Genomic DNA, 53811 nt, shown 5'->3' on the forward strand with positions numbered 1-53811 from the left:
CAAAACTTGTGTCGGTTTCACACTGGAAAATCAAGTTTTAAGCAACAATCGTCGCCCCTTGGTGATTCGATGCAATGAACTTATCGGTATGGCCGGATGGACGGTACACATCGAGCATGTGTTTAAAAAAGTTAATCGAGCAGCGGATTGGTCAGCTAATGCGGGAGTTCATTCTTCGACCAAATCATCAACGATCCACCGGATAGCCTTCATTCCACTCTTCATTGACAAATCCTCAAACAAGCGTTACATAGACTGTCTTAGCTTACACGGTATTGTTGTGAGACAAGTCTATTTACCTATACTTAATTACTCATACCAATCACCAATAACAGCAAGTACCCAAACAGAGCAACTCCCTAAGATATTATACACAATCGGCCAATTCGAAATTCTAAAATCTTAACACAAACAAAAGACTGTATATGAGGTCGCAATCAAGCAATTACCAATAAATAAACCTATATACAGTATCTAGACATGTTCCTATAAGTCATTGAAGGGGTTTAATCACAAGTATGAATAATACATCATTCAAACAACAAATTGCAAAGGAACTGGAAATCCAAATTTATAAGTATTACGAGTCCCAAACAGAAATACCTAAGAATTGGACACTATCCGTCTAAAGTGACATACCAATATACCATCATGATTCATGCATTTAATAACTGCATTCACAATTATGTACAAAAATCGCTACCGTGATATACTATTCGATCGATTGCGGATGTAGAGAATGAGTAATCCTACTGTTTTCTCAAAAGAAAGAGTTAAATTGATAATCAACTGAAATGGTATCGTGTTCAAAAGAAAATTTTAACAAGAGTTAGTTGCAAACTAAATGAAAATCGCGGGTCAGAAAACTAGTTCGGGTGAAATTGTGAAAACACTAAGTATGAGTCTATTGTATAAGAAAGGTTTATTGATTGAATTCTAAAGTGTTCCTCTTATGCTAAACTATACATGGTTTATATACTGATTGAGGAAGAGTTAATTAAGTTAGTAAATAAACTAATTTACAAGAAAACAATATTTACTCTAATTGTAGATGTGAATGAATCAGTATGAGAAGATTTGTGATATTGTTGCTTTGTTTGGGAGATATGCAGATATTCTTCAAATATGGTTAATACGCCCCCTCAAGATGGACTTCGGAGGGAGAAGACCAATCTTGTCTCGTAGTTCTTGGAATCGAGGTGTGTGAAGTGGCTTGGTGAGTGTGTCAGCTAGTTGATCTTTACCAGCAATATGTTGAATGCGAATTTGACCAAGCTGGAGTTGCTCACGGACAAAGTGGAAGGAGAGTGCCATATGCTTCATTCTGGAGTGGAAGACCGGGTTTTTTGCATAAAGCGTGGCGGACATGTTGTCGCAGTAGATGGCGGGAGCTTTGGCAGTAGCTATATTTAGTTCTGTGAGCAAGTTACGAAGCCACATTATTTCAGTGGTGACGGCAGCAAGAGCCCGAAATTCTGCTTCAGTCGTTGAAAGAGCAAGACCTCGCTGCTTTTTTGAGGACCAGGCTATTGGATTATTGCAGCCAAGGTAAATAATGTACCCAGTTGTAGAGATGTAGTTATCTTTGTCTCCTGCAAAATCGGCATCACAAAAGGCGTGAAGACAGAGTGGGGAGTTGCGATGTAACTGAAGACCATGGTTTTGGGTGCCTTGAAGATAGCGAAGGAGGCGTTTCAAGGCTTGCCAGTGTGTGGCAGTGGGGTGATGAAGGAATTGAGCGAGTCGATTGACGGTGAAGGCAATATCCGGGCAGGTTAGGGAGAGGTATTGGAGGCTCCCAACAATGGCCCGATAATTGTGATGGTCCTGAATTGGTTTATCATCAGTTCGAGTGAGGTGAGTGTCGGCTGCCATTGGTGTATGGCTGGGTTTAGTATTTGACATGTTGTATTTAGCTAGTAAATCGTGTATGTATTTTGATTGATTGAGGTGGAGTCCGAGGTTATTGGGTGTGACTTCAATACCAAGGAAATAAGATAGAGGTCCTAGGTCTTTAAGCGAGAACCGGTGAGCTAAGTTGTTAATGAATTGTTGTAAATGAGCTGAATTTGGGCCGGTGATTATAATATCGTCCACATAGACGAGCATATAAATACAGGTGTGTTTGGTGCGTAAAATAAATAGCGAAGAATCCGAAATTGATTGTTTGAAACCGTAGGTAACAAGGTGGGTTTTTAGCTCGGTGTACCAAGCTCGAGGAGCTTGCTTTAAGCCATAAATAGCCTTGTTTAATTTGCATACAAAATCAGGTTTTGTGGTGTCTATAAAACCTTGAGGTTGGGCCATGTATACATCATCAGTTAACGTGCCTTGTAAAAAGGCATTGTTAATGTCGAGTTGACGTAGTGGCCAAGCTTGGGTGACCGCGAGAGAAAGGATGAGTCGTACAGTGACAGGTTTGACAACGGGACTGAATGTTTCGGTAAAGTCAATTCCCGGTCGTTGGTGAAATCCTTTCGCAACTAATCGTGCTTTGTGTTGTTTAAGGGAGCCATCGGGATTATATTTAATGCGATAGACCCATTTACAACCGATTATATTTTGGGAGGTGTGACGAGGCACCAATGTCCATGTATTATTTCGTTCAAGGGCCTGGAATTCGTCTAGCATAGCGTTTCTCCATTGAGGAACGATGAGAGCTTGCTTAACGGTATTAGGTAAGGAGTCAGTCGTGGTAGATGTATGAGCGAGGTTGGCATACTTGGGGTTGGGTTTGCGAATGTTGTTCGTAAGTCGGGTTGTAATTGTACGAGTTGTTGAGGTGGATTGGTGAGTATTGGTGGCAGTAGAGGAAGTTGTGGAGGGAGTAGCGGAAGCAGAGGGTTCAGAGGAGGGAGTGACAGCAGGTTCCGAGGAGGGTGCGGTGGAGGGAGTGGTAGCAGGTTCCGAGGAGGGTTCGGTGGAGGGAGGTGGTTGGCGGCGAGTGTAAACGTGGTGGATGGGATGGCGAGTACCGTGGGTAGATGCCGAGGTCGATGTCATGTCTGGTGTGGGCAGAATGGGAAGCACGAGGGTACACCAATCATCAGGATTGGTGTTGGGTGAGGGTAGTGGCGTGGTTTGAAGGAGACGATAATAGAAAAATTCATTTTCAATAAATTTAACATGACGTGATGTATATAGACGATTGGTCTTTGGATCAAGGCAGTGGAAAGCGCTTTGGGTTGAGGAGTATCCAACGAAGATACACGGAACGGAGCGATAATCGAGTTTGTGCTTTGTATATGGGCGGAGCCACGGGTAACAAAGGCAACCGAAGTTGTGTAATTTTGAGTAATTGGGTTGAGAATTATGTAATGTGAAATATGGGGTGTTACCTTTTAATGTTTTGGTGGGTAGTCGGTTGATAAGGTATGTAGCCGTACAGAAAGCAAAGGGCCAAAATGAAGTGGGCATATTGGCGTGAGACAGTAGGGCTAGGCCGGTTTCAACAATATGGCGGTGTCGCCTTTCAGCATACCCATTATGTTCGGGTGTGTGAGGCGGAGATGTGAAGTGACTAATACCATTATCAAGTAACGAAGGGGTTAATTTCTGAAATTCCCCTCCATTATCGGAGAAGAATTGACGGATCGGTTTCTTAAAATATTTTTCTACAAGGGCTTTGAATCGTAGAAAGACTTGCGCGGTTTCAGATTTTTGCTTGAGTGGAAATAGCCATATATACTTGCTAAAATGGTCGACAAAAATTACATAGTATTTATATTTTTCGCGAGAGAGTATTGGACTAGTCCATAGGTCGGAATAGATAAGGTCTAGGGGTGCGTCGGTTTTGATCGATGAGGTTGCAAATGGTAATTTTGTGCTTTTACTAATATGACACGGTTCACAATAAGAATAATCAGAAATCGGAAATGGTGCTTTTTTATTAATTTATTTCATTACATCAAAAGAAAGATGGCCCAATTTGTGATGCCATGAAAGTGGTGTTGAGCTTTTCTGCGATGTATTTGCGCTTGGTTTGCTCGAGCTCAACTCATAGACGCCTTGCTTAACTCTGCCCTGGAGGAGCGTTGCACCCGTCGAGATTGCCTTAACAACAAAAGAATTCGATGAGAAAATAACATACGCATTATTATCACTACATAATTTCGAGATGGATACAATGTTTCTCGAAATTTGTGGCACATGTAATACATCATTTAATTTAATATTAGAAAAAGGTAACTGAGATGAACCTATATTGGCAATGTCGAGTGCAGAGCCGTCTCCAATTAGAAGGTCATCAGGGCCGAGATAGGGAGAGTGAAGAGCCAATGTGTCGAGGTCATGGGTGACATGGTGAGAGGCTCCACTGTCTAGAAGGTAATTGGGGTTTGGAGTGGGGTTGCCGTGGGTAACAGTGTGTGCCTGTGGCTGTGTTTGGTAGTTACGGGTGGGTGGTTCCGGGAAAACAATGGTTGGGAAAAGCTTGCGGAAGTAAGGGCAGTTGGCAATAACATGACCAACTTGACGGCACCACTGACAGCGGCCCTTAAAGGGGCGTGGAGTAGAACCGGCAGAGGAGGAGGCAGGAACGTTGGCCTGGTTGCACTGGGTTGGTGATGAGGCATGGTTGTTATTGTACTGTCGGTAAGTACCACGCTGATTGTTGTTGTGGCGGTAAGACGGGTTTGCCGTGGGTTGAAATATATCGGCAGAGGGTTGTCGCTGTAAAAGCAATTCATGGTGTAATAGTTTTTCATGAAGCAGTTCGAAAGAAATAGGGTTATCTCGGTTGCGGACAATGTCCATTACTGGTTTATAAAGGTTATAGTCGAGGCCCTTTAGCACCTTCGATATGATATCATCCGGGTCAACGGTTTTACCTAATAAAGCGAGTTGGTCTATGCATACTTTAAATGTATTCATATACTCACTGATGGTTTGGTCGGTGGTTTTTACGATCGAATCAAGTCGATCTTTAAGTTGGAGGACATGTGCCCGAGACGGATTTGCATAAGTGCTTGCAAGTATGTCCCAGGCTTCCTTAGCAGATGTGGCTCGGACTATTAAAGCCTGAATCGTGTCACTGAGAGTCCCCATGAGGGCTCCAAGAATCAAGCCATCTTGCTTTAACCAAGTAAGATAGGCCGGATTTGATCTTTCCTGTTTATCGTCACCGGTGATTGTCTGTGGTGGTGCGGGGTTTGAACCATCCAGGAAGCCAAATAGTGAATATCCAAATAGGATATTCATAAGTTGAAAACGCCAGGAGACGTAATTCATGTTGGTTAATTTCACGCAATTGTTGAGATTTAGCGAGATGAGTGGTGTTTTGCTGTCATGTGGGTTAGGGATTTGATTTTCTGGGTTCGTCATGGTGGTGGTAGGGTTTGGAAGAGTGATAGGAACTGGTGTAGAGCGTTTGAAGGTGGTGGCGTGGCGGGTTGAAAGAGGGTTGTTGTTGGATCGTTTGTGACTACGTGATACCATATAAGAAAGGTTTATTGATTGAATTCTAAAGTGTTCCTCTTATGCTAAACTATACATGGTTTATATACTGATTGAGGAAGAGTTAATTAAGTTAGTAAATAAACTAATTTACAAGAAAACAATATTTACTCTAATTGTAGATGTGAATGAATCAGTATGAGAAGATTTGTGATATTGTTGCTTTGTTTGGGAGATATGCAGATATTCTTCAAATATGGTTAATATATTGAGATGCATTCGACACGTATGCCTTAGGAACTGAGGTGGGCCACCACTGGAGCTCAAGCCTATGAAATATCTTCTTAAAAAAACGTTGCGTAGGACATTTTAAGGGCTTTATCAGTCTTGTTTGTGTATCACACAAAACAAACTTCCCCTCTAACGAAAGATGCGTATAAATCAAGTTCTCATTGTTCGGGTGCATCCCTAAATTCGAGACAAAACTGGGGTCGTTATGAAAGGATGGTATGTTGAGATTGGTCGTGCATGAACCATCGAAAGTCGTTTCCCATATCAAAGGTACTTGATTTGGGTCCAATTTCCAGACCTTGAACGGGAATTCAATATCGCTCCCATATTTCTGATAGGTCATTATGGTACGATATTCCTTGTTAGGGTTATGCATGATGAACAATTGTCCCGAAGACTCGCACAAAAAACCGTCAACTGGGTCTGGCAATGACGGGAGAACCTTAGCCTCAATGGTAGTAGTTTCAGTCGTCTCGTCCACATCAAACGGATTAAACGCAGCGAAATATAACTCATGGTAAAGGTAGATGATGCCGTTACAAATAACGGCCTGAAATCTAGTATTATAAAAAACACTGTTTTGATGAGCTGCTGGGCGTTCATGTTTGATAGATACAGTAAGATTAAATTTCTTCCATTCACCAATCTCGGAACAATAAACCAATAATATATGGACAGGTGTCATTGACTTGTTTTGATATATCAAGACAACCCTAAATTTGTAACCTTGGGTGTAGTCATAAGGTTGTTGGCATACTAAAGCAACCCAATTATCAATAGCCCATTGGTTGAAAATAGCCGGGCATGGTGGCAGAGCAACCCATTGCTTGGTTAATGGATTGGTAATGTAATAATTGCGATCGCATCCATAACGGGTCTCATCATAATTCACCTGATCGGAACATAATACTAAATCCTTAAAAGTTGCTTCAATAACGAAAGCACAAGACGAAAGCACAAGCAGGTAGGATTCCCAACGAAAATTTTGGAGATCCAAACACGGATTCAATGGTGCTACTATTAAGCACACTGTATTGCTTCATACCTTCCCTCCTACTTGTAATAAAAGCCCATGTTGGCTCGTCGTCCTAAAGAATAGCTAGTTCCAATGTTGTTAGGATCGGGATTTTACTTTGAATCGATGGGGAGGGTAGGATCGAATCGGCAGAATCGGATCGTAGAATCGTAAGATTCTACAAATTCACTAAATATAGTTTTTTATTTGGTAAAAATATATAATTGAAGATTAAAACACTTATTTATACACAAAATATTGATAGAAAATGAGTTTTAGTATCATTTCATGAATTGTTTCTGCAATTACATGAAATTAGTATTTTACGATATCATTATATAAAAATATATTTTAATATGGTTACTATGGATTCGGATCGTAGGATCGATCGTAGAATCGTATTATGATCCTACCTCTAGAAAATTTCAAATAGATAGAATCGTAAGATTCTAGAATCATAATAGAATCGTAGGATTCGGGATCGGTCAAACGTTTTTAGATCGTAAAATCGTAGAATCATGGGATCGAATCGGGATTCTGACAACAATGGCTAGTTCCTTCTTATGATTGTTGGAGAAGTGAGACGCAAATTTAGGGTCGGAGATTAAACAAAACCAACGTTTATTTACAAGCTTGCAGGCTACTAAAGGTGCACACGGAGTAGGTCCACGAGAAGATAGTCTAAATAATATTTGAGTTAATATATTATCATCCAAATCGTCGATTCCTGTTGAATTACCACCACCATCACCGCCACCGTCAAGTCTAGATATGGGCATCACGGCTCTCTTTCTCTATGATTTGTGTGTTGTTGCCACAATCAATCATGAATCTATACTATATATATAAACGGTTTTTCCGAGTCATATTAGTATTAGAACGGGCAAGTTTTTTAAACTACCTAGTTCAAATTTTAATTAATTTTCTTATTATTGGAAAGTCCAAAGTTTTGAAAATTACCTTATTAAAATTTATAAATTTTCTTATTTGCAGTAAGGAATGAAATAAAAGGGTATAGGAATCTGTATAGGAAAATTACCAAAATTAACACATTAAGAGTCTAAATATAGAAAGAATCAAAGGAATATATCATGAGAAATGTAAGAATCAACTCATTTATTCCATATTTAGTGAAATATTCCTTTGATTCTTTCTATATTTAGACTCTTAATGTGTGCCCTTAGGGCACACGTTAGAAAAACCCATTTATTATACATGCCTCCAAGTCTCCAACTACTTACGTACGGATTTTTTTTTAGTACATTGTTAACTATTCCTAAGCCGTGTCCGCCTTGCATTTTCTAATGCGAACACAGTGGGACTTTCATACTTTTTTTTTTTTTGTCAGAGTGAAAAAGAGTGCTCGATTATGCTCTAGCCTTTGCCAAAGCATGAGCAATCCTATTAAGCCGTCTAGGACAATGATTAAGAGAAAACAATGACATGATATAGCGAAATGTGAAATGGACTGAATGATTGTAACGATCATAGTGGCTAGTAACATTTGCGTGTTGTAGTTCGTGTCAATTTTGAGTCTTGGGCCGGTTCAATCAAGTCAGGTTGATTTGTTTGAGATAAAACTCGGATGAACTGGAGATCATGTCGAAATCTTAGGAGTCTACAATCGAACATTACTTGCACTTGACACGTAAAAGTGACGTAAATCAAATTACCCAAGTTTACCTAAACAACATCCAAATCCAACTTATATAAAACAAGTAATGTTATTCTGAAAAACAAATCACAAATAGTAATTAGTTTTTTTTAAAAAAAAAATTGACAGTATATAGTAACTTGTAACAACCCAAGAGAATACTAACCTATTTCGAGATCCGCAAATATCATCACGAAACACCTCCCAAAACTCGTTGTAAATCCGCCTTTTGTTCCTCGGTGAGCTTCGTCGGATACTTAACTATAAAGTTAATGCGCAAATTCCCTTTCTTATGAGGTTGTTTTGAGATTGGCATCCCTTGATCAGGTACAACCATTTCAAAGCCGGGTACGACAATATCCGTTACAGGAATGATGAGAATCTTTCCATCAAGGGTTTTTAATTCAAGCTTCTTTCCGGTAAGGGATTCAAGGAGAGTTATTTCCTGATCAATTAGTAAATCATTTCCGTCTCGCTTAAAGACGGGATGCGGTTTCTCGTCAACTATAAATGTAAGATCGGATGGGATGATGCCAGGACCCTTGTTACCTTTCTCAGGGAATGTGATCTTTGTGCCCTTTCTCCATCCCACCTTTATTTCAATTGTTAGTATCTCCTCTATTGTCTCGACTTTGCTGAAACGATATCAAGATATTACCTTAGATTATGTCTTTTAAGACGGGGTTGTACATGTCCGACTATCATCAGACGTGGTATTATGTATTAACATGGAATAAATTGATATTCACAAATTATAAATTGAGAGTTCCAAGTTTACAACTTCTGAATATCAAACAAAATACTTGCAATGGAAGAGCAAAATGCAAGTGTTCGGAGCGTTAACTACCTCAGGCGTGATTTTGTCAAACCGAGATTGATGCAATAATCTAAAATAATTTAGAGATATTCAAAACAATTACAGGCATATGTAGACACATCCTCAAACAAGCGTTACACAGACTGTCTCCCACGGTATTGTTGCAAGACAGATCCATTTACCTACATCATAGGTCATAGCAATTGCCAATTACAGCAAATACACAAACAGAGCAACTTCCTAAGATATTCTAAGCAACCACCCATTCCGATATCCTAAAAGTATTATACAAACAAACCTTATGAGGTTGCAATCAAGGAATTCCCAATAAACCGACACATAGTACGTAAGACAAATACCAATGTTCCCACAAGTCACCTACGACGGCACTATATCGAGCCTGCTATAAAGCACAACCCAAAACAAACCATCAAATAAACAACTTCGCCTAATGACAGTCAGCATGAAACATCAACAACGTCCATCATATTCCACTATCCAATGACGAATCATCGAACAAGAGCTACAAGAATGTATCACAAGTCACAAGGTATTCTACTAATTACTCATCCAAGACATATGACACGGGTACTGTCAAATGAGATCAGATTGCAGAAGACATCAAATGCAAATTAACACAAGCCAACCAAAGAACGTCAAATGCAACCAAGATAATAGCGGGTGAAGCCAAATGAGATCGGATAATAACAAACACAGCCGCCAACCAGTAACCAGTAAGACATCATCCAGCCCCAATTATTGGAAACTATAAATTCATCCGAGTAATGCAACTAAATGAAAAACAGAACCAAACAGTTGAAAAACACAACCAAAGAGTCAAAACACGGCTTCAAATACAGCATCTCTTTGATTCAAAATACATGTTGCTGCAACACAATTAACTGTATTGAGCTTATCAACAAATGAAAACAGTGAAACCCAAAATGATAATATAAACCATCCAACTAATAAAGTCTTGCATAATAAAAACAAACATATTAATCCAAAACCAAAACACCTAAAAACCCAAAACCAAGATCATCAATTAATCACCACCAGCCTTCTTATAAACACAAGTATTAAGTAAGACCACATTTCCCACAATAATACAAGTCTGATTTCCCACAATAATACAACACCACAGTCCACCCACCTTCATATGCATCACTAAAACAGATTGCATTCAAAAACTCAATCCCCATCCCCATGTCGCGCACAGACTTCATTGAACTGAAAAGTCAGTTTAACAACAAACTGCATCAAAAAAACCCACTTCATTACTCTTCTACTAAAACAATTAAACCCACATTTCACCAAATAATTAAAATCATAAAGATAACCTGTGAAAATCCCACATGATAATACAAACAATCCAACTGATCAAGTCCCACAAAAACAAAACAAACATAATTATTCCAAAAACAGCCCATCAAATTACACCCAAAAGTCAGATTATGAATCAATCACCCCGAGCCCTCTGCTAAACATAAGACCAAACTTGCCACAATAATGCCCATCAAAATAATTAGCCATAAAAGTATCAGCAGTCAGCACAACGCTCAGCATTAGGACATTTTCCCCTCAACTCTGCACTTTCCCGTCATCCCTAAAACCAGGCTATACAGCTGCCTCGTATAGCCATACAACAAAACCCCATTACACATCAGCAAAACCAATTTTATCCAAAAATCCATTCGCATGAAGTAGTGTGTAATGATATTAACCAAAATATTTCACCCACCAAGACATCACTGACCTAAAGCCTTAGATTAACAACAAATGGCAAATGAAATACAAATCCAAATTCACAACTTAACCAACCAATCACGGAATACCCAACGTGCCGAAACAGAACCATTTCCTAAAGTATCCTTTTTTCTAAAGATATTCTATACGGAGTACAACCTAGGATTCACAACACCTATAACCACGTTCTTTTGCATCTAAAAAAGATGCGTAGACAATACACCCAAATGCCTACTTTTTGACATCCCATTATTCCGACAGGACTTCAACAACAGAGCCATAGAGTCTCACCCAAAATGACCATAGAAGCAAATAAAGAGTAAAAATAACACAAACTATGAATAAAACAAAGCAGAGCAATAAAGCACGACACTAAAGTCACTAGACAATGAATCTATTAAACTACTTCACCTAAAAACCTTAATAAACCAGCCTCGGCCTCACCAAAACAGTTCTAAAGTACATGATCATACCACCATTCGACTCTCCGTTGACAAATCCTCAAACCAGCGTTTCACAAACTCTAACGAGGTAGCTGTGAGACAGGTCGATTTACCTATGTAGTTAAGCATACCAATTGCCAATTACAACACCCAAATAGAACTGCCTAAGAAATTCAACACAGCCGTCTATTCCCAAATTCTTTCATCTGTACACAAATAAAAGACCGTATATAAGGTTGCAATCATGCAACCCAACAAATCAATGTAGACATCCTACTGTTCCCACAAATCTCCTATAACTGCACACTACATATAGCAGCACGAGTCTACCGCAAGAAGACCATATAAGCATATCATAGCACAATCTACCAACTAGAGGTGAGATGAGCATGCAAAACTCAAAACAAACCATCAAATAAACAACTACACCCAATGACTGCATACCCGGTCTCTACGAAACATCAACACCCGCATATTCCACTCTCCATTTGACAAATAATGGAATAAAAATTACAAGGTATTGTTGTGAAACAGGTCTATTTACCTACTAAATACTCATCCAACAGATAATCTTACTGTTTTATCAAAAACAGTGTTACAACTTACAACCTTCCTACTTAGACCTTAATCTTTTCGACTGAATTAATTAAACATGAACGGAAATGAAAACAAGTTCAAATGAAAATGAGCCCGATATCCATTAGATAGCTAACCAGAGAAACTAACACATTTACAAACCAACAATATATATGGGTCGAGTTATAGCACCATCATTCATCAAAAAACTACAGAATTTAGCAATAAACTAACACTAACAGCACCGAATCCAACATCAAAATTTCAATCAAAAACATAACCTAAAATATATAAACAGCAAAACACAGAGATATTAAACCGACTGAGAGGGTCGTATCAAAACTCAATACGGTAGCACTATCACATTTTCCAAACGAAAACCTGAGAAAATCCAACCTGAGAATTTAACAATAAACTAACACCAACAGAACCAATCCATCAAAAATCAATCAAAAGCATATTTTAAAGCATTCAAAACAACAAAATACAGACATAAATTAAACCGATGAGAGGGTAGTATCGAAACTCAACACGGTAGCTAGCGCTATCTCATTTTTTAATGAAACCCTGTCAAAATCCAACATGATAACACAAACCATCCAACTAATAAAGTCTTACATTAAAAAAAAAAACATAAATAATCCTTACACAAAACAAGTTCAAAACCCGAAACCGAAACGAAACCCAATACCCATCTTCAATCCTTAATCACCACCAGCTTTCTGATAAACATAAGTAAGCCCACATTTCCCACAATAATGCCTATCAAAATGATTAGCCATGAAAGTCCCAGCACCACACTCAGCATTCGGACACTCTTTCCTCAACCTCTGCACCTTCCCACTATCATCAACCTTGTAGAACTGCAACACAGCAAGCTTGACTTTGCGATGCTTATGCTTGATCTTCTTGGGCTTGGTGTAGGTCTTCTTCTTCCTCTTTTTTGCGCCACCGCGAAGACGGAGGACAAGGTGGAGGGTTGATTCCTTCTGGATGTTGTAGTCGGCTAGGGTACGGCCGTCTTCGAGTTGTTTTCCAGCGAAGATTAGACGCTGTTGGTCTGGTGGGATTCCTTCCTTATCTTGGATCTTGGTTTTGACATTGTCGATTGTGTCTGAGGATTCAACCTCAAGGGTGATTGTTTTCCCAGTTAGGGTTTTCACGAAGATCTGCATTTTTGCAGGATTTGGGATTGATTGATTTTTGGGGATGGAGGCGGGGTTGAATAAATGAGTAGGGTTTATAGTGGAGAAGTTTGTTAGGGTTTTTATGATGTCTGTTCTGGCTGTGTGTTGGGTGTTGGGCTTCTTGTTGGATGGATAATTAGCCCATTCATTGGATTGGATAACATTTGGCTAAATATGTGACTCGATCTCTCAAACAGATCGTATCGTGTCGGGTTTTTATTTTGCCCGTGTAAATAAGTTACGTACCCTTTAGCCCAAATTCAAATCCAAATAGGTCACATGTCTCTAGTTTTATAAATGAGCCAACAAACCTCACCCCTTAATACGTTAATTTCGTGTCGAGTTTTTTTCGGTCGTGTACTCGTATTATTGTTTGCTAGCTCTATATATGGCGAAAAGTTTGAAAATGAAGTGAGTTTGTATAATTGGAGAAAATATTAACTTTGCTTAAAATACTGAGCAATTCTTTTATAAGGCTGTTTAACTATTTTATTTGAAAATGTCTTATTATTTATTTTACTTTTTATATTGAGTGATTTTGATTTGTAATTTGATTATCTGTGCATGTTATTTTTCACTTGTCATATTGTTTTTTTTTTTGGTAAGAATGAGGGGCAAAGCCCCAAAAACTATCTATTAGCTATAGCGACCCCAAAAATATCCTCCCGAAGGAGGGACCGAAGCTTATAGTTCGGATTATTTAAGTAATTGATAGTAGTACTCGAGTAGAAGTGAGTAAATAACCATATCTGAAAAGTGTAATACCGGGATATTGTGGGATCCATAAAGGAGACGTTGGAATACGTGAGAGACCACTCGAGTGTACGGAGTGACCTTACAGTGGACCTAGTGGAATGTTTAATGGACCTAGTGAGTGTACACCCGACCAAGTGAGACTCTGACTTGACCGAGTAGAGCTTCTAGTGGACCGAGTAGGTTCTACTCGGCAGTACTCGGCCGAGTGAGTTGCACTCGACCGAGTGCCACTGTGCAGTACCCGATAAGGCTTAATTTCGGGTCTTATCCTAACTTTATCCAAATCATTTCATTCCTCTTCCTTCCCACTCTAAATCATCTCCCTTCTCTTTAAAACCCTCACAAACACATTCTTATGGGATTCAAGCTTGATTTAGTGGATTGTTCACCTTCTTCCTTCATTCCTTTTAGGGGGTGTTTGGTTGGGGTATTTGGAATGGAATGGAATGGATTCCATCCAATCAAGTGTTTGGTTGACACCTTTTGGAATGGAGTTTGATACCCAAGGGGTTCTAAATCCATTCCAACCTCTTGGAATCTCATACCCTAATCTCACCCCATGATTCTAACTCCATACCTCCACATTCAAACCCTAACAATAGAAAATGGGGGGAAAAATTATACTCATGCTAACCCAAATAATTCTAGCACCAAACAATTCTCCATTGATATCCCCTTGATTAGGCTTCAACTTTTCTAATTTTTTGTTTGATTATGGTGTACGTTCATGTCAATTAGCCTTCAATTTTCTAATTTTTTTGTTTGATTATGGTGTACGTAGCATTGGTAATGGACTTTTATTATGATGATTTGTTTTTTGGTTTAATTGAAAATTTCGTATGCAGTAATGGTATTTGTTCATTCATCATCATGATCACTTTTTTTCTTCCTTTGTTTAATTAAGCATAGTGATACGTAGCATATTAGTATAACACTAGTAGTTCAAGATGAATGGTATTTATAATCCATTCCAAGATCAAACCAAACAAGCATTAATAGGTATGGGGTTCTTACTCCATACCTCCTTGGTAATAGAATCCATTCCATTCCATTCCAATTGTTTGAACCAAACGGCCCCTTACTTTGTGAGTTAAGGTCTACCCTTTTTCTTTTAATATGAACCCTAACTTTTGGAGGTTTTGTTTTGGGTAATTAATTGGTAATTAGTATGTATAATATGGGTAATTAATGGGTTTTGTAGTGTACAATAGTGTGGGATGTATTTGTGATAGTATTGTGTGGTTTGTATAGGATGAGACGGTTCATGAGATGGAATCGGGTCAGATTCGAGTAGCTTATGAAGATATGCTAAAAGGTAGGTTAATCATACTCGGTTTCCATAAGTGTAAATGGTTGCATGTGTCATTATTGTGTTGTTATTGAATTATGACATGATTATTGTGCATGATTGTTGTTAGTCTCATAGTATTATGATGAATCATTAGTGTTGGTTTCATAATGTCATTGGATTTGCATTACAATATGTGGTTGTTGGTGTACATAGGTATGTGGTATGATTGGCATTCATGATATATGAGAGAGACATAATTGGTAAGAGTTATGCATATTCATTGTGAAATAGGCATATTGGCATATTGTGATGCATATAGTGATATATGCGGTGGTTGAAAATTGTTGGTGGTGATACTTGTTGTGAGGAGACGTAAAACGGTTGGGAGACCGTTTTACGCTTGAGGCGCCTCTTGGACCTTCCCACTCCAAGAGGGTTGTGCACATTAATGATTTGAGTTATGGAGGGACTTGTGTGGTTGGGGACTTGAGGCACGATGTCTGGCAGGGGATTTGGTTGGTTCAATCCAAGGCCTATAAAATTCTGGGACTGAGCACTCGACCGAGTGGACTCGGTACTCAGTAGAGTGGTTCCAAACGGGTTATTTTATGAGTAAAATCCACCATTTTATTCTATCTTATCTTCTTCGTCTCTTCATTTCACTTCATAAATTCTACTTCAAAATTCTCCAAAAACCATTTTTGCAACTCTATTATCCTCCTTTGGTGCTTAGAATCAAGATCCTTACTTCATTTTACTTCCTTAATTCTTGCCTTTTTAATAATGCATGTAGTATCCTTTCACTCGTTTTTCCCCAAATTGATTTTTCTAAATCTACACTAATTTACTCAAGTTTCATGAATTGTTTGTACGTTTTTGCTTTTTTTTATGAGGACATTTTACTCAAGTTTTTGATCTAAGGGCCGCGGTGATATTTTTCTTTTTTATGAGGACATTTTTGCTTTATGTAATCATTTTGATTGTGTTGTGTTTTCTTTTGTTCGTAGGAACTTAAATAGGGTAGCGCATGAGTTTGCTCATGTAATTCCTTGGTATGTTGATAATTGTAGATGGACAGATCCGTTCCCTTATACTGTTGCTTCTGTGGCTGAGACGGATTTGGCTGATTTATAATATACCACCACCAGGTTTTCAAAAAAAAAAAAAATGACTAAAATCTCTTACTTGGCGATTGTTATATACTTATATACACTAAGTCACTAATACACCTTGCTAAAATACTGTATTTTAAGTTTGACGCATTTGATCTAGCACATTGATTGTTTTCCTCCTCTAAAACAATAAATAATTCTAAAAAATGTATACATAAGTCATTTTACTCATTTATAATACTCCGTATGAATGATGGTCAGCCATGAAAATGGTGTAATCAAAGTTTACCAGTCATTTCATAACATTATCTAATTAATCTCATACTGTTAGAACTTTATACAGCCATATACAGAGTACTTATTTTTTCTGAGTACTTATTTTTTCTTTTGGTGTAAAAGGAGTAATAAAGGGCGTTCTTAAAACTGGCAGAATTTAAACTCGAGCTATGAGGTACTTAAGATTTGGATACGGGGTAACATTAATCCATACGAATAACTCAATACGAAAAGGAAGCAACACAGAGGCATCGTAATAATAAATCACTATAACATTAACACAAGGCAACAACAAAGAAGAACAAATTAAAGAAGAAACGAAACATACCCAAAAGAATCAGTAATAGTCTTAGAAATCTTCATCTTTTTCTTAGCACCCTTATACAAATTCTCCAAACTACACGGCAAACTCCGCTCCATGGGTGGCCCTTTCTTCAACAACCCCGAAAACTCTCCTTGGTTCTCCCTAAAAAACTCTTCAAAAATATGCTCCGCACTCCGCTCAGCAAACGGAAACGACCCGCCTTCAGGGTACCGGTTTCTGCTAGAGCTTCCATGTGCGGTGGAAGGAGGAATGTGGCCTGACTTGACAGCTTCCTCGCCGTGTTGGTCGTATATTTTACGTTTCTTAGGGTCCATTAGGACGTCATAGGCTTCTGATATTTGTTTGAATTTGGCTTCTGATTCGATAAGGTTGTTCGGGTTTTTGTCAGGGTGCCATACCATTGCGAGACGGTGGTACGCTTTGCGTAGGCTGTCTTCGGTGGCGTTGCGGTTGACTTTTAGGATGTTGTAGTAGTCTGCCCCCATGTTGTTATTCTCCCTTGTGGAAATGTAAGACGGACTAGATCACTTATTGACGGGTTGTTAAGCATTTGATATGTTATTGTGTTGGTATCTTGACGAAATCAATAAAATTTAATTAGTCTTGTTTAATACCGTGTCAGTTATCTCGCTGGTAAAGTAGGGAGCTAACATTTTTGAAATACGATGACAATGTGTCAATGTCAATGAAATTTGACAAAATCTAATTTATAAACTTTATTGATCGAATTCAATCCTAACTTTGGAGTATTCTCCGTAATACATTTGTATATTGATATTTGGTGCTTCATTTTTTCGTGTAGTAGACGACCGCCTATTTTCTCTGTTTCCCTTAATCTCTTTACAATCATTCACTAATCACTCTCTAGTCCTTACCTAGCAGAACATAAAGACTGTCGTTCTACGTCTAATTCACCCTCATGGCTTCCTTTATACTTGTACCAGTTCGAAACCATTACAAAGTAGATGAAATTCAGACATCCCATTGCAGCAACCAAGTAATAGAAGTAATCTAGTCTTCCTTTGTTAAGATCTTCCGACAGCCAGTTTTCCGTCTTTCCCTTGTCTGTCATCTTATGAACAACCGATACCAAAAAGCTGCTCAGGTAGCTTGACATTGCTAACCCACAATAGAACACAGCCCCGGCAATGCTTCTCATGTTCTCCGGAAACTGTTTATAATAAAACTCCATTTGCCCTACTGAAGTGAAGGCGTCTCCTAAACCCGCTATGATTAGTTGGGGAATTAGCCATAAGGCGGACATTTGGGAAATTGAGCCTTTTCTAGGAACAAACCCTTGTGTTGGCTTTGTTAAGGCTATGGTTCTTCTTCTTTCCTCGACGACAGCAGATACTATCAGCATCAGTACGGAAATAATCATGCCGGTACCTATTCTTTGCAGGACTGTTATGTCATTACCTGTTAAAACGATAAATAAAATGACGAGTTAAAACACTGGTTAAGATAGAATTGTATTCTGTACTATTGATATGATCAGATTGTGTACCTGTCAGTTTTCGAGTGAAAGGAACTATGAATCTGTCATATATGGCTAGGCAAAGGGTGAAGCTCAGCATGATGAAAATCACATATGATGCTGCAGGTATCTGGAAATTGCTCTTTTCAAATAGATGTCGGTCCGATTGCAGTGCTTGGAATGTTGCATATGTATATTGCTGAAAAATGCCAATATTGTAGATAATACCTGAAACCCATATTGGAAGAATCCTAACCAAACACTTCACTTCCTCAACCTGCTGGACTGAGCATAGTTTCCATGGATCTGCTGATCCGTCTGTATCGATTTGATCGTCAGGGGTGATTATTGCTGCCTTATCAAGGAGCCTGACCCAAACATCAAATCACTGTTAGAGTAAGCCCCGGTTCTTTTGGACTTTAATTTCAGTTCTTATAAGTTCAGTTCAGTTCATTTCAGTTCATTTCAGCCAGTTTCAGTCCAAAAGAACGCTTACCTGAACTGATTAGTGTGAGAGAGCTTAGAATTGGTAAAACCAGGAGGTCTGTAATCGTACAGCGAGGTCAATTGCTGTTCAGTTAGTTTCAGCTTCCGTTTCTTGACAGCAACAACGATAACTTGAACAACTCCGGTCATAGGACTCCCCTGTGGCTTAACTTTGACATACATCTTAGAACCCATATAAAACAGAACACAAGAAACCAACATCAGACCCGCCGGTATGCCTAGCCCAATGCTCCAGCTCACATTAGTCTGAATGTACACGATCAGGGTCAAAGACACTATCTGCGCGAATGTGAAGGTGAAAAAGTACCAGTTAAAGAAACTGTCAATCCCCTTCTTCCCTTTTTCTGTATTGGGATTAAACTGATCTGCTCCGAAGGCTAAGTTACATGGCCTAATCCCGCTTGCTCCTATTACCATCAGACCGAACCCACAAAGTAAAAAACCTGTCTGCCAAGCTGTTGGATCGACACAAGACGTCTCTTTTGCTTCACAATGGGGTGGGTGTAGTTGATGGACTGTTGCTGTAAGGGCTATTATTGTCAACCCCTAAACAAGAGATTAGACAAGTATATAAAAGCCGTCCAAAATGTTGGGATATGAAAGAGAAATTTAGATTTACCAAAAATGATGCAGCTGTAGCGAACCCAATCGTTTTGTAGCGACCAAAGTAGGAATCACTGAGAAAAGCTCCAAGCAAGGAACCGAAATTTGAGGTGCCATGGAAGACACTGATCATAATCGTGGCAGTTATCGTCTTCATGTTGAATACGGAGGTGAGGTAGATCAACAGGTTGGCTAAGGTACCGATTGTTCCTAACTTCTCAAATGTTTCGTTCCCTGAAACAATAATAGTAAAATAGCTGAAAATTCGGCATATAATAAGAATCAGAACATAAGTAAAACCATGAAAATTTGTACTGATATTTTAGAACCTATGATGAAAGGCATGGCCTTGAGTCCCATGTACTTAACTTCCGGCTTCTCATCTCCGATTACCATCTCATTATTCTCCATGTTTCTTTCTTTTACACTTATTTTCCACCGTAGCTCAATTTAGTCGTTGACATTGTTGTCGACATTTATATAGTTCAAAGAACATGACTAGGTTATAGCTCTGGCCTCTGGGCTGGTGAGCTAACTTTGAAAGGCTAAGAAATAATGTCGAGTTTCGTAGTCGAATCGACTAACTATCTATGTGTACTCTCCATTGTGATCCTCAAGTAGTATAAAGGTGTTTTGAAATTTTGAACAATATACTTGATATAGAACTTGAATGTCTCATTGACTCATATCCAACTTTAGTATTCTTCCTTAGCTTTTCTGTGTTATAGTTTGCTGATTTTGGGTCATAACAAGTTTAACAACCAAAGAATTGTAGAAAAGTTTACTTCTTTTGATACATTTTTACTAAGTGTGTTGTGAATTAGTATGTTATGTGTGTAAGAAACGTTCAAGTTATTTATGAAATAGGACGTTTAGTTCTTAGTCAATTTATGGCCACTAATAAGATATTTACTTCTTTTATTAATACGCACTTACGCAGTATGTATTAATAATAAGTGAGTGGTTATATACTTATATTTGAACAAAATCTTTGATATTAATATCGAATGAAATGATGAAACACTAAAATATGGTAGAGACGGTCTTTCACTAAGTTATTGAGAGACAATTTTTCGTACTCTTCAATCAATCAATCAATCAATACTATATATTAATTCCAGAAACCAAGGGACTTCAATGTAATTAAAGAAATTTATACAAATTAATTATACTATATAGTTTTAAATCGATAGCACCGTGTGATGGACCTGGTAAAGGGACTTCAATGTAAATATTATACAGTTTTGGTTAAAAGTATAATATATGCCTTGATAAAGAATACTTATGGAAAGTACATTAAATTAAAGTAATTAATTTTAGAAAACACAATAATATAGTTATTTTTCTTAAAATTAACATGCCCCGCTTATGGAATTAATTAGTATCATCATAGAATTATAAATTAAATTAAATGTAGTAAAAGTAATAGTAGCAGCAACGAGATTAATAAAATTAACGGTATTAATGTGGGAGTAGTGACAGTTATAATAATGACAGTGGGAGTAGTGAATGTAACAACGAATGTAGTGAAAGTAACATGGGGCAACAATGAGAAAAAGTATGAACAATTAAATAACCAATCGACTCAAGGAAATATTTTATTTATTTAAATATAAGCCGAATAAAATTAACGGGAATAATGAATTTAACAGAAAAAAATAGAGGAATTAGTAAAAGAAAGAATAGTAACCACGGGATTAGTGAACGTAATGATATTAACAAAGATATGATATAGAAAAATATATTACTAATAGTAAATGTGTGAGTTAGACAACTCCAACATAGTTCATTTCATTGAAAATAAAATTTAACGTTAAAAAGAGGTAGCCCGGGCGAAGCCGGGCACCAAACCTAGTACTATATATTAATTCCAGAAACTAAGGGATTTCAATATAATTAAAGAAAGTTATACAAATTAATTATACTATATAGCTTTAAATCACTAGCATCATGTGATGGACCCGATTAAGGGATCTCAATGTAAATATTATATAGTTTGGGTTAAAATTAAATTATATAGAATTTTGGTAATTTTCCTAAACATTTGTAAGAGACTAAAACATGAACAATTTCCTTAAAATAAAATAATAAATTAAGATGATCAATTTCAAGGAGACTAAAAGAAAGAACGTGCTTGGTATTTTTCCTAAATATTTATAAATATTTATAGAAGACTGGAAGATGGTCAATTTCATTTAAATAAAATAATTAGTTAGTATAAACATGTACACTTATGATATTAATTATTATCATCATAAAATTATATATTAAATTTAAAAACTATGCAATTTTATTAAACTTTATAATTTATTAGATGTATAGAGATGTTAATTATTTAATATACAAAAATATAATATAAGTAGGTTATAAATAATTCAAGTTAGATTCCATAATATATATAATATTGCATAATTGATAATAATCACTCATTTGAATAGTAAAATTAACAATATTGTCAGCGAGATTAGTGAAATCGAGGCCAAAGGTGGTTGTACGGCCTGTTTTTGTTGTCATTGTTTGTGGGTCGTGTTGTGGATGTTGCGGCTGTTATTGGTGGTTGATGTCGTCGCCATTGCTGCTCTTGGACCCACCGTGGTCAGGGGAGGCCATGGTGGTGGTTGGCGTGGCCGGCCATGGCCGGTGGCGACTGTGGTGGTGGTGTTTGTGTCGTGTGTGGTTGGTTTTGTTGATGTTGTTGTTGTCGGCTGCCGTGGCTGGTGGTGGTGGCCACGGTGGCAGTTAGTCGGGAATCGGGTTTGAATTATGTTTAGCGGGATGAGTGAGTCGGGATTTGAATTTAATTATAATTAGTTATTTAATTATATTAGTAATTAGATTAAATATCAATTCGTATTTTATTTAATTAGATTAGTTTGTAATTATATTTAATTATCGTAATTAGGTGCCGATTTTATGGAGGAGCGCATTTATATCGGTTTGCTTGCTTATTTGACGGGATTGGTAAAAGGTAGGTTTATCCTACTCAATTTGATAATGTGTTTAATTGTTAAATGAGTCGTTTGTCATTTAATTGCATTGGATGAGTCTGTAATTGGCATGTGATACGATATCTTGCATATTTGTGCTATTTTATATGTCGGAGGGAATGATTGGTTATTTGTTGTTGTGGAGACAAAAGGCGGTTGGGAGACCGTCTTCCGCTTGAGTGGCTTCTTGGAGTTTTCCGCTCCAAGAGAGATGTGCACATTAATGATTTGAGTTTTGGAGGGACGTGTGTGGGTGAGGAACGGCGTCTGGAAGGGGGCCCGAGTCGCTCTTGGGCCCGGTACCACCGACGTGTTCGGAGTACCTTATGTGAGTGTGGTGTCGTGGACGTGTTCCTGGCACCAGTGGTTCTTGGTACGTCTGGGCGTGTCCCGGTTCCGGCGTGACGGTTGGGTAATTGTGTGTGATTTATATCACGGTCATGTTGTTGACTCACGCACTTGAGTTGTGTCACACTTTATTTATCGTGACTGGCGTTTGTGTATCTGTGCAATTGTCACCTATCTCTGGTGTGGCCTGTGTTGATCCATATGATATTCTTTGGTCATATGGGGAGCAGATTAAGTACAGTTTGTTTGGATAGCACGTGAGAGACTGAACGAGCTTATGAGTCACGAGACGAGTCTAGTTGATTAGAAGAGTATAGTTGTCATGAGTTTTACTTTTAGTCATTTGTTTATGTTTATGTTTATGTAAATCATTAAACATTACATTAATAAATGTTCTTGATTGAAGTTTTGAAATACTACCTCGGGAAACCGAGATGGTAACGCTCCTATTATCTTGACCGAATAATTGGGGTGTTACAAAGTGGTATCAGAGCGACGGTTTTAGAACCTAAAACCAATGAACTAAAAATGAATTTAGGACCCGGTCTATGATTGACAATAAGGCCGAGAGGTGGTTGTCATAAGACCTAAACAGTTAACAATGTTATTTATTTCGAGTTTAACATGAACATCTATATACAATTGCATGTGTGACCCGACTCCCCTAGACTCTTTTTGTAATACCCGCCCTGTTTAAGGATTCCTTGACCGACCGTTTGACCAGAGAAGGCCGTAGGAAGGGATATGAGAGAGTATAAAGGACCTGTGTATCTGTTTACTCGATTTAGTAGGGGCTACTCGGCCTAGTAGTGGTAACACTTGACCGAGTATGGCTTACTCGGCCGAGTATGAAAGTACTCGACCGAGTATCATCGCTGTTGACGCGTTATTATAAAGCGCGAAATTGTAAAACTTATTTCATTTTCGACGGTTTCTTATCTTTCTAACCCTAATCTCTCTCTCTCTCTCTCTCTCTCTCTCTCTCTCTCTCTCTCTCTCTCTCTATCTCTATCTCTATCTCTCTCTCCTACCTATCACCCACCTCTTTATACACTCTCATCTAGCCTAGACACTAACCCAAGAATGGAGAATGGTTCATGCTTGAAGTCTCCAAGTCGGGATGTCCTCGTTGCCGACTTCGGTCTGCGTCTCAAAGTAAGGCGTTGTTTCGTTGTTGTCTTTCAGTAGGTTTTTGGGGTTGTCTAGTAATAGAACGTGTTACTACTTGTAGGATTCGCCTCGGAGTCTTGCATGGTTGGTTGTTGGATACATTTTCAACTCGGTTTACTGTTTAATTGATTTAAGATATGTGTTTTAATTGCTTGTACGATTGATAATATGCTTGATTGTTGTTGGTGGATTAAAGTATGGTGTTGGTGTGGAGATGATTATTGATGTTCGCGAGGTGCGTCCTCGACTGAGTGGAGTCACTTGCGGGAGTGGCTTCACGCCCTAGTTTCGTCCTCTGTGGAACCCACCACAGGAGGGGATGTGCACATTAATGAACAGGGTTATCGCTCATTGATGAGCGGGGCTTAGGTGGGTATGGTTGTGGTCCCCCACTGGCAGGGCTACACACTTCAGTGTGTAGTCGGTTACGAGATGTGTTTGGGAGTTGGAGGTGGTTCGTGAACAGCTGTTTACTTTTATCGTACTTGTCTTATTTTGTTATACAGTGAACTGACCCCGTGTGGTGTTTTCAAAATTGTGGTGATCCATTCGAGGATGGTGAACAGTTGGTTGTAGCAGGTACAGCTGGTCTTGATGCTTGCGGGGCTTGGGAGGGAATCGAGTCATCACGCTACCGAAGTAGATGTCACCGTCACTCATACTTAGTAGTCTTTATAGTTATTCATGTTGTATCTTGGCACGTTGTCCTACGATGTAAAGTCTTAAGCTATTTAATAAATGTTCTTATGTTGTTTATTTGATCTACTACCTCGGGCAATCGAGATGGTAGCACCTTCATACACTGGGGTGGTACTTGGTAAGACACCTCGGTGTACGGGGGTGTTACACCTTTATCATATATTTTACATCATTTTATTTACAAGTTATCAATTCAATCAAACAAGCAATCGTAATCGACCTTGATAAAATTCTATTCATAGCACTTCATAACGCAATTTCCGTTTCCTTGTGTTCGACCCCTTGTACTACATTTATTTGTAACTAGGGAAATTTATCTTTGATTAGGTGTGCGACAAAGCCTATCACACATATGTTTATATGTTAAACACTCCCAAAAAGTAATTTTAAGGAAAAAGAGTCAAGTAATCAGCGTTGACCACCGGAAGCATGTTACTTCTTATGTTTATCTTTAATCCAACTCCTCATTTCAACCATTTTAAGCGCAATGACTCTCGAGTACTCAACTTTTTCAACACTGCTCTAAAGTTCCTCAATCTTAATTCCATTTTTCTCCTTCTTTACCAATTAAACTCACCATCTAGTCCTCTCCTTCTCACTCTCATCATCTAATCCTCTCCTTCTCACTCTAATCAAGCTTTATTCATCCAATTTGTACTTTTTCATTACTTTACTAAATAATAATACTTGAGTAGAGCCCTATTTAAACTATATTTGTTGCATTCAACTTTAGGTTTTTTAATATTGACCAAAAAAAAAACTTTAGGTTTTTTAATTGTTTTATCAAAATCGAGTAGTATAATTAACAAATAATTGAGTTATTTAAAAATTTTCTTTTTGCAACAAATCGGGGATTGTTTAATTTTACAATTAACAAATAAACTAAGGTTTAATTTAACTAAAAACCGAGTGGTATAATTAAAAATCGAGTAGTATAATTAACAAATAAACTAGGGCTAGTTTAATTAAAAAGCTACCGCTTGAAATAATTTGAAAGAAATAAAGAAGAATGGTTAATAAAGAGGAAAGAAAGATTTTGGGAGGGAGAATAAAAAAGGAGGCAAAAAAAGTGGAGGGAAATCAGAGTTTGTTTTAAGGAAAATAAAAGATATCACGTGTCTTTGGTGGTCAACGCCGAGTACTTGGCTTTTTTTGCCTGAAATTGCTTTTTGAGAGTGTTTAACATAAAAACATATGCTTTAGGGAGTGTTTTACAAGTTTGCTTTTTCATGTTTATCAACCCGTGTTTTACGTGGTAAATATCTTTAGTTGCGTATTTGCAAAAATTATAAAAGTTAGATATTCTTAATGTACTTCTAAAGACGAATCAAATAAGATCCCACATGAATATATTTTCACTTATTTATCGAGAAAAAATCGATATTAATGTTCGCTTGTGAATAGTGTGCAAAAGAGAAACTTATAATGTGAAATTGAATGATGGAATAATGTTCAACAATTGATCCATAACTAAATAAGTAATGCATTGCTAATAATTCCTCCCTTTCCTCCTTTTTCACCCCACATAACCACCCTAAAACCACCAAATCTTAATCTCCTTCCATTTCTTTTTGTTCTATCTCCCTTGCTCAATAATAATTTAATAATGGATTAATTAATGAAAACACCCTTTAATGTTGCACTTTTTAAAACTTAACACCTTATTATTATTTTTTTAAAACCTAATACCTTAATGTGTACTTTATTCACATTTTGGTACCTTAAGTAGTTTTAGGCGAAAAAATGTGAAATACTGCCGATATTGAATCAACTGTGACTTGTAGCTATAAGAAGGAAGGGGGGAGGTTGAAAATGTGAATGAAGTGCATCATAAATACATCGTCATTTCTTTTAATAATGACCGGAATATTCCATTTTTTTTTACGTAAATCCACTTAAGGTACCAAAATGTGAATGAAATGCACATTAAGGTATGAAGGCCCTGTTCTTTTGAACTGAAATTGTCTGAACTGAACTGAATTGAACTGAACTGAATTTAATGGAGCTGAACTGAACTGAACTGAAATAAAAATAATAAAAAAATAATAAAAAATAAAATAAATAATAATAATAATAATAATAATAATAATAATAACAACAATAATACCAATAATAATAATAAATGTTATAATAATATTATTCTTTATTATTATTATTAATAAAATATCAATATAATAATAATAATAATAATCTAATAAGTAATATAAAAAATAAAATAGTAATATAATAATAATAATAATATATTAGTAAAATAAATTATATTATTAATAATATTATAATATATTAAATAATATAATATGTTAATAATAATAACTAAAAACCAAATATGATAAGTATAATATAAATATTATAAATAATAATAATTAATTAATATAAAATAATAATAATAATAGATGTAATATAATAATTAATTAATATAATAATAATAAATATGTTATTAATAATATTAATAAAAATGAATATACTAATAAAATATTAAATATAATATAACAATATAATAATAATAATAGTAATAATAATAATAATAAAATATTAATACCCAATATTGCCATTAATCATAATAATATAATAATAAATAAATATAATAAATATTTAAAATAAATTTTAATAAAATAATAACAATAGTAAATAAATTAATATAATAATAATAATGATAACAATAAGAATATAAAATAAGAATCATCAATACATATATATAAAGCAGAAACTTTTCAAGCGATATTAGAGAGTCCAACTTTTTTAGAATTCTTATATATAAAATAATTTTTATATAAAATTATTATCATTATCCTAATAAGTGTAGATCTAGCTTTTTCCTATTAATAATTTATGAGAAAATTATCCTAATCGAAGTAGATCTAATAATTTATGAGAAATTAATCCTACTAGAAGTAGATCAATTATTTATGAGAAAAATAATACTAATAGAAGTGGATCTAATAATTTATCTATTATTCTTTACAAAAATAAAAATAGGAAAATAACTTTATAAAGAATATTTATTTTAGAAATACTTATAACGCAAAAAAGGTCATATAATAAACGTATAAAAGTGTTAAAATTGTATATTTTAGAAACATACAATTACTCATTGTGAGAAAAAAAAAACAAAAGAGATCCTAATTTTTTACAAATATAAAACATTCTCCAAATTCTAAGTGGTTCGACTTTAACTACTTAGTGAAATCCGTGTAGTAATAAAGATAATTTTATTTTATTACATTTTTGAATATTTAAAAGATTTACAAAATATTCGAGTTGTTAATTATAACCAAACCCCTAATTATCTTCCAAAAACCATAAGAAAAAGCTGTTTTTTATTTAAAAAAAATACTCTAGAAAAAAGTCACATGTCATAATAGGAAAAGAAGTAAGGAATGACATTTACTTAGCTTTTGGCTTTTACAATGACGGCGGGAGGAGAAAATATTTTACAATGACAATATTAGAAATAAACAACTTCAACACTGGCATCAAATAGTTTTAATTCTGAATATGATTAGATTACCAATAATATTCACATAAGATAAAAAAAAATTGAGCTATCATTTAAAAATATTTAATAAGTCTCATATCGATTTTGTCAAGCCAAAAATTTAAATAGAAATGAACAAAGTCAAGAATTACAATTTTATACGGGACTAATAATCCAAGAACCAGCTAACTATGATTTTATGAATGAATCAGTGTACAATAAATATATAGAAAAATTGTGCGGACTATATATAATCTGCTATTATATCACGGAATTTTTTCTTCAAACTGGTTTCAAATTCATATCAAATCCATAATAGATGTTAAAAATATATTGAACTGCCAAATATACAAAATTATTCGGTTACATCAATTTTTACTTTCTAAATTCCAATTCATCTATGTGTTTTTATTCACTTAATTATTTACCGCGGTTTGCGTATGGCTGATTATTACTATGTCATGCACTAATTGTATATTTAAAAGTGCAATAATTTTTGCAGTAGCTTTTCATAATTTTTTTTTTTTTGAAAATTTCCATTTTGGTGCTCCAAGGTTTGGGTTAATTCCACTTTAGTGCCCTGAGATTTGCATAATTCCACTTTGGTGTCCTGAGGTTTCGACTACTTCCCACTTTGGTAACCCGAGTTTTGAAAAAAAAAATCCTTTTTTTTGTTAATGGTTAACTACGAGGTATCGCATATGAGTTTAGTTGAATATAAGGTACTGCTTAGTGTAATAAATTAGGTTAAAATAAAGGCAACTAATTGCATATATATTGGTTATGAAGTGAAACGATTGTACATATATAATTAGTAATTTGAAGCCATTTTCTTAAAATTGAAACTCTTTTTTGAAAATTTGTTCATTTTGTTATTATAAATAAAGAGTAGAATAATAATGTAAGATAATGATACTTGATTTTGTTGATAGACAAAATTTCAAATAAACAAAAATGAGTTATAATTTTAGTAAAATTAATCTAAAACTAATCAAGTTTAACAGTAGTATCCTAATATCCTACTCCCTCCAATCCACGCAAAACTCTTCATTTGCTTTTTGGAGGTCAGACTTTGAAAATTTGATCATTAATTCACTCAAAAATATATCCCACATCTACAAAATTAGATGCCGTATTATATATTTCGCATGAAGTTCATATGGAACAACCAGTCTTAATGGTAGATAGTCAAAACAAATTTATTGTTTAGAGATCTAACAAAAATCCTTCAAACAGTTTACATATATAATTGAGATATCTGTTGTTTTGCATACCACCATTCAACATTTACACTGTTGTATGCTTACAAAATGGAATATATTGGTAGATGTTGTAAGTTAATCTAATTTGCGAATCTTATAAAAGTTAGTCTCAGTTATCACGTGTTCAGTTTAAGGAATTAAACCACATTTTTGGGAATGACGTTTTAAATTGATGACTAAAATCGGTGGTGCGTACAACAATAAAAATAGGTAGCTACATAATATAATTAACGTAAACAAAAAAGAGTAGCCTTTATGTTAAATGGACCGATGATCCATCAATAATCAACTAAATCAACCCAATAGTTTTGTGTGTTCCGATTTTCAACATACTTAAGCCTTTTTTTATCAACTTGATAGAATTCTACTACCAAACCATGACAATGTAAATTAAACCAACGTTTGCAATCTATTGTTCAACAAATTCTTAGAACATTCAACATGCATATTGTAAAAGATGAATCCTAATGGAAGCCTCGTATATTCTATGTAATAGAATCACATATATTTTTGTACTGTTGTTTACAGACTACTAATAATTTTATTGGAATTCAGTATGTATTTGATTTTACGATAAGTATATAGACCAAAACACTCTTAATTGTAGATAGTCAAGGTAAACTTATGCTATAAGAGATATAACATTTTCTCTAAACACACTAAATATAGATAATTATGATACATGTTGCTTTACGTAACACCATTTAGTTTTACGTAGTTGTTATAGGTTAAAATGATTTGTAAAACTCATAAAGGTCTGTCTCAATTATTAAGGGCGGTTCATTTGGTAAGCTGGACTATGTTTATGGAGATAACGTTTTGTATTTAATTAAAAATCAGTGATGCCTATAACAATAATGAAAAAACTAACTACGTACATACTCTTATAATGTTAATTGATGTTTTACAACTGAAATGATAACTACTAAATGACAAAACTTCTATGATAAAAGCACTAATAGTTCATTGATGATCAACTACACCAATCACGAACTTTTATTTATCAATGATTTAAACATAATTGAATTTTTTTTATCAACTATAAAATAAATTTATACAGATGATCCTAATGGGAGTCCCGTGCATCACACGGGCTTTTCAACTAGTAATAATATTAATGTTGAAATAAACTACTCTGAACTGAACTGAACTGAACTGAACTGAACTGAATGAAGCTGAAATGAACTGAACTGAACTTAATAGAGCTGAACTGAACTGAACTGAACTTATTAGAACTGAAATTAAGTCCAAAAGAAGATGGCCTAAGTTTTAAAAAACTTTTCATAAGAGGTTAAATTTTTAAAAGTACAACATTAATTGATCCTTTAATAATTAACCCCATCTCAAAGAAGCAATATCCCACGATCCAAAAAAACCCGAAACCAATCCGAGACCTATCAATCACTTGGCAAAGTTAAGGAAACAATCCGAGGATCAATCGGTGGTGATGTGGTTTAAAACAGTGGGTTAACAAAACGAGCTGCCGCTTTAACTTACCGAATTTCTAGGTAAATTCTCTCGCTCTACACTCGACAATACTCTAATTAAAATCAATCACTGTTCTTCCCCAAATTACCCTTTCCTCGATTCTCTCTCACCATGCCGGACGACAACACTTCGGCGTTGACTTCGGGAAAAAGGGTTCGTAAACCGACGGCCAAAGTGGCGGAAAACGCCGTCGATCCGCCGCAAAAAGCACATCTAGAAGAGGCTAAAGTCGAGGTATTACCCTTGAAGAAGCGCGGAAGAAAACCTAAAGTTTCTGTGAATCAGTTGCATGGAATTGAGGAAAAAGATGTGGGTATTGCTGCCAAGGTGAAGGTTGAAGATGGGTTGGTGGGAAATGTTGGAATTCAGCTAGGGTTTGATGGGAGTAAGCAGTGCACGGAAAGTGTTTGTGGAAATGTCGAAGAGAAAAAGAGTGGGAAAAAACGAGGGCGAAAGTCGAAAACGATTGGGGATGTCATGAAGGAGGTAGGAGTTGATGTAGGCGTGAAAATCGAGGATGCGGTAGGAGAAGAGGGACGGAAAGAGGATTGCCCAGAAGCTGTTTGTGGAAATGCGTCAGTGAGTAAGACTGGGAAAAAACGAGGAAGGAAGCCGAAAATGATTGGGGATGTTATGAAGGAGGTAGGAGTTGGTGTGGGCGCGAAAATTGCGGATGAGGCAGGAGAACGGGGAGGAAAAGAGGAATCCCCAAGTGTGGCAGTGAGTAAGACTGGGAAAAAGCGAGGGCGGAAGCCGAAAGCGGCTGTGGATGTTGTGAAGGATGGGGGAGCTGGTGGGAGTGTGAAAATTGAAGGTGAGGTAGTGGTGAATGAGGTAGGGGAGGGGGATTTGGGGGGAAAAGAGAAGTGCACAGAAGTTGGTTCTGGAAATGTGGCAGTGAGTAAGACTGGGAAGAAACGAGGGCGTAAGTCAAAACTGGAACGTGCAAGGTTGGCGGAAAATGTTGGAGTTGATGGGAGTGCGAAAATTGTAGATGAGGTAGGGGAAGGGGTTTCGCGGGGAAAGGAGGAGGGACTAGAAGGTGGTGATGCGAATGCCGATGAAGAAGGGGGTGGTCAGAGTGGTAGGGCGACAAGGGAGAGGAAGGTGAGAAAGCCGAGGGTGGATGTAGATGGGCTTGAAGTTGGTAGGAATAATTGTCATCAATGTAAGAGGAATGATAAGGGGAGGGTTGTTCCTTGCAATACTTGCAAAAGGAAGAGATTTTGTATTCCTTGTATGACCCGATGGTATCCTGATAAGACTGAGGACTATTTTGCTGAGGCTTGCCCTGTTTGCCGCGGGAATTGTAATTGTAAGGCGTGTTTGCGTTTGGAAGGGGTAGTTAGAGAAATGTTGGAGAAACAAAAGGTGAAGATAAGTGAGGATGATAAAGTGATGCATTCTTTGTATTTGTTAAAAACTGTTTTTCCTTATTTGAAGCAGTTTGATAAGGAGCAGGAAATGGAAAAAGAAGTGGAGGCCCACATTCAAGGCGTTCCGCTTGATGAGGTAAAAGTAGAACAAATTGAATGCCCTCTTGATGAACGTATGTTTTGCAATAATTGTAAGACTTCCATTATTGATATGCATAGAAGTTGCCAAATTTGCTGTTATGATTTATGCCTTGTTTGTTGTCGGGAACTCCGTGAGGGTAATCTTCGAGGGGCCATAGATGAGGTACATGTAGAATTTGTGAATAAGGGTTTGGGATACCTGCACGGAGAAGAGCCGGTGGAAGTAATTGGTGGCAGTGTTCTCAATGATTCTGGGTTAAAAGGTTCTGAAGTTGTACCTTCTGAACTCTCAGTAGATGAAAAAGGTTATGATATTGCACGATCTGAATTGAAGTCAGATGAAAATGGTTGTGATAAGGAGACCTCAGAACTGAAAATGGATGAGAAAGATTGTGAAATGGTGACTTCAGAAGTGAAGTCAGATGAGAAGGGTTGTGACAAAGAGTCAGATATCGTGATTACTAAACTGATATCAGATGAACATGGCCCAAAACCTTGTCCTGCAGAACAATCTACTGATCTGAAGGCTCTTAAAATGCCGCCATTAGAATGGAAATCTAAGGAAGACGGTAGTATTCCTTGTCCCCCGGCAAACATTGGTGGGTGTGGTGGCGGGATGCTACAACTGAGGTGTATGTTCCCAGTTGATGTTTCGGAAATGGTGAAAGAAGCCGAAAAAGTTCTGCTGACTCACAAAGTTGATTATACCCCTCTAGTAGGCACTGGAGACTGTTCTTGCACCACTTCTATGGGCAATGAGGATTCTAAAGATTGTAACTCAAGGAAAGCAGCCTCCCGAGAAAATTCTGATGATAATTATCTGTACTGCCCTTCTGCCCCTGACATTCACAATGATGATTTGAAACATTTTCAAGGGCATTGGGCCAAGGCAGAACCAATCATTGTCAGAGACGTGCTTAAAACTACTAGTGGCTTAAGTTGGGAGCCAATGGTCATGTGGCGTGCTTGTCGTCAGTTGAAACATCCTGAGCATTCGAGGCATTTGGATGTCAAGACTATTGACTGCCTTACTTGGTGCGAGGATGATATCAATATTCATAAATTTTTTACTGGGTACATGGATGGTCGCTGTGATTCCTTCATGTGGCCATTAATGTTGAAATTGAAAGACTGGCCTCCTTCTACTGAATTTGAAAAGCATTTACCAAGGCATGCAGCCGAGTTTATCCAAGCATTGCCTTTTAAGGAGTACACACACCCGCGTAGTGGCGTTCTTAATCTTGTTTCCAGGTTACCAGAAAAATCTCTAAAGCCAGATTTGGGGCCAAAGACTTACATTGCTTATGGGGTTGCACAAGAACTTGGGCGGGGCGATTCTGTGACTAAGTTACATTGTGATATGTCTGATGCCGTGAATATTTTGACTCATACAACAGAAACGAGGATGAACGCTAAAGCACTCCGAACGATAGAGAGATTGAAACAAAAACACAAAGCTCAGGATGAGAAAGAGATATATGGCACTAGTCCAACTGAAAACCACCATGAGGTAGTTGGTAATGAGGTGGACGTTGTCGATCGGAAGTGCATTGCTGACTCCCCTAAAGAAGAGGGTCAACTTGGTATTTCTGTGGAGCTAGGAATTTCGAATGTTGTGAAACTGAAAGACAGTAAGTCGCCCCTCCCCAATGCTCTAAACCCAGATGATAAATCTGTCGGGATGACGGTTACTGATAAACTATGTGAAGCTCTTCTGGATATGCGGAAAGGAAATGGGGTTAATGAAATTTTCGACATTCCTGTCAAAGATGCTCCCCAAACTGGACACCATGATGAAAGGAAAACTCATTTTGTCAATAATGAGGTTGAAGTGGAGGAACATGTTCAAAAAGGAGAAGCTAATATTGACGTCATTTGTAAATCTAGTTCACCACCACAAGAGGAAACAGATAGCGGTACTTATGAAGAGATGAAGAACCCTGGTGTGAAAAGGCGTGGTAGAAAAAGGAAGACAGAGATCTTACACAGACAAACGGGGACACCTTCGAAAAAATTGAGGAAAAATATGAATTCTTGTAGTGAAGCAGAGGGTGACACAGATATATTGACCCCGCGATTAAGCGATGGAGAGTTGGTTGAAGGGGTAGAAGCTTCAGAAACTGTGGAGGGTGGGGCATTGTGGGATATTTTTCGGCGAGAAGATGTCCCAAAGCTAGAAGAGTATTTGAAGAGTCACTTCAGGGAATTTAGGCACATACTTGGGTGCCTTGTGCCACGTGTTGTGCACGCTATTCATGATCAATATTTTTACTTAACTGAAGAGCATAAGAGGAAGCTCAAGTTGGAGTATGGTGTGGAGCCATGGACATTTGTTCAAAAACTCGGAGAAGCCGTTTTTATTCCCGCTGGTTGTCCACATCAAGTTCGAAACCTGAAATCGTGCATTAAGGTTGCTATGGATTTTGTTTCGCCTGAGAATGTTCACGAATGTGTGCGATTGACTGATGAGTTTCGTTTGCTTCCCCCAAATCACAAGGCAAAGGAGGATAAGTTAGAGGTGAAGAAGATGACTCTATATGCTGTGAAGCAGGCTGTTGAAGACTTGAAATCCTGATGCTTTTCCAGTTATGTGGAGGAAGAGTCCATGACTCCATTATATCAGAACCTAGTTCTTTTAATATTTCACTCATGTTTGTATTTTTAGTTGACTTGTGGAGGGATGTCTATGATTGAAGGTCCTCACTGTTGAGCTGGAACTCTTGTATCATATCACTCAGATGACCTTTCTGGCCCATTTTATATGGTTAGATTTTCTTTCTTTCTGAATACATGTATTTCTGAACCTTTGTTTGTGTATTTGTAATGCTCTTATTCTGATGTAGGTGTAAAACAGTTGCTTCCAAATTTATATGCTGAACTTAAACTTTGAGTCTTGAATGAGACAGTTTTACATGTGCTCCTCATTTAACTGCCGGATTAATGGGTCAATCTGACATGGTACATCTAATATTGCTTTATTTATACTTTTTTTAGAATTAATTTTGCTGCAGTCTTTGCATTCTATTGTTTCCTCTCTGGTCGTTGCCTATGTGCTCACTTTAAATCTCTCGTAAAGCTGTACCATTATGTCTCTAGAGACGCAATATTCAGTCTTTGGTGCTTCTTAGCCTCTCCTGATTGAGTTGGTGCCTTCTTGGGACAAGCGTACAGAAAAGCTCCTTATAATCTATATATCTCCCGATATGGGAAATGTGAGTCATATGATGATTATGATGTGTATTTTGTAGTCCTTAGAATGCAGTTTAGAATTGTGTGTTGGACTTCTCTTTTCCTATGATGCTCAGATTCGGGTATGAGGATCTAATACGGGTTCGTATCCCAGTGTCGGATCCTTTAAATCTCAAAATCAAGGACTTGAAGACACTTTTTGAAGGATCCAAAAATCCAAGTTGGGGCTCGGCTAATTTCTGCTGACCTGTTTGTTCAGCTTGTAAATTTCATTTTATTCTGGATTTGTCTGTACTATATTCTTTTTATCGTATCCTCTGACTCCTTTTTGGAGTGTTTAAACTGTTGATAATCTGGTTGATTAAATAGTCTCAACTTCGGTGAAATGTTGCTGTAAACTATAATACCAATATACCATTTATGCCTGGTTTATCTCCCGGTTTATTTTTCCTGATTCTGATTCCGTTTCTGTTAATTTTAAGAAATGAATAGCTTACCAGCAGTGGAGTGTTGGCCTTTCTCATAGACAGTAGTGATTATCTGTGCAGTGTGCACTTCTTTTGTTGGCTCTATGACCTAAATTTTGAAGTCGCTTCAGAAACCAGTGCAGCTACTGAACGCCGTCCACATTCCGCAGCTCGTTGATTTCCAGATGCAAGATTCTTTAGAGGTTTGTAGTTTGTATTATGCTACTTCTAATTACTCCGTCATGTCTGAATTAGTTCTGTACGCAATTTATTTCTGGCCTTCTCAACCATGTCTTTAGGTTTTATTTTTCTGCAAATCTTTACAGTAAAATTGCAGTGCTTAAAATGGAGGTACCGTGGGACATTAGGTCTCAGGGTTCGAATACCCCATTCCTTTTTATAGTTTTATTCCACCTACCTCTGTATACATCTAATCCGAACCACCGCACCTTTCAGTTCAGCCACCCCACTCTCTGCTCCCCCGACCGTAGCTTCAGCTTCAAACCCCTCCCCATTGTAGAAAGCCCAACCCTGAAAACTCCCCTGCACCCTGAAAATTCCCTCACCTACCCTTGAAAACTACCGGTGGAAAGAGATTTAAGCGTTTTATTTTCAACCGGTAGTGAAGGATAAGGAAGTGGATAAGTTGGAATAAACAGCCGAAGTTCCAGTTGCATTTTCTCTCTTAAAAAATCTATCCAAAAACAAACATAAAAATAAAGGGACTATTTGGTTTTTTAGCCTGACTATGTTTCCTGTAGACAGCTGCACTGATGGGCGGAGGGCTTTATCATTTGTGATATAAATTGTTCAAGGGTGTCCACTCTGCTGCAGGAGGCTCGTGTCATGTCGCTGTGGCTAGGGATGTCAATGGATCGGGTTCGGGTCGGGTGAAGCCTTATCCGTCATCCATCCGTCCTTTTAAAATCTCATCCAACCCGTCCGTCATCCATGAAACATATCATCCGTCATCCATCCATCCATCATCCGTGGATGAAACGGGTGGATCGGGTGATAAACGGGTGTTGTGTATATTTATATTTCAAGTTTAAAAAAAATAATGATTTTTTTTCTCTACAAAAATGAAGTTAGATAATTACTTAGTTTAACTTTCTAGTTGGTAAGTTCACAAAATACCTATATTGAGAGTAGATAAATATGAAAATTTAAATATTTTATATCTTAATAATGTGTTATATGTAAAAAAATTAAATAAAAAGTAATAAAATCGGGTGATGGATGGATGTCGGGTGGATAGCGGGTGGAATTTCTTCATCCAACCCATCCGTCATCCACATCCATTTCATCCGTCATCCATCCATCATCCATTTAAGTCGGGTTTTCATCCATCTTTTAGGATCGGGTGGATCGGATTTTGATGGATGCGGGTGAAATTGACATCCCTAGCTGTGGCTCGCACTCCAAAGTTCAAATTACTCGAGAAACCGTATGCTTTTACAATTGTGAGGAATGTTTAGCGGCCATCACTGCAGGTTCATTAGACTCTCTAATTGACAATCCTAATATTCTGCGAGTAGTTTACAAGTGGAGACTAAATCTTTTATGTTTTCTCTAATACAACCTCCGTTGGTCCTTTGGATCGTATCAGAACTGTTCAAGTAAGTACTGGTCTAACAGCAGCGATATAAGTAATGTTCTATTCTAACATTTTGAGCTCTGAGATTTGCTTAATAAACCAGAAAATCATCAAAACATGGTTGGCTTTTTTCGCTTTCTGTTTATTAGCTGTTCAGGAACCTGGCTTATCGGAATCTAGATGTTGCATGCATTACTCAATTCTTTGACGTTCATGTGACTCTTATCTGTCTGTATTTTTATGGTCTTCTGTTGTCTTGTCGTGATATTTGGGCTTCATTTTACCTTGTGCACTCTGGGTATTGACACTCGGACATTTTATTTTAGCCCCAAGAAAGGATTGTATTTTATAGAGAACCGATACTAATGCTGCACGCATTTATATGCCAGATAGTTAAAGCCAAGCCTAGGTGGTCTGGGTTTTTCAAGAAGAAAAAGCATACTGTGATTAATATCTATACAATAACATCAATGTTACTGGTTTGATATTGAGGCTAAGCTGTGTAATCTCCATACCGAGCTTATTCTTCACAAGGTTTGTTTGCGGACTGCGCTCTGAATGATAATTTGACACATTGCAGTAGCACCTAATAGGCATAATCATCCCCAACTTCGATTTAATTGATTAATATGAGTAGTAATAATTTGTATTAACGTAACATTATTCACGTATTGTTTAATTTTATCGTCTTCCCTTTACACGGTAAATGTATTTTTGCAGCTTAGAGCCCAGTATTGTTCGGTTTGTACTGAAAATTTTCCATTATGTTCTTCAAGACGCACAATTTATTCTGCTGTGATGACTGATGAGTATGGTTGAGAAATTGTGGTAAATGATCTTCTCCTACATTAAGTTAATATGCAGTAAGTCAGTAACTCATTCAAAGAAGGTTGGTAATGTTTTCTTGAAAATTAATTCCCCAACAAATAGAAGACAAAAAAAAATTCAACATCAACTACGTGTTTGATTTTAGACTCGTACGAATGAAAAAATAATCAAACTTAGAACGAGTCTATCCAATCATTTATCTTCGGTATTATTGCTTGACTGTCGATATTAATACTTCCGGTCGACACCGAAAAAATTAGTTTTACACAAAATCTCATTTGTAATGGCATTTATCCGTCACTTTGGAGTGACGGATACCATTTTCCCTCACAAATGACCCAAATAGATGAGAGAGGGAAGCACATGGGGGTGTCCTCACCTTGTCCCCCCTATCCGTTTTGTGAGTGGCATTATCCGTCACTTGCTCCAACCCGTCTTTAGCAAGACTAATTGTTAGTTTTATGATGCAAATCTCAACTAGAAAAGGCAAAATTTAAGAAGAGGACAAAGAAAAAAAAGGTAAGGTTCCCCCGTTTTCATGCTTTCAAAAATTCAAACGTACAGGCAGCATATGTTAACAAACACATGTTTCCAAGTTAAAATTCAAATGTTTTTTTTTTGCAATAAAAAAATGTCCCGCCATTTGTAACACCAATCAAAGTTAAGATAGTGACCCTTTTTTCTCTCTTTTCTGCCATGCACAGTTTTCTAAGTGTCCTTTCTTCATTTTACTGACCATTTTTAAACAACAAGAACCCTCACCAGTCACCATATTACACATATTATTACTAGGCCACTACCATTTAGGCATTTACTCCGTATTTTAAATCTGTGAATTTTTATTTTTCTTTCGTATAAAATAGTCGATTTTATTGCCAACTTTACATACGATTTAAAGAAAAAAAGAACAGTAATACTCGTAGTATTCTAAAAATTTGTCTAGATAAGTTATTTATTTGTACGAAATCGAGTGGAAAGTTTGGTCGATATACACTATTTCAGTAAAACCGAATATGAAATAGCAACTACGTAAAACCGAGTATTAGTTAGAAAAACTAAAATAAATATTTATTCCTTGTAATAATAATTTCTGCTATCATCACATTTCACCACTCTCACAGTCTCACTAGTGTAGTCACTAACTCACTACCCTTTTCCTTTTTTTCACAGTTATCATGGCAGTCCAAAGTTCTTAACTTTCTCTTTCTTCAAATTTTTGGCTTCTTTTTATTATTTTCACATTGTTAGGCATAAAAACTATGATACTCTAGGATAAAGTTTTAATCTTTGACCTTAAAAATCTAATCTTGCACAACAATTTGTTAATGGGTTTAGTTATTTTGTTGATTAAACTAGTTCTAGTTTCTACCCTTTTCAGCAATTGCCCTCTTGCTCTCACTCCTGATGGTAAACTTTCTTAGCTCTTTACCTATTCTTCTGGTCAATCTCATTTTGGGTCATTCCGAAACTCTCTTTGTGTTGGTAGCACAAGGGTAAGACTGCGTACATCCGACCCCCTGCCTTGCAGTTTGGCGGAGCAGTGAGACACTGGGGTAATGTTGTTGTATGTTTAATTGGATTTTGTCTATAGGTTGTAATTTGTTTGTTCTTTTTTACTGTTTATGTTTCTAGGCATGATATTGCTTGAAATTAAGAATTTACTGAATGATACCAAGAATGCCCTTGGTAGTTGGAGAGATACTGATGCTACACCATGTCAATGGATTGGCATTTCCTGTAATCCTCAGGACAACAATGTCATTGTTATGTAAGCACCATCTTCAGTTTTTTTCATTCGCATTTGCTTGGTTATTACTCCCTCCGTCTCAATCATTTGTTTACCGTTTTTATTCATTGTGAGGGGTATTTTCATCAAGGGACGGAGGGAGTAAATTATTGTTGTTTTCACATTTTTGGTTTTGTTTTGCTTTACATTGATTCTTTTCATTTATTTGATGTCCCCTAGAAATCTGCCTTACATGCAACTTGGGGGGATAATTTCTCCAAGTATTGGAAAGCTTACCAGGCTTCAAAGACTGTGAGTTACCAAGCTGTGATTTTTATCTATATTGAGTTCAAAAGGTCTTGTACTCTTGTTTAAGACGGTTTTACAATATCTTATTGCAAAACCAGAGGCGGTTTTACAATATTACAAGTGTAAAACTGTTGTACACAAGTATTTGATTGACATTCCAGGTGACTGATCTTATACTTAATTGTATCATGACAATTTTTTGTTTTATTCATGTGAATTAGTGCACTTCATCAGAACGGACTACATGGTTATATTCCTCATGAAATTGCAAACTGTAATGAGCTTAAGGCTTTGTAAGTTGAACCCTTTTCTGTAATCCCTCTTACTGTGTTCATGTGTACCTGAAGCGTACTATATTTAGTTTGAAAGACGCTAAACTAGCCAATTGTTTACTGGTGTTTTATTTCAGATACTTGAGAGGTAATTATTTGCAAGGAGGTATACCAGCAGAGCTTGGAAATCTTTCTAATCTCAACATACTGTAAGTAAGCCACTTCTAATTCGTACAAATGCCAACCCTTGCTTCATTTATTAGAGTGTTTGCAAATCGCAGTGGCCTATCTTTGCTTCACAAAGCCATATACTGACAGAGTGACAGTCTAACATGTGAGACCGACCCCTTAACCATATAATTAGATGAGTAATCCTTAAGTATTTGGATTGGTCTCTCGTGTGAAAATGTTTCATGCGACACTCATTTTCTTTTTGCTCAACATTGCATGATCTTTCTGCTGAACTTTGTATTATTTTGCTGAATTGAGCATAACAAGTCCTAGAAATCACACCCTTGGCCTTGTGATCTTGGCTTGACTTTTTGTAGTCAAAGATATATGCCTGTTTAGGGTTATCTAGTGCTCCCTTCACTCACTTCATTTTCATAAGCTTGTTCAATTATGTGCGAGAGATTTTGAACAAACGTATGGGTATGAAATGAATAAAGGGAGTACTCTTTGCTAATCATCAATTAGAATGTGCGTATCTATTACTACAGGGATTTGTCAAGCAATTCATTGAAGGGTGCTGTACCTTCCTCTCTGGGGCGTCTGACTAAGCTCCGCTATTTGTAAGTCCTTAATTCTGAATTTGAAATGTTTTAGACGTTGGGGCCATTTGTCAGCTTATCAAATACAATCATGGCAGTTGAAAGTTGACCCATGCATTGATTTTTTTTTTTTGCACGTTATATTACAGGAACTTATCTACAAATTTCTTCTCAGGCGAGATACCAGATTTTGGTGCTCTGAGCACCTTTTCAACTCCATCGTATGTTGACTTCTTGACATCAAACTGAACCTTTCGTATGAGTTATGATAGCTTCTTAAAAGTTATAATTCCATATATGTTTTCGAGCTAACTAGTCACTCCCCTATTGTGTTGTTCCTCTAACTTCATACTTACCTTAATCTTTGTCGTTTGTATGGGTAAGAATCCTCAATCCTATGCAAGTAGTCAGTTAAAACTAGGCTAATTTACCATTAGTTTAGAAGTATTACCGTCAACATGGTTTTCTATCAGCATAAGTAAATTTACAATTGCACTTATCTCCTTGCTCTCTTGTGTGTGCCAGAGTTTATCTGTTATATCTTCAAATCCCCAGCTAAATTCAGTACTTGCATTCCTATAACTCTATTATCTCCATCTTCAGTTTAAAATAGTCCCAACATTCTTGTTCATTATTCTTGTAATGTAAGATGCTTGAGCAAATCTGCGGTTGGATAACTTTTTAAGGCGTAAGATCAACGAAAAATGATTGTCTTCGTGGTTGCCTTCTATCCCGGCTGCTCATAGTTGCTAATTTTTCATATAAGAACTGATAGAGCTAGTGATATAGCTGGTGTTTCAAACCCATTATATGGAGTAAGTAAGGAGGTTTAGGGCTTAGGCTTAATAAATGCTCGATATGAGAGTAGAACATTTTCTTAAGTGAAGGTTTACTGGTGAAGACAGAAGCCATGGACAGTTTTGAGCAAATTACCATAGATGAAGAACACCCTAATATTACGTCAATAAAGGAACATCGTAATGATGCAAACATATGCCCTTATATGAATAGATTAAGTAACGTTTTTGGCGAGGCAAATCTCAGGCTACAGAAGCAGAAGTGCTCTAACTCCTTAAACATAACTTCAATTTGACTTGGATGTGTAAGTTATTTAGTGGTATGTTTGAAACTTCATACCAATTGGTAGCATGATGTGCCACCAATTCTAGCTCTGATATTTACAACTAGTCTCAACTAGCATTGATGAGTTGTGTTCATCGGTGCTATACGAGTCATTGCTGTTATCTTAAGTTATTTTCTTTGATAACAGATTTATAGGTAACTTGGATCTTTGTGGTCGACAAGTGCACAAACCATGTCGGACCTCACTTGGGTTCCCTGCAGTCTTACCCCATGCTGAGAGCGATGAAGCCCCAGGCAAGTAGAATCAGTGGCTGCTTTTATAGTACTTTGGATGCTTGTCAATTTTTTAATTCTTTCAATATGTTATTGGCAACCTTGCTTATTCAAGATATCTATACAGATATGGCAGTCCCAAGTAAGCACTCGTCTCATTACATCAAAGGGATTGTGATTGGGGCTGTGTCCATGCTAGGAGTGGCTCTTATTGTGCTTGTTGCTTTTCTTTGGGGCTGGTCGGTATCAAAGAAAGAAAGAGCTGCTAAAAAATACACCGAAGTAAAGAAGCAAGTTGAACCCAATGCTGGTAAATCCCTCTGTTTCATGTTGTGGTAAAACTCGTCCACATATGATTCCTTGAATGTGTCCTCTACCGTGAACAGGCACCAAGCTTATAACTTTTCATGGCGACCTTCCATACCCCTCGTTTGAGATCATAGAAAAGCTTGAGGCTCTTGATGAAGAAGATGTCGTGGGTTCTGGAGGTTTTGGTACCGTATATAGACTGGTCATGAACGACTGTGGAACATTTGCTGTTAAAAGAATTGATCGCACTCGTGAAGGATCTGATAAGGTGTTTGAGCGAGAATTGGAGATATTGGGCAGCATTAAACACATTAACTTGGTAAACTTAAGAGGATACTGCCGATTACCCACCTCAAAGCTTCTTATTTACGATTATTTGGCCAATGGAAGCCTAGATGATATATTGCATGGTAAGTCAGTAACTTGATTAGGAAACCTTTTTTCCCTTTTTTACGGCTATATCCTACAATGAAATGCGCTACCGTTCAAGTTGATTTCTCATCTTTCAGTCTGCACATACATATTTTGCACATATATCATAAGAGAATTGGTTGTACTTGTTGAAGCAAATTTTCATGAAAATGTGACAAACCCGCTATACTAAAAAGTAGCAGAATTGGTAAGTTTGTACCCAATTCATAGTTATCTTGTGGTAATTCCAACAGAACGGGTTGATGGTGGAGAAAAATTGAGCTGGAGTGTGCGTTTGAAGATAGCCCTTGGTTCTGCCCGTGGCCTAGCCTACCTTCATCACGACTGCTGCCCAAGAGTTGTTCATCGTGACATAAAATCTAGCAATATTCTTCTTGATGAAAATATGGAGCCCCGTGTATCTGATTTTGGCCTTGCAAAGCTTCTAAAAGACGAAGAGGCCCATGTCACTACGGTTGTTGCTGGTACATTTGGTTACTTGGCTCCAGGTATGTTTTGCTTATGACCATATTTGAGTTGTTTTTATGGTAATATTATTGATTTTTGCCTTATTACCATTCTTGACCAATGCACATAAAATGGTGCATGACCTTGTATGTAAAAACCAAAAAAATTCGATCGACCTTGAATATAGCTGAAAGATCAAGAAACCAACTACCATTTGTTTTAAATTTTAAATTGATGCGTCTTGGTATATATATTTCAATTTGTACAACTTCTAAAAACTCATTATTTTTTATTGTGGATTATATAACGGGAAAAAAATTACGACTCACTGAGCTAAATTGACGCAATGTTGTTACTACCATGCATGGTTGTATATATGTCTGCATGGTTCTCTTTCAAAATTTATTTCAGTCTTCACCCCCAAAATCCAAATGAGCTTTTGTGATCTAATTTTAGTTCTTACACCATAAATGCAGCCGATACAGCTTCAGAATGCAATGCAGTTGTGGTGATCTTGAAACTTATGCGTGCCATGTTGGACGTAGTCGTTTAGTTTATGTAGAAAATCAACTTATGATTTACTGTTGCGCTACTTCTATCTATTTTCACCCAAGCTTGATTGCGCCTTTTCTGTTGGCTGTTTTGAGCAGAGTATCTGCAAAGCGGAAGAGCAACCGAAAAGTCTGATGTTTACAGCTTTGGGGTGTTATTGTTAGAGCTTGTGACTGGCAAAAGACCTACTGATCCATGCTTTGTTCAGAAAGGCTTAAATGTGGTTAGTTGGGTAAGTTCTAAGTCACATATTTCTCTAACTTCTTAATTTACCGTTAATGTGATTGTCGTCGTAATATTTTGCTTTCCTCGTTATCCATTTTTTGGAACTATTTATAATTATACAACACTGTTATTATCAGATGAACATTCTGCTGAAAGCTAACAAAATAGAGGAGATAGTGGATAGAAGATGCCCTAATGTTGACCTTGAATCAGCAGAAGCCATTCTCGACGTTATTTCTCAATGCACGGATGCAGACCCCGAGGAACGGCCATCGATGAACGAGGTGTTTCAAGTTCTAGAACAGGAGGTCACGTCTCCATGTCCTAGCGATTTTTATGAGTCTCACTCAGATTATAACTGAATGACTGTTTGAGAATTCAGGATGCCTTGTAAACCTCGAGTCATGTAAATTTGAACTAGCTGATTATCTTACGTTATTTTGGCCCTTGTTAGAGAAATATACTCCATCTAGGAAGAGTTTTCATGGGCTAAATCAAGATGGAACTTGCATCAGTTAGAACATTCTGAAGTTGTACAGGTCTTGGAATGCCTGCTTCATGCATCAATGTTAGTATGGTACTTGCTCAGTTGGTCCTTGTTTTTTCTAATTCTCGACACATTATTTTCTGGGTTGTGCACCAGTTTCCCAAAAACTAACTAAAGGATAACGAAAAAAAATTCAGGAAAAAAAAAAATTATCATCAGAATCAAGGTGCACCATCAATCACTTTCAATTTTGTCCAAAGCTAACCAAAAAGTAGAAGCAAAAGTTTGGAACTCTAGTTATGGCCTATGGGTTCTAATGGACCCTCCATTTTTTCTAAGGAAATGGAGATGCACCGAAATACGATCTTGGCCGTTGGGAGAAAATGGACCACTCATTTCTTTTTAGGAAATGGACAGGATTTTGCTCCGTTCTAATGTAGTATTACCGATTTACCATTTATTGGAACTATTTGATGCGTCTCTCTACATACAACACCACATGATATTCTTGGACCAACAAGAAAATAAAGAAAAGACAATACATACATTGTACAATATGAATTACACAAATAATCTTGGAACATTAGGATCAACTAGTTGGGAGTTTTCAGATCGAGAACTCGATAATGTAGCATTATTTAGACACGGGGATAAAGTTTTATCGGCCTTTAAGACCAACCGGATTTTTTACACCCAAAACAAATAAATATTACATATGTAAAGAGGTTGGCATTTTCAGATTGATATCCCAATAAGGCCAGAACAAAGAGCCGTGATCATCATCTGTGATGCCAAAGTGGGAAGAGTTGGTTGACGGGTCAACGTCCTCGATTTTTGGGAAGGCATGGGAAGATGGCAGGAGGGTCCTGTTAAGGTAGTCCTCATCATCCTGAGAGATGTCGGAATGAGCTGCTTCAAATGCATAAGAAGAGTCACCGGGTTCTGGAAAGGATGAGGAATGTCCAGCTTCGACATAATGTGAGCTGTCTGAGTCGATCACATCGCTTTTTGCAGAGCTCAGATCCTCTTGCTTGTTGTACCCAAAGATTGATGTATGTTGATCCTCAGTCTCTGAAGCATACTCGACATTAGGCTCTTGTCCAACTGTTTTTTGTTGATCAGATATGCTGTTTGGTTCAGAGTTATCTTGATCCTTCAGTTGTAGCTTGCCTGTTAAATGATGAACCTGAAATCCAGAACCCAATTAGCTGAAGACGCGATACTCTCAAATCTGAACTGTATTTCAGTATTTGTGGAAATCTGCTTATTTTAGTGGATCCAGAACCAATCCATATGCAGCAGATCCAAATATTAACATTCAGATCCGCCTCATCAATATGAGATTTAATCGATTTGGAAAAGGGTCCAGGATCTGTTGCCAAAAACAACTCACATCCATCGGATCCAAATGTTAATATTTGGATCCCCCTTGTCGATATTAAGCCAAACAGATTTGGACAGTGTCCGAGATCAGTTGTCATCCATGGGATAAGCAATGATAGAATTAGTACAACAATATTAACGATAGCCTCAAAAATTCCCGCTTTTGGTAAGGCAAGGGAGTCAGATGCACTAGTAATGATAAAAATCACATTTTTGTATCAAAATTGCAGGAAATACAGTAAATATTACCTCAGATTTGAGCTTCTCCTTCTCTTTAAGGAGATCTTCATAGTCAGACTTGAGGCAGTTATAATTAGCTTGCAATTTGTCGAAATCCTTCTCCATTTGTTTAGTTTTCCACCTTGCTCGTCGATTTTGGAACCATATCGCAACTTGACGAGGCTGCAAGCCAAGTTCCTTGGCAAGCTGAATTTTCCTATCTGGTTCAAGCTTGTTGTCGGTGTCAAAGCTCTTCTCAAGAAACTGAACTTGCTCGACTGATAATCGTCTTTTCTTCTCAGGTTGGTGCAAGTATTCGTCATATTCATCGTCTCCATTTTCCTCTTGATCGTATGTGCAAAAGAAAGGCCTTTCTGACCTCTTTCCCCCACAAACATCTTCAAAGCTAACCATTGAACTCGAGCCTGATATCACACAATAGAGACACAAAAAAAGGTCAGACTAACATCTTCAATGCTAACCATATAAACCCGCCTCTAGCTCAACAAAAACGCCCTACCATCGAGGCATCAATAACATCCAATCCCTATACACTCCCTTACTCCAGTCTAATCTAATCTTGTCTGCTATACCAAGTCGCGACCAAATTATACTAGAATAGTTATCACAACCATATTTTGAGGCCGTATCAGGCGCATTTATGGTGAAATGTCCGAGATCAGGCCGTACCAACCGATGCCCAAATAGGCTACTAGCTCATGGTCCAAACTTGAGGAGACAAACTTGTTTTTCCATATATAACTATGATCTAATTTTAGTCAAACACTCAGACAAACCAATATGATTGCTTATTTTCGGTGGGTTTTGGTTTGCAATTGAGGAACCAAACCAACTTTTCCACATAAATAAACAATCACATAAAAGCTAATTATTATGATTATCAAAATCAAGTACATATAAGTATATAGCCCAATTAATGTGACAAAGATGGCCAATTTCCGACCAAAATATTGAATTAAAACATGTACTCCAAACATAAAACAAATAAAACAACTTGATTTAGTTAAATCAAGCTTATGTACTATCAAACATATATAATAATGTCAAATTAGAAACTAAATCACATAAAAACAAAACAAATAAAGGACATCATCATTTCCTTCTTTATCTATCTACCAATGATTAGTCTTTGTTACACAAAACAACAAGCAAGATCAGATCTACTTTTTTTTACAGAGGGGATTCGAACCTGTGATCTATTATCACGAATTCACGATTCCCTCGTTTTAACTTTTAACTCCTAGACTAAGACATTTTCATAAATTAGATCTACTTAAAAATCAACTCATAAAAAGGAATCACAAATAAGCATCATAAGCCGGTGACGCCTCACAACAGGTTAAAATAATGTTAAAGGGGAAGGTGGCAAGTCGTTTTTCATATCACAAGCAACAATAACAGGAAAGGAATAACCATATTGTTCTCGTCTCAATCATTTGTTTATCTTTCATTAAAATAAACTCGCAACAATTTCTTGTTTTAAAACAAAAGTTAAACAAATGATTGAACAGAGAAAGTATAATTCTATGCAATTTATTTTGTAAGATCGTTATATGTCATACAACGGCCTATGCAGATAAACCATACAACGGTCTTACACGAGAATTCGAGTCAAGAGGAAGAGAGAAGGTACCTAAAAAAGAAGAGGAAGAGCCAGTAAGGAAAAAAGATTCAAGAGGCTTAGAAGAACCACCAACACCATTAAACAACCTACCACCGCCCGCCATTGAAATAGGCACTAGAATATGATCAGCAACTACTATAAACCCATAATTTTATGAATAATAAAGTCGATAAAAACGATAAACAATGAAAAATATGAAATGGGTTGATGCAAAGATTAGAACTTATGACGATAAAAGCTAGTAATGATGAATTCAATGGTGTGAGAAGTATGTGATCTTCTGTTAATAAGAACAACCTCCATCATCACATACACAACTTTATATTCAACAAATTAAACTATTGTATGAAGGTTTTTTTAATGGAGGATTTTGATAAAGATGGTGATGAAGGTGAAGTGTGTTGTAAAAATGGTGATGATGAGTGTTTGATTAGATGATGGAATATAGGAAGTGGAATTTGATTGGGGGGATCAAGGATGGGAATAGGGGATTATAATAGTGGGTGTGATTTACGTCAAAAGTTGTGGGGATTACTATTTTTTATTTTGGGATGTAGGGTATCTGCCGTATGGGAGAGTGGACGTGGTCTCTTTGTTGATTACTATTTTGCCCTTCTGTAAATTGGGTCGGTTTCGGGTTGAGTTTGAGTTGTTAGGATCATGCCCTATTCTTTTGGGTTGAATTAAACTAAACTGAGATGAATAGAATTGAAATAAAGTGAGCCGAATCGAAGTAAGCTGAATGAAAAATAAATTGAAATGAGAATAAGTGAGCTAAATGGAGTTGAACTGAATTGAAATTTATTTTGAGATGGATAGAACTGAAATAAGTTGAGTCAAACCGAAGTGAGCTAAATAAGTGTTAGATCTTTAAGAACGTGATGACTTGAAGTATGTTCTAATTTGATCCATGTTTAACCGGTTTAAATTCGAACGGTTAGACTCAACTTGTTCAAGATTGTTGAAATTGTTATGCGGAAGCGTGAATATCTCGTGTTGGGCTTCGCTGCATCAGTGTCCACTGTCCATGATAATACGATATTGTTCGCTTTGGGTCAAGCACTCACGGATTTACTCTTTGATTTCTTCCCAAAAGACTTTGTACTATTATATTTTGTATACACTTAGATGATGTACAAAAAAATCACGAAAAAATACGGTCAAAGTACCTTTTAAAGACCACCAAAAACAAATGTTACTTTTAGTCTAGATCGGAAGGGTATTAAGACCATCCCTAAGCAAGGTCGCGAGGGAGGTCGTGACCTTGTTGGGTCGCCTTAACCAACAATTAAGCACGAGATTAGCGTGATCTCTTTGCAAATTAACGTGACCAGAGGTCAATTTGTGACATCTTTGGTTGCTCTTGACCCTATTGGGTCAATTGGTGACCCAATAGGTGTCACATTATCATTGGTTGTAAACAAAACAAAAATGATTGGAAGCTGGAAAATGATTGGGTTGATGACCTAGGTCGTAACCTTTGCTTGGGAGGGTGAAAATGGATCAAGGTTAATAAAGTGGAATTAAGAGTAAAATCGGATCACAACCTAATTAACGCGACCACTGCTTGGGGATGGTCTAACAAAAATTGTACCCAAGGGCTAAATCCTACAATGAGTGATGATATGAGTCCCCAGAAAGATATACTCCGTATCAAAAAACTGGTCTAACCGTGTACATCGTAGCAAATAGTGCTGACACTGCAGCCTAGCAATAGTGATAACACCACTAGATTTTGACTTGCCTTTGAGTAAAGACAATATCACCAAGAAACATTATCTGGATATGTTTTACTTAAACTTAGATCTACTCTCACTAAAGCCTAATCGATTATAGATGCAAATTTCAATTATAAACTAACATCTTCAGATTTGGATCTATTTTTAATAATTTAGACCTTTGTTTGACTTCACTAGAGATCTTATGAAAATTATAGTAAGACTTATTTTTATTGAATTCTAAAACTAAAATATTTTCATAAGATTTCACATTTTATATTTATTTTTATATGGAGTGTGTTTTTGACAAAAAATTAACTTGACCACTAAATAAGTTAACGACATATGAAAACATAAAAGAAGTAGAGAATATCAATCATTCATGAAAATTTATATTTGATAATAAGATCGTCTAACATGAAATTAAAGTAGTGGAAATATCACAAGTCATAACAATCAGTGGCGGATGTTGGAGCTAACGATAAGAGGGACGAATACTAAATTGTTAACTTCATTTCTGAATATTTAATACTCAATCATCAAGGTAAGGGGAGTCGAATGATAATTTAACAAAGATATATGAAAACCCAGCGGAATCTGGAGCCCTTCCAACATAACTAAGGTCCTCCACTGATAACAATGATTCTGTATATAAAGTTTAAGATCTAAAATGAGTAATCATTTTGGATAATGCGTAAAGCAACTACAAAACCGTATTTGAGAAAATTTGAGCACCAATTTTTTTATTAACTCAAAATATTTTTATTATTTATTTCAGTTCTGAAATATGTTTTTCACAAAAGAAAAATTTCTTATTATCCCACCAATTTTTTTATTAACTCAAAATATTTTTATTATTTATTTCAGTTCTGAAATATGTTTTTCAGAAAAGAAAAATTTCTTATTATCCCAAACTTTTATGCGAAGTGATGGATGAGTTGATAAAAGGGGGGTCAAACGTCAAAGCATGGTGTATATGCTAAGATTCGGATAAACTTATCCACTGCAACAAAAAAGATAACAAAATTACCATTTTAGCCAAGAAAAGAGAAAGGGCAAAATGGTAAAATGGAAAAAAGTCAAGGTGCGATGTAGATGGAGAGAGGGAGTAAACAATGGAATGAGTCGAGATCAGTCAACATCATCCTTGAAATGGTAGGGGCCCACATTGACAACCACTCATGGGCCTATTTCAACCCATTCGGGGCTCTGTATCTATCTAGTTTTCACTATTTGCACGTCTACTTGCTAAACTCTCTTTACTTCACTGTTACCTCTCGATTTTGGACTTTCACAGCTGGTTTTGTTGGGCCCCTTGACCTTTGACCCGTTTGTCCGTGTCTTCTCCAAAGATTAGACTGCTTATCGGATATCCGGCTCGATGTTTTAAGCCCTATTTTTTTTGACTTAATAGTACTGCATTGAAGTGGAATTAAGTTTAAGGTCCAGTTATTTTCGACTGAAACCCGTCTGAAGTGAACTTAATAGAACTAAATTGAATTGTATTACGATAGAACCGGTACCAAGCAGCTGCTCGAAGTCAAAGAGAGCCGTTGACTCTATCATCCAAAGACAACAACATATAATCTCCCTCCTCTGTTTTAGCAAGGAATTATTTTCCTTCCGTATATAGCAGATTCATTCGATTGGATATATAGCATTGTTTATACCCCTTGTAATAACATAACTAGTTTAGATCCCGTACAATGAATGCGCGGTATTTATAGAGTTTTTACTTTTATATTACTTAATAATGCTAAAGTAATACCTCGCTAATTTTTCATATTTCATGTCATTATATTTTGATATGAGAAAAAAAATTGAACTGTAAAATTATTAAAGAAAACCGAGTAAAATTGAAGTGCAAAATAATAGTGGTATCTAATTAATTGTTCATTTTCTCGTTATTGTATATTTTTTCGAGAAAAAAAAAATTAAAACTGAAAATTAGTCAGTGAGAATTGAGTAAAGTGCTGAAATATATTTTTTAAAAACTATTTTTTATACCACAAAGCTAATGATTCCAATTTATTAATTCTCTCATTTGTTTTTGTCATGAAAGTAATCAAAACGATTTATAGTTTTGTTTATACATAGTATGAGTCAAGTCATTCTCAAATAATAACATCAATAAAAGATTTAATAGTTTATAGCTTTATATTATTTATATTTTAATTAAAATACTATAAGTTAGTGTTTAGTGAAAATTATAAAATTTGATGAAAAAGTTAATATTTAATGATAATTATATAATGAAATACATTATAATTATTAATTACCTTATTCAGTGAATACAATTAAATTATCAATAGTTTCCTTATTTATAAAGATGCTTTTTGAGGGAAAATTTTGGAGTTCACCTATTCATTTAGTAAATAAGGGATTATCATTGAATATAATCTATACTTTATGATTCATTCTCAATATCTATCGATTTGACATGGTATTGAGCTAGGTTTCGATATTTCTTCCTTGAATCTGCCGTCTTTTCTCTCTTCTTCTTCTCTGTTGAATTTTTTTTTTCCAATGACAAATTCTGAGATTGTGCAAACACCAACAACTCAGACTCCATCTTATCAAATGGTTCACGTTGAAAATACAGGCCATAGTATCACCCCGGTGGTTTTCAACGGAAATAATTATGATGATTGGTCTCGATCGTTTTATATTGCGCTCATGACTAAAGGCAAACTTGGGTATATAGATGGAACAATTTCTAAACCCGGGGCCACGGCTGCAACTTTCGATGCCTGGCAGTCAGCTAATGCATTGGTAACTATGTGGATATTCAACACGATTAATTCCACACTTCGTACTCAGATCTCTCTCCGTCCGGAAGCAAAAAAGGTTTGGTCGAATATTAAAAATCGATTTTTTCAGGTTAACGAATCCCGTATTTACCAATTGCAGGCTGATCTCTTAGCATGCCGTCAAGGTTCGACTAAGTCTCTCATTAATTATTTTGGCCGAATGACAGCAATATGGAACTCTATCTTTGAACTTGACGCACTTCCGTCATGCTCTTGCAACCCTTGCAATTGTGATTGGCTGTCAATTATAACTGCTCGACGAGAAAAGAAACGGGTACGTGATTTTTTAATTGGTCTTGATGACAACTTTGCCAATACCCGATCTCACATAATTGGTATTAGTGTATTACCCCTCTTCCCTCCTTAGATCTTGTTTACAATCGTCTTCTGCAAGACGAGGGAGTTCGTCTTTTAACAGCCAATAAAAGAGACCCTACATCTGTTCCCATGGCTTATGCAGCCCGTGTCCACCAAGGCACAAGGCAATCTGGCGGGGGAGGGGGAGGGCGTGATAACCGTCGCAACTCATCTGAACCTTCGAAATACTACTGCCCTGCTTGTCGAAAATCAGGCCATAGCTTGAAATTTTGTTACCAAGTCACGGGGGATTATCCGGAATGGTGGGGTGACCGACCTCGGCCTCGTATTTATCTT

At 36.7% G+C, this 53811-nt stretch overlaps 6 protein-coding genes across 7 annotated transcripts; 2 read left to right on the forward strand and 4 right to left on the reverse strand.

The window, feature by feature from the left end:
* Positions 1 to 8300: 8300 nt before the first annotated feature.
* On the reverse strand, positions 8301 to 17414 carry LOC141600879 (uncharacterized). Its single transcript, XM_074421139.1, has 3 exons — positions 16887 to 17414; positions 8521 to 8989; positions 8301 to 8429 (listed from the first exon to the last, which is right to left on the reverse strand). The coding sequence occupies exons 1-2, from the start codon at positions 17366 to 17368 to the stop codon at positions 8545 to 8547; spliced, it is 927 nt and encodes a 308-aa protein (XP_074277240.1). The 5' UTR covers positions 17369 to 17414; the 3' UTR covers positions 8301 to 8429; positions 8521 to 8544.
* LOC141600882 (ubiquitin-ribosomal protein eS31 fusion protein) lies at positions 12456 to 13207 on the reverse strand. Its single transcript, XM_074421142.1, has one exon. It carries the CDS (start codon positions 13109 to 13111, stop codon positions 12641 to 12643), a length of 471 nt encoding a protein of 156 aa, XP_074277243.1. The 5' UTR covers positions 13112 to 13207; the 3' UTR covers positions 12456 to 12640.
* A 160-nt stretch (positions 17415 to 17574) lies between the features above and the next one.
* On the reverse strand, positions 17575 to 20030 carry LOC141600886 (protein NRT1/ PTR FAMILY 2.11). Its single transcript, XM_074421147.1, has 5 exons — positions 19800 to 20030; positions 19487 to 19704; positions 18857 to 19413; positions 18391 to 18728; positions 17575 to 18302 (listed from the first exon to the last, which is right to left on the reverse strand). Exons 1-5 carry the CDS (start codon positions 19879 to 19881, stop codon positions 17755 to 17757), a joined length of 1743 nt encoding a protein of 580 aa, XP_074277248.1. The 5' UTR covers positions 19882 to 20030; the 3' UTR covers positions 17575 to 17754.
* Positions 20031 to 30791: 10761 nt separating this feature from the next.
* Positions 30792 to 37877, forward strand: LOC141600894 (lysine-specific demethylase JMJ26-like). 2 transcript variants are annotated; one of them, XM_074421156.1, is made up of 3 exons: positions 30792 to 35180; positions 36154 to 36286; positions 37480 to 37877. In XM_074421156.1, the coding sequence occupies exon 1, from the start codon at positions 31011 to 31013 to the stop codon at positions 34989 to 34991; it is 3981 nt and encodes a 1326-aa protein (XP_074277257.1). In that variant the 5' UTR covers positions 30792 to 31010; the 3' UTR covers positions 34992 to 35180; positions 36154 to 36286; positions 37480 to 37877. The 2 variants fall into 2 exon arrangements, with proteins under 2 accessions (XP_074277257.1, XP_074277254.1); XM_074421153.1 differs by lacking the exons at positions 36154 to 36286; positions 37480 to 37877 and adding an exon at positions 35260 to 35314.
* Positions 37878 to 39569: 1692 nt separating this feature from the next.
* Positions 39570 to 45483, forward strand: LOC141600902 (LRR receptor-like serine/threonine-protein kinase FEI 2). Its single transcript, XM_074421163.1, has 13 exons — positions 39570 to 39904; positions 40130 to 40265; positions 40464 to 40535; positions 40754 to 40825; positions 40942 to 41013; positions 41524 to 41595; positions 41724 to 41795; positions 42845 to 42951; positions 43058 to 43240; positions 43317 to 43649; positions 43905 to 44159; positions 44769 to 44902; positions 45033 to 45483. The coding sequence occupies exons 1-13, from the start codon at positions 39823 to 39825 to the stop codon at positions 45255 to 45257; spliced, it is 1815 nt and encodes a 604-aa protein (XP_074277264.1). The 5' UTR covers positions 39570 to 39822; the 3' UTR covers positions 45258 to 45483.
* Positions 45484 to 45907: 424 nt separating this feature from the next.
* LOC141600907 (uncharacterized) lies at positions 45908 to 49162 on the reverse strand. The gene is made up of 3 exons (XM_074421167.1): positions 48639 to 49162; positions 47015 to 47409; positions 45908 to 46568 (listed from the first exon to the last, which is right to left on the reverse strand). The coding sequence occupies exons 1-3, from the start codon at positions 48730 to 48732 to the stop codon at positions 46092 to 46094; spliced, it is 966 nt and encodes a 321-aa protein (XP_074277268.1). The 5' UTR covers positions 48733 to 49162; the 3' UTR covers positions 45908 to 46091.
* Between the last annotated feature and the right edge of the window lie 4649 nt (positions 49163 to 53811).

This window comes from Silene latifolia, chromosome 1 (genome assembly GCF_048544455.1).
Source record: "Silene latifolia isolate original U9 population chromosome 1, ASM4854445v1, whole genome shotgun sequence".
Lineage (NCBI taxonomy): Eukaryota > Viridiplantae > Streptophyta > Magnoliopsida > Caryophyllales > Caryophyllaceae > Silene > Silene latifolia.

Bases quoted from the DNA above. Each gene is read 5' to 3' on its own strand.
- LOC141600907 (XM_074421167.1), bottom strand. From the start codon at position 48,732: ATGGCGGGCGGTGGTAGGTTGTTTAATGGTGTTGGTGGTTCTTCTAAG. The intron at 47,410-48,638 runs GTACCTTCTCTC...GTGTGATATCAG, and splicing joins CTCTTCCTCTTCTTTTTTAG to GCTCGAGTTCAATGGTTAGC. The intron at 46,569-47,014 runs GTAATATTTACT...TCTGGATTTCAG, and splicing joins AGGAGAAGCTCAAATCTGAG to GTTCATCATTTAACAGGCAA.
- LOC141600902 (XM_074421163.1), top strand. From the start codon at position 39,823: ATGGGTTTAGTTATTTTGTTGATTAAACTAGTTCTAGTTTCTACCCTT. The intron at 41,596-41,723 runs GTAAGTCCTTAA...GTTATATTACAG, and splicing joins CTGACTAAGCTCCGCTATTT to GAACTTATCTACAAATTTCT. The intron at 43,241-43,316 runs GTAAATCCCTCT...TACCGTGAACAG, and splicing joins GCAAGTTGAACCCAATGCTG to GCACCAAGCTTATAACTTTT.
- LOC141600894 (XM_074421156.1), top strand. From the start codon at position 31,011: ATGCCGGACGACAACACTTCGGCGTTGACTTCGGGAAAAAGGGTTCGT.
- LOC141600879 (XM_074421139.1), bottom strand. From the start codon at position 17,368: ATGGGGGCAGACTACTACAACATCCTAAAAGTCAACCGCAACGCCACC. The intron at 8,990-16,886 runs GTATGTTTCGTT...ATATCGTTTCAG, and splicing joins ACTATTACTGATTCTTTTGG to CAAAGTCGAGACAATAGAGG.
- LOC141600886 (XM_074421147.1), bottom strand. From the start codon at position 19,881: ATGGAGAATAATGAGATGGTAATCGGAGATGAGAAGCCGGAAGTTAAG. The intron at 19,414-19,486 runs GTAAATCTAAAT...TCTCTTGTTTAG, and splicing joins CTACAGCTGCATCATTTTTG to GGGTTGACAATAATAGCCCT. The intron at 18,729-18,856 runs GTAAGCGTTCTT...TGTTTGGGTCAG, and splicing joins TCTCACACTAATCAGTTCAG to GCTCCTTGATAAGGCAGCAA.
- LOC141600882 (XM_074421142.1), bottom strand. From the start codon at position 13,111: ATGCAGATCTTCGTGAAAACCCTAACTGGGAAAACAATCACCCTTGAG.